The sequence below is a fragment of the Lytechinus variegatus genome, chromosome 3 (assembly GCF_018143015.1).
Source record: "Lytechinus variegatus isolate NC3 chromosome 3, Lvar_3.0, whole genome shotgun sequence".
In the NCBI taxonomy this organism is placed as follows: domain Eukaryota; kingdom Metazoa; phylum Echinodermata; class Echinoidea; order Temnopleuroida; family Toxopneustidae; genus Lytechinus; species Lytechinus variegatus.
In genome coordinates, this window is record NC_054742.1 from 60,649,777 (window position 1) to 60,721,865 (window position 72,089).

At 36.0% G+C, this 72,089-nt stretch overlaps 5 protein-coding genes across 5 annotated transcripts in view; all 5 read left to right on the forward strand.

The window, feature by feature from the left end:
• The first annotated feature begins 1,513 nt into the window (after window positions 1-1,513).
• LOC121412251 lies at window positions 1,514-5,622 on the forward strand. Its single transcript, XM_041605152.1, has 3 exons — window positions 1,514-1,715; window positions 2,950-2,996; window positions 4,814-5,622. The coding sequence occupies exons 2-3, from the start codon at window positions 2,960-2,962 to the stop codon at window positions 5,179-5,181; spliced, it is 405 nt and encodes a 134-aa protein (XP_041461086.1). The 5' UTR covers window positions 1,514-1,715; window positions 2,950-2,959; the 3' UTR covers window positions 5,182-5,622.
• A 1,467-nt stretch (window positions 5,623-7,089) lies between these two features.
• Window positions 7,090-22,823, forward strand: LOC121411547 (multiple epidermal growth factor-like domains protein 10). Its single transcript, XM_041604337.1, is given in 12 exon segments — window positions 7,090-7,391; window positions 8,082-8,243; window positions 14,522-14,614; window positions 15,494-15,585; window positions 16,350-16,479; window positions 16,982-17,184; window positions 18,024-18,321; window positions 18,672-18,762; window positions 18,764-18,776; window positions 19,458-19,674; window positions 20,335-20,384; window positions 20,875-22,823. Coding segments are annotated over 11 exon segments (1,608 nt in total). The 5' UTR covers window positions 7,090-7,391; window positions 8,082-8,148; the 3' UTR covers window positions 21,201-22,823.
• Window positions 22,824-26,583: 3,760 nt separating this feature from the next.
• Window positions 26,584-30,949, forward strand: LOC121412252. Its single transcript, XM_041605153.1, has 7 exons — window positions 26,584-26,778; window positions 27,283-27,571; window positions 27,961-28,059; window positions 28,464-28,570; window positions 29,068-29,290; window positions 29,745-29,803; window positions 30,177-30,949. The coding sequence occupies exons 2-7, from the start codon at window positions 27,312-27,314 to the stop codon at window positions 30,575-30,577; spliced, it is 1,149 nt and encodes a 382-aa protein (XP_041461087.1). The 5' UTR covers window positions 26,584-26,778; window positions 27,283-27,311; the 3' UTR covers window positions 30,578-30,949.
• Window positions 30,950-37,018: 6,069 nt separating this feature from the next.
• Window positions 37,019-44,323, forward strand: LOC121412253. Its single transcript, XM_041605155.1, has 6 exons — window positions 37,019-37,246; window positions 38,176-38,589; window positions 39,186-39,284; window positions 40,583-40,689; window positions 41,733-41,955; window positions 43,297-44,323. Exons 2-6 carry the CDS (start codon window positions 38,195-38,197, stop codon window positions 43,310-43,312), a joined length of 840 nt encoding a protein of 279 aa, XP_041461089.1. The 5' UTR covers window positions 37,019-37,246; window positions 38,176-38,194; the 3' UTR covers window positions 43,313-44,323.
• A 2,524-nt stretch (window positions 44,324-46,847) lies between these two features.
• LOC121411548 overlaps window positions 46,848-72,089 on the forward strand; it is a 38,083-nt gene continuing 12,841 nt past the window's right edge. The window contains exon 1 of the mRNA XM_041604338.1: window positions 46,848-47,494. The gene's annotated coding sequence lies outside the window, so the exon portion shown is untranslated. The remainder of the gene's footprint in view (window positions 47,495-72,089) is intronic.

Consider the following 72,089-nt stretch of genomic DNA (forward strand, 5'->3'; position numbering starts at 1 on the left):
CTGCAATAGGAGCATTGCTTATGACATTTACTATGCATTTTTACATTTCCAAAATTTCGCGGGGGGGGCAACTCACTGGGGGCAAATCCCCCCCCCCCATGCTCCCCCCTTGATGCCGCCAGTAGCCTGGAAGCTCGTGATGTTTTTAAACATTGCAAATGGCCATATTTATCAAATCGCGGTTACAAACTTCGACGCAGTTGCGGATAATAAACGAAGTATTGTGAAGCAGCACAACATAATTATTGCAAATGGAAATGCGAGGAAAATTTGGCCTTTCGCAATAATTTGAAATTCTAATTGTCTGTTAGTAGATTTGAAAATTTAGCCAAAGTAAACATTAAGAGGCTTTTTATGGTAAAGCTAGCAAGCGTAAAGCTTTACGTAGGTTAGAAGATAACATAAGGAAATTTAACTAACCCTTTGCTAAGGATTTTTTGTCCTAATTGCGACCATTATTACATAAAAAAAATTCTTTCCATTTCCCTTTCTCTCTTCCTCCTATTTTATTTTTATTTTCCCGGTGAAATCCGCCAGCGAGGCAGCTTGCCCCCCCTGCCCCGCCTGTTTCACCACTGGGTGAAAAAATACAACATATTTTTCTAACATTATAGATTTATGACGTCACACGCGAGCAGCTGGCCAATGATAGGTCTTGTGAATCATCGTGAATTTCATGACATGCCATTCCATTTTAGTCGGTGACATTTTTGTTCTCATCCAATAAAATTGAACATTTGACAAATGTTAGTGATTTAAAGAAACAATAAAATGTCAATCGCTGGATATCATTTAAGTACAGAATTGAACATGGTTATACATGTATGGTACTTAATAAAACGTCTCGGATTGGAGTTTATCCCCAAATAAATTGTAATGTAAATGCATGAACTGATTTTACACTATAATAAAAGTAAAAACAACAAAGGTTACCTATGATTGCGTAGTATAAGCGACCTTACTAAAAACGCAGTTGATGGTCCCTGGAAAGCCTACCTATTCTCCTTTTTAACAGATCGAGATTAGCCTACTGGACAAGGTATCAACTTGTTACGAGGTACTTTACCAAGCCTATTTGCTGTGAGGACTACAAATGGGATTCGGAACAGAGTCTATGTCTTCCAATAACGGGTAAATTAAGGTTATAGATCCAGGATTTGAGTCCCAGAGAGAACCATTGCTGTGCGGTGGGGTCAGAATACAATTCCATTAACGAACTACAGGTTGTTGTTTGATTACGCGTAATCACCCTGCGATTATGAAATTATGATATGCCAATTGGGTTTGGTTGATACCCATAATAGGTTACCAGTGTCCAGGATTCATATGACCTTCTTACACTCTTCCAAGAGGGACTGTTTGATATATCAGTATCTTCTTTTGTGACAGAAAAAACTCGATAGTACGAACATGTTTGCCAAACTAATTTTCGGATTACAAAAGGAGACTTTAGTAACAAGCAACATATGGAGACAGGAACCTACTAAGGGAAAAAACATTGTAATCTCTTTTTTTTCGAATTCAGTTCCAGATGAACTGTCAACTCTAACCGTGACAACAGAAAGTCCATCTTCCAGTTCACCTACTGGTCCGTCTCACAATCAAGTACCTATTATTACCATCAGCATTATCGTCGTCATTGTTGTCGCAGTGGCATTGGTCTGCGTGGTGTATCGACGTCGTAGAGCTCACAGGATACAGACGAAAGTTCATCAGTAAGTGTATATCAGTTAATGTTTAGTATTATTTCACCTCCTTTCTTTAATAATTTGGGCGCGTAACCAATTGCCGTTTTACTTCGAAAACAGGATGACTTTCTTCGTCCTACACCGCCATGACAGGTACCCAGAGATGGATACTCGACATACTTTTTCTGACCCCCCCCCAAAAAAAAAAAAATCTTCTGGTTCCTTTTATTGGATCATTATTGCTTGGGGACGAATATAGGGCTTTTGAATGTATTAAATATTTTTAATATTCAAATTACTGTCGATTGTGCATTAGAAAATACAGATAATGTCGTGTATGCGTGAGTAATTGTCGTATTCGAAAAAATTAGAAAATCCATGTTTTATTGTCGAAACAGAAATTGCTCAATTAATCTTGGGCCCGTCAGCCATTGAGCAGCGTCAGATCGAGGTTGCTTTATCCATGAAATTATTGAAAGATAAACAGGGTAGCAGAATTTCCAATAACGTCTTTTGGTTTGTCGCGATCAGGGTTTGAACTCCCGACCTTCCGGTTGTGAGACGGACGCTCTACCAACTGAGCCAACACATCAGAATTGTTGAAATTAATTGATTTATCATACCATATCGAGGACATGTTCACTGATTTATTTCGGAAGTGACAGAATCATCGTAGCTACAGTTGGTATCAAAAACATGCATGCACAAAATATAATTGATCGTATTAAGACTAAGTGGACACTACACTTACTTTTTGTTACAACACACACTGTTAGAAATAAAACTGTTAAAAAATATCATTACTGGCAGTTGGACTCAAAAAACAGTATGAACTGTTAAATTACAATGGACCGTAAAAATGCAAAAATACTGGATAACGGTAAAAAGAAAAAAAATAACATTCATTTGACATAAAAATGGCATTTGATTTACAAAAACGAACACTATTTATACGAAAGATGCAGTGAAATCAACGGAAAAACATGAAGGTTCGTTGGTATTTTCTGCAAAGGTTATCATATTTACATTGTTTTAGATTTAACTTGCAATTCTACTTTACATATGACTGCATAAATATATATAGTTTGTTAAATCATTGTGTCGTATGTTTTTAAATGGTAAACATCCCGTAAATTTATGATTGTTCTTTGTAAAATTTCTAGTATTTTTAACAGTGCAGCCAGTACACACCATCATCAATAATTGTTTCAACTTTTCGTTCAATTTATGCATTGCGTACCTTTTCCTTCAAAATTTCCAGGGCCTTGCAGATGAAACATTTGAAACACTCGGACATTTCGGAAGCAAGTAAGTACTATTAAAACAATGAACGCTCAATACACCCAGTACGTGTCAGACCTTGTGTTATGTCTACATTGTCATGTTAAACCACTGAGCATTGTGTTATAAATAGAAAATCTATTACAAATTTGTGTTCACTGGTTTCGGTTGAAGTTATTTTTTTATTACAAAAAGAGAGTTATTCGCATCTGTACAGGATCGCATTAAGCCCCTTTCACAATTGACGTACGACCATTTGCGACCTTTTGGTCGTGCGACAGGCTGCAACAGGCATCAATCGCTAGTCATCTCATAAGATCGCACAGAGGCTTTCACAGTTGCAACAGCTGTCGTACAACAAAAACAACCAGTAAACCCCGTTGCACGAGTAAGTGGCATATGCTCTTATTGTGCTCGTGCGATCACATGCGAGTGTTGCACGGAGCATTGCGAGTGGAACGGTCGCACATGCGAATGAAACGGCAGTGCAATGTTGTAAGCCGTTGCGATCGGTCTTGCAACAGTCCAGTCGCAAGACAGGTCTCTGTACATGTAGGTCGCTAGCACATAGACCTCCAGTCGAGTAAATGCGACTACTTAGTTGTGCCACCTCTTGCACCAAGTCGTACAACGCTGAACAACACTCGCACGATGATCGCCCACCCGATAGTACGACCCCGGGTACGGCCTGATGCTAGTGAATCAATCGTATTTGATCGTGTTCGGATTTTTAACATGTTCAAAGTTCAGATGTGACCAGTCACGACCACCTTGAGTTCTTGCGACCGTCTACAACGACTGCGAGTGCTCGCAAGACACCAAGAGATCGACCATGCAACAGCAAGAAAAAAACTGTTGCAGGCGGTCGTAAACAGGTCGTACGTCAATTGTGAAAGGGCCTTTACTTGGCTCACACTGATCCTTTATTTTTCAAACAGAAAACACTAAGAGTGACCGACTTGTGTGCTCTTCAACTAGCTATCATTATGTTTAGGTATATTGATTATCTACTCCCGTCGTCTTTTGATGACATGTTTAAGTTCAATAGTTCTGTCCATACCTACCCAACTCGTACATCTGGAAAATTTCATCTAACAAACCCCAGACTGTTAATTACCTCTAAATCAATTCGAAATCATGGTCAAGACTTTTTGAATAATCTTGCAGACAATATTAAATCTTGTTCCACTTTTTACTCCTTAAAATCAACTCTTAAAAGAAATATCATTCAATCTTATTCATCCCATAATTCAAATTAATCCTCTTTAACCACTATAAATTAAATAATAATAACAATAATAATAATAAATTCTAGTGCTATCTATACAGAACCTGCACCTGTATTGCACCCACTTGTTCAGTAATTACCTATCTTAGTCACAAACCCTTTTTATGAGGCCGCCATCAATAACAAGCTTAACCGCTCACGATGGCGGTCTTCTGTGTTCATTTGTTAATGTTGATTTTTGTTATTATTAAATGTGAAGTATATGATCACACAATTTTTTTTTCTAATTATGTATTATGTTTATATTGTATACAATATGGATTAATTTGTGTAATGCAAACAATGTACATATTTTTGATAAAGTATTGTCAATGCAGAAATAAAAATAAAACAAAAAAAAGAAATGTTGACACGTCAGACTAATATTTCATGAGAACTTACACGCTTGTATAATGCAATAATAGTATTTCCAAATGCATTTGTCTTTGACAATGCTGTTTAAGGCATATTTAACGAAAACCCGAATATTGCCAAAATTCGATTTTTTTTTTTTTTTTTTTTTTTTACTCTGCCCATTAAATTTCATTTCATAAATTCCTATTCCTATCCACAATAGCTGCAAAACCAACCAAGAAGGTAGATGGACCAACCAAGAACTCCCGCCTTACACATAAGCAGGATACAGACGCATGCATTGACAACAGATCCTGGCAGGCTAACCAAAGTAGTGTCAAAGACAAAATATGTGAAAATTTCGCTGCACACTCTTACATGGACAAGATAATTTCCTCTAGTAAGAGAGAAGGTCTGCCTGACAATGGTTACGAAGTTGATGAGAAACCATCGAGCTCAGCTGCCGCCGACGGACGCTTGCATGTGTACGAGTATTGCTACATCCAAAGTAACACCGTAACTCCCAGCTCGGGTTGCCGAGAGGGCGCTCGACAAGGAGTCTATGAAGCAGTAGGTGACCTACGGTTTTAATGCACATATTCATCTGAACCAAAGCTCTGGAACGACTAACAACGGGGGACATGTTGTATTACGTGAATATGTAAAAAAATAAAATACATATCAAGCTCCAGTCGCAGAAAAGTGTTAGTGTGTGGACGTGTGTGTGCGCGAGTGAGAGGTGATGTGGAACCATTCCCAGTCTTACGCATATTTTTTTTTCCTTCGGGTCACAAGAACACATTTGTAAACGATATAGCGAAGCAAACTAGTAAGCCATGAATGTATTTTTGTAACATCTTTTTAGGTTGACGAAGAAGGATCTGATGCACTCTTCAACAATATTTTTCAAAAAAAAAATAGCAAGAACCCCCCCCCCCCCGTCTCATGCTCCGAAATATACAGAAATTAAAGTTCTATGTCCTACTTTATAAGTCGCGATCATGCTCAATAAACATAATTATGAATAATTAACCATGTTTTTTTCTTTTGCAGTATTACTACTGTGGGTGTGCGATTGTGTGCGTAAAGATGCGAGTAAGGGTGTTGGTTCATGTATGTGTGGTAGGTTTGCCTGAGGTTTTTCGGAAGTGTTGGTGGGTTTGTGTATCGTTGATGTGCTGGTGAGTGCATTGTATGTGATTATGTTTTGTATTTGACGGATGTGAAGTACAGATCATTCAAATAAAAATGTTATCTCTGAATATGCTTTTGGGGGTGTTTTTTAAGGAGGAAAGACAGCACTGAAAATTACTGATACTTAAGACGACGAAAAACATATTGCTTATACTGATATTCGGTACTAACTAATAAAAAATAACAGATAGGCGGAACATTATATTGTAATATGGGATTATAAATAAATCCTCCAAGAAATTATGAAAACAGATTATGGATAAGACTTTTGTCTTGATGTGAAAAAATGAGAGAAGAATGGCAATTCATAGGTTTGCAAAGAAAAATTGAAGAATACGAATACATGAACGAGAAAAGGCTATGGATATTCATTTCGAGATTACAAAATTTATCCTATGATGTCTTAGTCATTTTTTTTAAATTAAATTCGTGCGCTTTTTAATGGAACTCAGGAGCCAGGGTGTTTCATAAACCTGTTCGTAAAGTTTCGCACGACTGTACGCATGACTGGAACATGAGCTAATGCAGCTACATAGAAATATATGTAGCACGACAAGTAGAGTAGTCACCAGTCGTAAGAAAAGTCATACCTAACTTACAAATAGCTTTATGGAACGCACAACCGGATATGAATCAAAGACATGATGGTGGGCTCACTCTATGACAATACCCCCGTCGATGCCCCCCTCACAATTTACAAAGGTTTCTTCTTCTTCATTATTTAGTCAATTCCAGTTCGGGTGTGAAGAGTACTGACGGGTAATGGCCAAATCAAAAGCCCTGAAAATGAATGATCCGACAAATATGACGAATTTTCAATTTAATTGGCAAAACATCAACATTTATCACTTTTTACAATTCAATGCAATTAAAAATCAATATCATCGTTGAGTTATGCAATAAAAAGCACAAAAAGTAATGGCTTATGAGATAATCTGCGAATTGAGTTTTTGAATGTCTTTTTGTCGGTCCATACTGTTTGGAATGCATATCAATGTTCATTTTTCATTACCAACATTTTAATCAGAAACTTGATTTGTTTAACCATCCAGGCATTGGTGGCGTTCATTTCGCTCGTGTTTTATTTTTATTTTTTATTTTTTTAGTTAAATCAAATTAATTTTGCAGATCTTTCAGATTGCCAGGATTGTTGCATTCCAGGAAATCATGAAAAGGAAAAATAAATGAATAAAGATGATCATAATCATGCAAACACAGATGTGATGGAAAAAGTATGGACCGTAGAGATGTTACTCTCTGGTACGCACGACGCCCCCTACCGACAGGAAACTTGTTGTCTCCCTGTCAACAGTTCAGGTTCAGCAAAATAATCCGTTGCTGTCGTCGTATTTTGACAGAGAGAAAACTATATACATGCAGAGAAGTACACAAAACTAGTCGAGGTTTGGCAGACTTTAACATACACTTGCTCTTCGTGCACCGGAACCCTTGAATACATTTTAACGTTCGTATTGGATGTGACTTTTACCTGGAGCTGAAACTGAGACGTGTCATCCGACAATATACGAGATATAAGATATATTCTTTGATGCATGGTTAAAATTGTGTAAAGGAATATTTGTAATTTGTGAGGAATCGTTTTCCATGTAAGTTAATGCCACTCATTTATCACGTATTCTAATGTCAGTGAATGTCAGGTTTAGTACGTTAATGTTTATGGATTGATGTTTTATCCAATCATGTATGTTCAGTCTTTAAATCTTTTAAATAGTATTTTGCTTCTTGTTAGCTTTCTCATCTTTCTACAAATAATTATAGGCATCATGGTCAAAGGTTGTTTTGTTATTCATTGTCATTAAAGTTTGAAACTTTTTTTAGATGTTAGTATACAATTGATGATATCGAACACATTATTTATTTCGTCCAATGAAAGCTTCTGATATGAATAACACATAAAAACTTTTCCTGGACTTTTTAGAGCTGAGCCTCCAGTAATAAACCAAGCTGATCAAGATCTATCGGTTTGACTTATACTTTATATCGTAAGATCATTCGTGTTTTGAATTTCAGGTGTCACTATTGGCATATTTTGCCGTTGATATGCTTTTTAGCAGACACAATTCTAACAGAATCTAACGTTTCTAACAGACCTACAATTGTTGGTATTTATTTTTACTAAACATTGATGAGCCGTGTTGTGCCTGATACAGGTCTTGTACACATGTTGCTAAATCTAGCACTGATTTCAATTACCATGATAACTTTACTCCCGATATAATCTGAAATATATACTTCTATCTCACCATTTCTTTTATGAAATAAAAATAAAAATGTAGTTTTCACTGAGGTTAAACTACCTACACACCTTGCAGCCACGGTCGTTTCCAGTTCCCAAGGACCATCATGTCATTTCGGAAAGCCACTTCCCTGGTCTTTCTCATCACGTGTGTGTCTATTGCCCATCCTTTGTCAGGCTCCAACGTTTGTACCTCATTAAGGTAAGACCACAAGATACCGGCTACCTAAAGTGATCAAGTTTGTTCGAAGTATATTACCATGCCATGAGTATTCCATCAAAAAATTACTATGTCAAAGGAATTTTTCCTCATTGTAATAAGTGTGGCAACCTTGATTTTGACTGGCCGATGCACCATGCGATCTATAATTTAGCTTAAAGTGATTGGTTAACATTGAATTGACTTTCAAAAAATCTGAGCTAGAAGGACACACTTGTCACCTGTGTCTGTGATATGTTACAAAAATGAAGCCCAGAAAAAATTGCGTTCGAAAATAATTATTTGGTGCTTCAAAAATCGAAATATAAAGTGACCGGAAACACCATCTTAATTTTATCCCATACACTTATGTGTAGTATTTAGGCGTCTATAAGACACCTATTTACAAAATCGGGGTTTGCATTGTAGTTTTAGCTTTTCATTCTCAATAATGGTTGTTTTCAGGGTTTATTAGTTCTAATACATGCACTTGTACACATGTTTCATCTTGGTGTGAGAATTTTTGTAAATCGGCTGCTCACAAAGTTAAACAATACCTTTAATAGCAAAGTGATAAAAGACGTAAGATTTCATGCAGCGGGACATACTCTAAACTTACCATGGGGATATCAACGTTTACTCTTAATTCGCATTGAGCGTTACATTAAATATGTTAAATGATCTTAAGAGGTAACCTGGGAATTTTTTTTTCTTATGCAACATGTTTCTTCAAGAAATGGCTTAAACAAATCTCTTTTTGCCTGTTAAAGGACTGTGCTAATTATTTGTCTTATACTAGTACCAAATTCCTCTAGATCAACATGATCAATTAGTCAAATCAGTATGGCAGGATTGCTTTTCTTTTGATATATCCAAAGTCATAACACGATGCTCTTGTCATGACTGTTGATAAGAAGAGAGATGCATAGTAATACATCGTTGTTTCAAAGCCAAGAGAATGACGAAAAGTGCCAATTCCCATGGTTCTCTTGTTTTCGACCACATATTTGTCTGGAGTGAAGTAGTATCTAGGAAATAGTTGCACGGATACATGATGCCCGGACATGATCCACAGTACAGTACATTATGAAATGCATGGGAAAATATAGTCACATGGATGTGAAGCAGACAGCTGTGTAGAATTGTAAGCCAGGTTCATGTTACATGAAAAAAAGGAAAAATTATGAATCGCAGTATGACCCCTCCGCTTTCATAGTGATGCAGTCTTGACCTCTTAACACAATCAAAGTGGATCGAAACTTACAGGCTAAGAAAAATAGTACCATGTGCACCTTATTTTCTTTTGTTTACCCTAGTTTTCCTCCCCGAACTAAATAGTTCGGAACTTTTGTGTTTTGTTGTTATTCCCTTGCAAGGTCCATATTTAGGGATGAAAGATCCAGTAAACAATATGTAGCCCGTCTGAACTTGAACGAGAACGTTTTATACATAAAGCTTTTTGCTGTTCATAGTTCATTTTCACTAAGTATCACGAAAAAAAAATGTTTAAGGATATTTGATATGATCATATTTATTTGGACATTAAGATGAAGGCAAATCTTTGGGTTTATTTACCGACGGAACTCTTGGCATGTGCATTTTTGAAGACAAAGTGAGAAGAAAATGAAAAAATTTTCTGTTGCTATCATTGTTTCTTTAGAATGCCACATGAATCAAAATGAAATATGGCAGCAAATTGATGGTTGCCATGGTGATGTCAGCTGTCTTAGATTTTTTAACCGTGTTTTTGTATTTTATGAATAGAAATAAATTGGAATTAGCAAGTTATATTTTGAAATTGAGATGTCTTCTGTACCAATAAATTACACGTAATGTTCACGGTCGGAACGTGGCCCTGAGTTTGTGATATTTCACAAAGTTAAGAATTATTCAGTCTGACTCATTTATCGAAATCATAATTTATGAGTACATCAGGACTAGGTCCCCTACTCTACCTGTAATCACGATGGCTAACGTTCTTCTTTGTGTTTACTGTCTTTTTATCCATATAAAAGAAATCTAAAAAAAAATGCAAACATTCAAAAAGATGTTGAAACAAAAAGAATGCAAACACAATTAGATGGGGAAAATACAGATATTCATATAATTATTTTCCCATAACAAACATACACAAATAAACATTCAGGTTTGTAGTACTTGAGTTGTCAAAGCTATAGTTAATCTCGATGTTTCCAGCGTGATAATCGGAAGCAACCATCCTTCCGCAAAGATATACCGCTGACCTATCATTTTACCGTCAGTGGTTTAGATTTAAAGGGGTTTCATTATCAAAGGGTGAGGATTTCAGATAATTATCAGCAGAATATTTAGTTTTGTTCTTGTTGTTATTGCATAAACATTTTATTCACTTTTCCTTTTGAAAATCATTAGTTTTAGTGTTAGTTTTCCAGCCATGTAGGAATTGAGTATTCAAATTAGAAATTTCGCCATGCATATCTTTTTTTTCCATGGTTCCATTCTTTTTTCTAACTTCTTACTTTCTGCATATGCCTTAGTGATCTAGGGCGATGTGTGGCAATATCACTTTAATTTGAAAATATTCCTCAAACTTGTTCAACGATTCCCCATGCGTACTATCGTACTCGAAGCTTTCAATAATTTATCTGTCAAACACGTACGTCTAAAATTTCTGAAACATTTTAACACTGTAACATAGCTTTAAGATCTAGCGTTATGCTTAACAAAATTATTTCTCTCAGCCACCCCCTCCCCACACTTTCTTTTTGATGTTCTAGTGAAAGTCCATTTAACATGACTGTTCGTGGTGCATTTGTAATGTGTTATCTGTCCATTCGTATCCGCATTAAAGATTAATAGAAATCATTTAAAATCAAATCAAGATTCAAATGGAATACCAGGTCATTATTAAGGTCACCATCTGGGAGAGAATATTTCGCTACGTAGATTGAAACAGCTAGTACTGGTTTACACTCTGAAGTACATAAGGGTTTCCGTTTGACCAGTCGAAACTGCAATGCGATTTATCTTATTTAGCCATGTTTACTCGATCTGACTTTTCTATTTACTTCTTAGTCTGAGTCTGAGTCATATGGGTTTCTCTGATTGTATTCAAAACAAAACGGATATGTGTTCACAAGAATGCTTCATGTCAAAAGACCGCTTCCTCCCGAGACGAGCTCCTAATCTAGAGGATTAAAGCTTCGAAAAAACGATGCGGGAAATATGATCAAATGAAAATAGGAGGTGGGTTTTAAACAATAGAGGTGAACTTCAGCGATATCTGAAAAACAGGAAAATGCGACGTCAAGTTGAACGAAATGTCAGATCCAAATATTCTAATAACTGAAGGTCCCTTTGACCGCAAACTCCACGCAACCACTAATTAGGCTTATTTTGTCACTTATTATTTCCCTGTTTTGATGCACCCCATAATTTTGGCCAAATCAAGATTATCAATGATCCACCCCTGACATTGATTACAAATCATGAACCACCTGTAATTGAATATTGATTTTAATTGTATGTTTTTATATGTATCCTGAATGGGGTACCTCAAGAGGGGAATTAGCTTATTACGTAATTCAAATTCTGTTTAAAATTGAAAGCCAGTGTGTATCCACTCTTTTTCCGATTTTACATTGTCGCACTCTCTACTTCATAAAGTGAAGTAAAAAAGAAGGTCGAGAAGTCATCCTGTTTTGAAGCATTTAGCTATAAAATCAAGTCTCCTTGCAAACTCGAGTTCTGTCAAAATATTTTCAAAGAGATTGTTGAGAATATTCCGTGGAGGGGGGCTTCAAGCATGTTATGCCTATGAAGTGGAAAAATATCAGCAACTGTTATCAATATGCCATTAAGTCTGAACTTGTTTTCCATAATATTCCTCAATGTAACTCTGAGAATGTTCACTATAAAAAAATGAAGTGCTAATTTCGCATTTACAGTGCTTTTATAGCGACTGCATGCACTACGAGTGCTGATTTTCCAGTTCAAATTTAAACACTGAAGTGCAGTCACTATACCAGCACTGTAAGTGCTAAATTGGTTTTTCATGTTTTACACTGTTGGTCATTTGATTTCATAGAAAGTTTGGAAGAAAGTTAGTTTTTAATTTGATTTTGTAGCGACCTAGGCCCTTTTCACATGTGAATCTTGAATATTTATTGTCATGATGATTGCAATTCTTTAGAATCATCGGACTTTTTACACGCTCACTGCATGCAAAACTGATTTTAATTCGAATTCCAAAGCGAATGAGGATATGTCCTTGGTGACTTGTCGATCAAAGCGCCGCATCGCGAATACAAACTACGATGAGTTCATTATTGTATTGTCTACGGAAGTACATGAAAGGTCACGTAAGCTCCGCCCCCAAGGATGTTTTGGAGGTCAAACTTTTCACACGCAAAATTCGTACCGTAATTTGAGTGAACATGATGAAACTTAACTTGAATTCACCTCCGGAGTAGGAGTTGAATTCGTGATTGTGATTAGCGTTCGTTATTCTAATCATGTTCTAGTTTGGTATCACACGTGCTAAAACTTCGTCATTAGCTTTATTTTTCACTGGAACCACAATTCAAATTATGATTTTTTTTTTACTATGTGAAAGGGCGGCAAGTATTCATAATACTCTTCGCAAATCGAGTATACGATATAAATTTTGAAATTTAGGCATTATTGTCGCTATGTCTCTCAGTCCTCTAGAAAGCAATAAAGGGAATTTTATTAAACAGATAATCCATATACTTCTTATCCGTAAGTCAGTCTACTGGAAATGAGTCTGAATCATATTGGCATTGTAAATTTCGTAAAGTGAAATATAAATATATTCAGGATATAAGTAACATGGGTGGTCGAAGGGGTGAACAAAATAGCGACAAGTATATAGAAGACATTTCATAAACGTACTAGCACTTAATGATTATATGGTTTAAACTACTTATTGTTGACTGTTGATAAATACGTCTTATCTATTCAATATCTATAAGTCGCATAATTTCCGTTCCCGATGATCATCCCAGGTTGTGAGCTGACAGGTTTGCTCCGTCACATCATTTAGTCCCATGGGCTGAAATCAGGTTTAACTTAGACCATGGTCTAACTCTGTGCTAAAATTATGGGAAGCCAAAAGTGTCAAAATGTGTGTCAAAAAGCTGTGTGCGCTATGAATGCCTAGCTTAGCCGGGTAATATAGGAGCGCCTAGCTTGAGCACCTAACAAGGTGGATATGTGCGCAATACAATTACATTTATTAAGTTGTATGTTTCTGATGTTTACTGTGCTTTTTCCTGATTCATCGATGGTGAAGACAAGCATATATTTATACTTTCTAGACTATTAAGATTGATTTGAGAGCTGAAATATGATAACTCTACCGTTAGTGATTTATGTAACAATTGGCTATCCATACTACAACTTGAAACCTGAGTTCAAGTTAAACCCGACTTCAGAATACGGGCCATGGTCACGCGGAGAAAAATGTCCAAAAAGTTCGATTGGGTTGCGTGATTTCTACAACTACGACGCGCTATCGTTGCTTCTATGCTTGACATCCCTCAAAACCCCGAATTTCCTCTCGTTGCTACGATAATAATCCCTGTATTAAATATAATCTGATTTTCCGTGTATTTCATACAGAAAGAGTTATTAAACAGTGAAATAACCACTTAGCACGTAATGTGTTATGTAAACTGTGCTACTAACATTGATCATTTCCTAGATTTTTCTAAAGAAAACCATATCCATTTTTTTTGACTCTGTAATTTATTAGCAAAGACCGAGGATTATTTTTGTCTCGTAGATTTATATTGATTTTGCATTGAATTAACACTTGCAAATAGTTATTCTTCATTGAAAATTGAAAACATTGTATTTCCTTCCCCCCCCCCCCCCATTAGATAATACAGTGCATACAACGTAATGTTGTATTCTTAAAAAAACGTGAAATAAATCGATGTATCTGATCAGTCTCATCTGAATAAACTGTGAGAATAGCTTTTTGTTTCGAATAAATGTTAGCGATTCAGCAACGCTTTACTTTTATTTAACATTGCATAAAACTCGTTATTTTGGTTAATAAATTGGTTTAACACTATAAGACGAATCCTTGTGTAATACGAGATGTGAATTATTACACCCATTCTTAAATTATGAAATACAGACTGAAAATGGAAAGCAGTCCACTCGGTTGTAAAGAAAGAGAATGAGCCTATCCAATAAATTGTAATGTGTAGTATGAATACCTTCTATTTAAACAATTACCTAAAAAAACACTGAATATTAATTGTATCTTGTAGTCTTGTTCCATCAACTGTGCTTCATTCGACATCGGATCTGGAATTGAACTGTGAGGAGCTGGGTTTTACAGATGGTGCCTGTCAGGCGGCAAGGTTAGTATTCACTTACCCCCGCATTCATCAGAGGAGAGGGTACCGTTGTACATTGACGTCACAGGATATTTGACGTACGGATAAACGATGTATGGATACAAAACATATCTAATTTACAATCATTTATAAAACGAGAAAACGACCCCCAAATCGGTACAATAAATAGAATACTTGAAAATTGGGGTAACACATTAAAATCAATACATATACGATGTCTGGATGTAGGACGTATGGATATATGAATTATGGATATGTGAGGTTTTGTCGCATTTGAATTCTCTTGTGCTGATATGAAGTAGTAATAGTCGTATTTGCAAAATATATTCATAAGAGATAAGACATGGTCTTTTACTTAGCACTTTTAAAAACAAAAATATACATGTAGACGAAGACAATGCAAAGGATTCATATTTATCAAAGTTTGAATAGTTTTAGTAACAGATTAAATAGAAAATATGATATCTTTGTTCTCTACTGGTGTAGACTATATTCTTGAGCATGTTCAGTATACGCTCATAATAAGAAATGTAAAAAGAAACAAATTCGCGAATATCGCTTTGAATACAGCATAATTTTACAGAAATGTAGCTATAGGAATACATTAGATAATAATTCTGATAGGCAACTTTAAAGTAATGCACATAGCATCTCTCCATAAAGATAATATGACTAATTTCTGATTTTGAATGAATATGACGATGTAAACAATATTTTTTAAAGAATATATATAACATAATTGGTGTACAAATAGTAAAACTGTTTTCATCATAAAAAAATTACCTTCACAACACTAAAAGAGTGCATGAGGTTACCAATGATTTTCATAAAGCTGTTCATTTAATGTTCATCTTGTTTGCTGTATATAATTAAATTCTCAAGGAATAGCAGAATAAGTTTCAGTGACCTATACTTGACGGTGAGCACTAATTCGTGCTGTGATGGATGGATTAAGGAGGGAGATACCTGTTCACGTAAGTAAAGAAGGGGAAAGGTTCCTAAAACATTGGAAGACTTATCACACCCTTATCCCAGGAAGAACTTTTCGCATACATGTATTTTTTCATATTATTTATTCATTTTTTTAATGGCTAATTCGTATTCGTATGGCTCCCCGTGGTAATGATAATTGTTATTCGATATTGGTAACACCCTTATCAAAATTGCTTTTCCGAGGAATGTATTAATGAGCCATATATTATTCTCGAACATAGTTCTGCGTGACGCAGGGCATTCAAAAGTTAGTAAGGACTCGTGAATGAATCATGTTCATCGTTATCTGACATGTCTTATGTCGATGTGATATTTGGCGTACCTCAGTGCTCTTACCTTGCCCCTGTCATTTCCCCCTTTTTCACAAATGGCCTGAATGATCGCATTTAATAAGTCAAGCGGTCGATAAAAAAAAAGTATTTTTATGATGAGGGTTTCATGTACCACATTTTTAAATTTGATGCCGGTGCTAACTGTACAACCAGGAGCTAATACTAAAAAGACCAAAGATTGTAAATCACAACAAACTATATTGAACTACAATTCAAATCGTGACAAAGCACCATTTTAGTGTCACTATCATATCGGACCTGGAATATGAAAATGCATCAGTAGTCTCTGGCAAAAGCCAACAACATGTACCCTAGATGATAAATGGACGAATTCGTTATACGTGTTATTTATTTTTGAACAGTCGCACTAAAAGGTGGAATACCTTTATGTATTTTCCTTTTCATATTTTCAGCATGTCCAACTGGGCGATATGGACGTAACTGTTCATTGACATGTCAGTGCCTGAACGGTGGTTTGTGTGATCACGTGACTGGGGAGTGTAGTTGTACAGAAGGTTGGACAGGAAATCATTGCCAAGAAAGGTAGGACCTGATTTAGTGTAATGTAATTAATTGTAAATATTGTACTCTAACGATCACTAAAATGATTCGTTATTTTGTAGCATTTTATGGGCCAGCCAAAGAAACCTTTCTCATGTTTAAAGATGGAAAAATGTGTAGCCGGTGTTGGTGCACACTAAACCCTTTTTTCTATCAGAGAATAAGCTTCACTTAAGGCAGTCCATATGCAAGAGTTGATATTCTAAATAGAGGTTTCTACTGAGATATTAGTATAAGTTAAGCCTTGATTTAGTCTCCGAGCACAAATGCAGTCTATCGCACAAGTATTAAGCGTTTATTGAACAAAGTTAATGCAGTCGAGAGTCATAATGATGCACTGCTGTGGATAGTCTGTTCAAAGTCTTACCTTGAACATGCTCATACGGTGCATACAAAAATTGAGGACTGACTATTATTGTTACCATATAGCACCACTTTCACCACTCAGTCACCTTATTCCCTTTTTTTTTAAATTTACAAACAGGTGTACTATTGACAGGTACAGCTCGAACTGTTCTCTTCCTTGCCTTTCTGTGTGTGTTAATGGCGGAGTATGCCACCCTTCGAATGGGCATTGCTTGTGCCAATACGGCTGGGAGGGTGATTCATGCAACACCCGATGCGTCGGACAAAGCTGCTACATGGAGAGCGATTCTTGCAGCAACGGCGCCGCTTACGATCCTACAGGTAGGCTCATGAGTCTGTTCACATTGTAGGTTACTGCCTCAGTTACAAGTGAACTCTTCAGGTGAACTACACTTCGTCGTTAGATTAAGAGAAAAGGAGGTATAAAATATCGACTGATCAACTGATGTGCGAACTCAAGATGAAAACGAGTTTGTTGGCTACTGCATGTAGGTAGAGCTTTATTTATAGTTGGTAAATCCTATAAACACAGATGCAGGTTGTTTTGCAAACTTCACTTGAATTATAAGAGTACCCTGGCTTTGATGTTTGATTGTATGCGAAACGAGAATTGGTTTTATGAACTAACAATGAGTATTGTTACACGTTTCACTACCGTATTGATATGGTTTATGGTTCAGGTGGCTACTACTACTGATGATGATGATGCTGATGATAAAGATGATAATGAGGTTGATGACTAGCATTTGAATAGCGCCATTCTATCTTTGGGAAAAAATCTAAGGCATTGGCGCCCATATTATGTCACAATTTATTCAATTTTAATTGAGATTTGAAGGTTTCAAGGTTATTGCGAATACGAAGAGAATTCAACAGACGTGGAACAGCTGACGAAAAGCACTATACATGTGTGCTTTCAGGCATGTATTGGGTACGTAGAGAGTAAGTTCGTCCAGCAGAACGAAGTCTTGACCGCAGCTGACGTACATCGATTAGTCCAGTTACACAGCCGGAGGACAATTTATGGAGAGCTTTATAACACATACTCGACCTTCAGCGGAAGAAAATTTCAGCAAAAATTCACATGACCATAACCATAATTGGTGCCCTTATTCAACCTGATATTCTTTTAATGTTCTTCTCCCATCTTAATGTTTAAGGACACTGCCTATGTGCTCCAGGATGGCAAGGTCGTTACTGCACCGAGCCCTGTTCAGCCAACAAGTACGGAAGCTTCTGTCGAGAAACGTGTCAATGTCAGAATGGTGGACTCTGCAACTGGGTAAATGGTTCTTGTTTCTGTCAGCCTGGTTACTCGGGGACGTTTTGTGAGAATCCCTGTGAGGAGGGTTTCTACGGGCGTGACTGTGCTCTGAGATGTGACTGCCCTATGAGTGGAGGCTGTGACGACGTAGAGGGCGCTTGCTTTGCCTGTCCGATCGGACGCAGTGGGCCAAGGTAAGTCGAAAGTTTAAAACCAATTAGAACATTTCAAGTTTCTAGTTTCGCATTAAATGAAACGCTTCATGAAGTATTCATTCTCATATTCATTTTTACCTTCGCTAACATGATTAATCTGCAATAATGTTTAAGAAAAGGGGGATATTGATTCAAATCAATCTAAACCCTCTCTCACTTTGGTAGACGTCCTTCAGATGAGGACACGTATCTTGTGGAATTCAAAGTGCGACATTTTGCCCCGTCCAAATTTACACAATTAAAGTTTCATCGATGTACATTTGTAAAATGGTATTAAAACTTAAATGCGTTATAAATCATATATTTACTATTATTGTTTTTCTTTTCAGATGTATAGAAAACTGTCCACCAAACTTCTGGGGCTTGTCATGTAGCAACTATTGTAACTGCCTTGACCAGTCATTATGTGATCCATTCACGGGGTGAATGTCCAGGTGAGTCCTGTAATTGACCCATCCCCTCAAAATGTTATTGGATATGTTTTGATACCCAGATTGTGAACGAGATCTAGTGATCAAGTCCCAAAGGACCACCTGCATTTCCTTCGACAAGATTTAAATCTGCTATACCGATAGATAGCCAGGAGTTGGGCACCATCTAGGTTAGGATACCTTTGAGTCAAGTGAATACCTCGAAAAGTTGTGAACTCCATCCTTGGTTCTTTGCACAAAACTTTACCCTTACAGTGATCTGGTCATTACTGTAACAATTTATTATGGAAACCTAGCATCAAAGTCGCCATAAAGAACAGTAAATGTAAAACATATGTATATTTAAATCCTCTATGACATCCTTTATACACTGGTGTCATTTACGTTGACTAGAAAACATGGGATGTAACAAAGTAGGCTACATTATTTCAGTACAAATGTATTATTCCAACGGTCATGGCGAACATGGTCCTTCCCTTACCCCGTCAGGTTCACCATGGACCTACTACTGTAGTAGGTCCATGGGTTCACAAACAGCTTCATTTTTTTATATTTTGATAGGGAAGATGCGATAATGATGTGAGATCCCTTCAGATGGGATTGTCCAGGAAAATGTCTATTGTTTCCCTTGCGACAAAATCTAAAATAATTTGATATTTTTCGCTATTGTCTATTTTACCACAGGTCAAAGCGAACCTGACCCTTCCCATTCCACACCAGGTCTACAACCAGCTGAAGTGACAACCACAATCACAATGACTTCCACACTGGTCTCGAAGGCATACCCTATTCCCAGCGACAAAGGCTCACCGCATATGACATCGTATATCATACCACTCGTCATCTGTGTCCTTCTCGCACTCGTCGTCGGTCTCCTAGTCGTGATCGCATTAAAGCAACCGTAAGTCATTAAGAATAGCCCATCACGAACTGAATGTCCTCCTACGGGATCAAATGCTTTAGTCATTTTAGTGGGAGTTTTGAAAGTTTTCACGAATGAAACTTTTGAAACTTGGAGCATATTGTCGTGTGAACATTGTAAGGGGCAACTGAAGAATATTACATTTAAAGCAAATAGGCTGAATGGTCTAATGCCTCATTCTGGATTAGGAACTGTGAAGTAGTTCGGTGTCTAGATCTATTCAAAGTGACACATTGGTTTAAATTTAATTCAATTCAAGAGGGCAATTATAATAAAATGTTTAAAAACGACTAGTAGGGGCCGATGAATGGTCACATTTCCAAATCCTCAGATTATCAAAAATCATTATGTGGTACGGTCAAGTGATATCGTGCAATTATTGTGTAGCGTCTGGCATGTTCAAACACTCTTGATTTTTTTTTCATAATGTAAATAAATATCGGATTGTATATTTTTAAGAAAAAAAAAACGCAGACAGAATATGTTACACGGAGAATAAAATATTAAAAGCAGGCCTTTCTATTTATCCATTCATTATACGATACTATCGTGCATTCATACTTTATTCATCTCTTTCTCTTAGATTACCTTAAGACGCAATTCTTATTTTCGTGCTTTAATTATTTTGTTTCCTTTCAGATGTCGCTCGAAGTCAACTGTCAGAGCAGAAGGAATAGTGAAACTTAGTCGTAAGTCACCATTACAGTATTCCAATTCAGTCAACATACTGATTTTACTGTAGACAGTCTGCCAAAGAAAAAGGCTACAAAGTGAATCATGAGAAGAATTTCTGTTTCGTTTTTTTTTTAGGGGGGAGGGGGTCAATACGAATTTTTCTTAGTCAACCGATAAGATTTGTAAAGGGGGGAAGTACATACCTATCCACCGCTTTGCCTATGGCAGGCTACAGTCTCAGTCCACATACGTCTATATGTCGTCTAACAACGGATCGGTTGTCCACTTCGTGTGATTTCCAATTTCATCTGATCCTCACCTTGCCCAACAACACTCCATTTTGTTGAAAGATCTGTTAAAAAAACAAAATTTAAAAACAAAATGGAAGAAACTTCGTAGAAAAATTTGTGATATAGTTTTGAAAAAAATATATAATTAGCTGAAAATACAGCCAATGAAAATTCTTCTCATGCCTTATTTAATGTATATTTTTTTATATCCAAGATCAATATGCCGACTGCAACGGTGGAAAGGAAGAAGGTGTTTATGCTGAAATAGTCGACACGGATGGCGGATACGAGATTCCCATGCTCGATGACCTTGACAAACCATCGACATCATCATCATCACCAACAAGAAAACCTCAATGTGAAGTCAATTATTACCAGACTCCGCCTGTTCGAGCGCCATCTAATGACGTAACATTGCCAAGTCCGACAGTGACGTCGAACCAAATGGATAGCAATGGATATCTGCACCTAAATGAAAGTAGGTCGCCACCTCCGGAATACCAAACTATCATTACTAAAAACCAATGGAATCTCAAGTGAGGGTATGACGTCTCAAAAGAAGTATGGTCATTTGAAACGAGAATGCAACAGTGGAGGCTTTCATTTTCCTATAAAGTTCTTCGCAAGTAAAAATTGGCATACCGTGTGAGATATGCAATGACATGCTACTGAATGCGAGGAATAACTTTGTTTGAAATCATGCAGGGGTGCGTTATTTCGATTTGTAAATGATTATCCTACGTATTTACCATAAAAGAAAACAATTTAAGCAATTTAAGGAGATGTCCCCAATGGCGCAATGAGGCAAATATGTTGATGTGCTTGATTTTTTATACGAACCAGTATTGAGGTGGATTCGTTAGCAATTAGTGAAGCGAGTAAGTAAAAAAGGTGAAAAAGATATTGCGGTCAGCATCCACCCCCATCATAAGAATACATTTAAAAAAAATAAATATACCCACCAGCATGCAACTGTCACCAACTAAGGTTGCGTTTTAGTCATCCGACTAAATTTTCGTTCATCTAGAATTATTATGAACATTACCGAAAATGCACTACTCTGATTTGTAGCAGTACTGATTAAAAATGTGGCATCAATATTGAATGCATAATAATTTGTCGCTGCATTTCATATGTTTAAAAGTGTACTTATATTTATGTCATATTAGTCAGTACTCGATATAATGTGGGCGGTTTTGTATATATGTACGTCATTGTACAGTGTAAATGACCGAGGCATCGTTTCACGAAACCATGCACATTTTCTTGTTTAATCAATCCTACTGCCAAAATAAGAGAAAGTGGTGGTGTACTGATCCCAATGCGACAATCATTTGCTTTCGTTTTGTACAACGGCTGCCTCTACCATGTCTACGACGATGGAATTGGCATTCTGCGCTTGCGTCAATTCGGAAACAATGTAACAACTGCACAGATATAGCTGTGAACCGTCGAAGAAGCACCCAACGTCCAAAACGATTCCTTTTAATATTTTTACCGTTGATGCCTCGTATATACTGCATGATAGGTATGCTGACAGATAATAATGATTGTGAGTGCGTGAAAGTAACAAAATCTTAGTTCTGACGACCCAATATTGCTAAGTTAAAGGAAAGTCATAAGCAACTCAACCATTCATGAACAATTACCAAACAAGAAATCATGGTTGGAGTGCCATCGATTATATGACAGTCACAGTGGAGATTTAAAATATATAAACGGAAAAATGAGGGAAAATAAATTGTCATACTTGTACTCACTTGATAGATCTATGTTCAAAATCCTAAGGCATTCATCCTGCTGCTGAATAGCCTACATAGGCTTTCATGAAATATTGAATTGTAAAAGCTGTAATAATTCTGACATATTTTATTGTTTCAAGTCACTTCTGTTTATTGTATCTATGTATGTAAATAAATAATGCAAGGAATTTACTAAATAAATCGACAGTGATTATATTTATTTCTAAATAATAATTTTCGAACTTAAATACATGTACGCACTGTATATGAGAACACATCAGGTTCTATTATTAAAACGAGATTTTATCTACTAAGTTGACAAAGTAGGTACAATGATGGAGTAGAGGTTTGATAAATTGAAATGGAGAATTTGTGAAAATGATATGATAGGAAATAGAAGCAGCGTGAGAGAAAGATAGGATGAATGTAGAGAGAGAGAGAAAGATAAAGGACCTGGGAGACAGGTGGGGAGAATAAGATATAAAGTGAATGTGTGTGGGAGAGGGTGAAGGGGTGTGTGTGTGAGAGAGAGAGGGAGAGAGAGAGAGAGACTAAACAGGGAGAGGGAGAGCAGAGGTTTTATATAGGATTGAAATTTATCTTTTAAAAATATATATTTTTGGTTGCGACTAAGTTTTATGTAATTATTGTAAAAAAAAATATACCTGACGATTGGTTGATAAACGATAAGGATACGAGAATGGATAGGATAATCCCATTTCACTTTACAGCAATTTTGTAACACTTGTGCATCAAAGTGTAATTTTATTTGAACGCTGAAATTCAAATATATTCAGAGAAGCATCGCAACAACGAATCGGAAAGAATATGGGAGGGAAAGTATATTTTATGGTATATGCCCTTTTTACACAGGATTTTCTTAACCCCGGACTATCGCTAACCCCGTACTATCCTTAACCCCGTACTATTTTTTTTTCTTTTCACACATGCCAAATTGTTATTGCTAACCCCGGATAAGGAATGCTTGCTTTTCACACACGAAACTCGCTAACCCCGGACTAGTGGTTTTTGTCGATCATTCGTAGTACAAGTACTTCACTCGTACACTTTTTACACACGCTACAATTTCCTTAACCCCGTACTATAGGTGGGGCCAAATTTCCATTTAGCCCCACCTATAGTACGGGGTTAAAGCTTAGCCCACTTACGTTTTACACATGCGATCTTAACCCCGTACTATTGCTCTTAGCACCGCAATTGGTGGGATAACCCTGCTTTTTTGCAGGGCCAAATAATCCCGTACTATAGGTGGGGTTAGCCAACTTTGCAAAAATGCTGTGTAAAAAGAAAGTGGGCTAAGCTTAACCCCGTACTATAGGTGGGGCTAAATTGCCATTTAGCCCCACCTATAGTACGGGGTTAAGGAAATTTTAGCCTGTGTAAAAAGGGTAATAGACGATCGAAAGAGAGAGAGAGGGGGGATTCCTCTGCAGGAAAGAACACATATGTCACACATTTTGTTTTATATACAGTGTGTTCACGAAATGGACTACGTGAAATTGTCGAATGTATGCTTACGTGCGCGAGCGAGTATAGCGACCAATTAAAAAAATAACACATCTATTTATAGGGCAGTGAAATAAAAGACCGCTTTAATGTTTTCAATAGTGAAACTGAATGTTGAACCACAGCATTTTAGCCTCTTTAGTCATGTGAGTGAATTAAAAAACGATAATGTGGGATTGCCAATGATCTCTTGAGTATCCAACAATCTCAACATACCCACACCGTAAAGTAGGACTATCAAAATATTTCATTTCGAAGAGTCATGTCGACATTTTTTTAGATTAGAAGATAAAAGATTGTTTTGAGAGATGTTCCACTTATTCCAACACTAACAAAGATCATGCTGTCAAATGTAGTATATGCTTCCATAAACCGACATCATTTTTCCGGTTACACGGAAGAATCAAAACAAAAATGAACCGTCGGATCTTTGGGGAACAGATATTATACGGAGCATGCACACAAGGGGGGAGGTACACATTTGTAAGGGAAGTAAAAGTGTTGGGTGTCTTAAAGTCAAGTCAGTCTAAAAGCAAACATCGCACAATTTTATACGTATCTTTTTTTACCGGTATCATTATCCCTTGATGAAATTTTGATCCCAAAAGGAAGGATTTCACGGCTGTCGGATAACTGTATTAATACTGCATAAACAATGAGGTACATTGGATGGTTCAAAGTTTGATGCGTCGTCCTAACAACGCAGAAACAGAAATCACAAACGATGTTTGTATGATTAGTGAATTTTTTAAGCCGTTGTTTTCTTAGGAACCCCGTCAATGCCAATCCCTGTTATTTTATGTGTCAAGAGCGGAACTAAAAACTTCTTTCCTATGTGTTCTTCACATGCTCGAAGTGCCGCTCAATTTTTCTACAAATTTTCCCCATCGCAATGAAGTTCATAACTTCATACCTATACGTTCACTCCCTCCGTGTTTAGAGTTTATGATTACGCATGGCGCTTTCTCTTTGGATTGTTTTTTGTCTGCAACTGTTCAATTTGAAAGCCTGGTGGTAAAATCACATACATCAACCTAGTATGCAGGGGTGGCTCCACATTACAGGCTTCGTTTTAGCGAATTAACACATAAGATCAGAGTCACATTCATTTGTGTTTTACCAGCACCTCCTCTTAACAAATCTTTCTAAGCCCCTTGACCACCCTCATCATTTTCCAAGTGGTGGGAGAAGAAAGTAGGTGGAAAATTTTAAGTATAAAATTGAGTCGATAAACTCTAAATATCCCTGTTATCATGGTTATTCACCTCAGAAAATTTAGACGTCACAAGACAGCCTGCATGGCACCGCTCCTGTCAGTGTGACACTGGTTCAGGGAACCCACAACAATTTTGGGATTGTTATGAAGATGGTCGGTACCAAGACACGCAAAACACTACATTCAAAAGATTCAATGGGGCAATTTATGTTGAATACTGGTGCTGGTGTTGTGGCAACATTGATCTTTCATCGAAAAATTAAATAGACGAAATGTTTAGGGATGTGCTTTAAAACGGTGATTTAACAAATGTAAAAAAAAAAAAAATCACAGTAAAAAAGTTGTATGAATGATTTATACAACGCTGTTTACTATTAACCATACAACTGTTGTTTAAACAGTGTTAAAAATCTTAAACAACAAAGTTTATTTCTGTTTATTTAATTACGTGTTAAACAAATATTTTAAGGTTCAGATAGTAAACAGTGTTGGATACAATTTTAAACGTTTTTACTCTGTGAGAACATGTATAGTTAGTTGGTGGGTAAAATGATATCAAATACTTTGTAAATTTTGCGCAATGTTGCGTTGAAAATTACCCTTTAAACTTGCGGTTTGCCCAATATGGGGAACAAAATTACACAGCAAACATGCTTGTTCCCTTTCTACCCAACATTGGGTGAATTTTTGCTCAACCTTTTTTTAGAGTGTGTGTAGTATAGGTGTGACACCACTAACATCAAACCTAATGATACTGGGGTAAAGATGGGGGCTTCGGGGCATTTCACCCCGCAAAATTTCCAAGACCGAAGAGCAAAGAAAAGAAGAAGAAAAGATAAGGAAATAAGGCAAAATGTGACATAATATGCTGTGAACGAGTTAAGGGGTGCAGTTCAGTAAAACAGAACGCAGAAACAAATGTGAAGTTTCTTCATTTTGTGTGTAGAGAGAGAGAAAGTGACAAGTTTAACAAACTTGTTACGTCATGAACGTTGCATTTGATATAGAATTTGGATTTGATTTAAATATTTGTTTACAACCCTTACTTCCTCTCCCTTGTCATTTGCCCCCCCCCCTCGTGATTTTGGATACAAGTTCAACTTTAATATACCCCCCCCCCGTGAATGTGAATACAATTTTAATTGTATTATGAAAGGTAAATCGCAGGGGTGATTTTAACGAAGGAGTTAAAACTCATCTGCTCATTGACTTACAATGATTTTAATAACTTCAAAAATATCAAACTTGGTTTTATTTTGATCAGTCACCACGGGTGTCGGGTGGGTAAACAATATCAAATGTTATGAGCAATTTCAAAAAAGTGAAATTATTAATCGGCGAAAATTGTTAAAGGATGACTGTTCAAATTATATTTGGATATTGTATACGCACGATGAGTGGGAGGACGTTTCCTCTTCTGAATTTTCTGGGCCATCACATCCGATGGTCCTGTTATCCCAGACGGAGCGAGCTGGTGGTGTCTGCTCGTTGGTCCTGAAGAATAGGATAAATAGGGCCATCTGCCAAGTAACAACGCTCAAAGGAAAGCATCAGAGATTTGATCCAGCGGCATCTTTGGAGGGTGACGAAGTTGGGAAGGCGACGCAAAACAAAACAAAGAATCTCAAAGAAGGTACGTTACTATATTTTTTTTCGAGGAATCTGGTTTGGCCTGATGATCGCTGAGCGTTTTTAAATCTTATCGATGCTTACTTACTGTAAGTTTTGTAACGTAAAAAAATGGTGTTGAGAAATAATTGATTTCGATTGCAAGGACTAAGTGAAGGGATAGTGGTGTATCAGTTTAATTACGTTCTTGATATAGAACTAAGACGTTAACATTTGTAGTATGGATAAATTATTTTACTAATCTGAGTTTTTAAATGCACTATTTGTACAAACCAATGACATCACACACACACACACACACTCTGACATCATCATTGCCGGGATTGTCGGTAAAAAAACAAACAGTCGATCCCCTGGTTACTTACTTAAAAAATAAAGAAATCTTGGAAATAGGGAGAAATAAAATTTCCTTAATGTAACCATCGTGGCTTATCTTCCCTTGATACTGCAGTCCAAGCTGTTGACAGTGTTAATTATTCAACTCAAATTTATGCATTTTACATTACAGATATCATTTGTCAACAAGACTGAATAAAGATGAATCACAACATTGGCATAGTCTTGGCAACGATGGCCTTGGTCGTCGCATCCATGGTCGCTGCTGCCCCAGGAGGAAAACATGGACCTGGTGGACATGACCACGGACCAAGACATGATCACGGTCCTCGTGGTCACGACCACAGATCAGGGCATGACCATGGTCCTCGGGGGCACGACCATGGCCACGATCGCGATCAACCAACCGAGGCCAACGAAGTGGCTTCTCTGGAGCCAGGAAGATGCACCAAAATTGTGAGGTAGGAACATGTCTCCAAAAAATCATGCTTTAATACATCCAGTATATCTCACCATTATAGGTACTGAACGATTAGTAGTAAGAAACATTCTGGTAAACGTAAAGAGTTAATTCTGAATCTTGAAGCTGACGATGGGCTCTGGTTCACTTTTCGCCACATTAGCTGCTGAGTTTATGAAAAAAAAATGCGTTCATCAGCACCACTGTCATCATGCTTAAATACGCAAAGATTAAACATCTGCAGAGGTGTAATGCCAACTCACATAACGGTTGTTCCTTAAACACTGCACTATCGGGTATTTATAAGGGAAAATAATGTTGCTGTTGATTTTTTTTCCTTCAAGCCACGTTTGAAAAAAAATATTAATTTCACCGAATTTTTACATACAGCGCTACAGTCACAGCGACGCAATCATACCAAACTCGAAGAAGAGTCGCAACGAGGACAAGGTGCGGTTGGCTTCATTTGGCACACTGCAGAAAATACAGGTGAATATGTCATTCTCAACTGAACATAAATTCATCCAACCAATGGTCCATGCATTATGGCCTAGCTACACAGCAAAAAACCTGTAGTGCTAACCTTTCATTTTCATCCGGTGTTAAATTAAGTGTTAGTTCAAAACACATTATAACAACACTAAGGTTGTCATTTAACACTCTTTTGTGTAATGTTCAAACTCTGGGATCTAATTTTAACAACTTTGGATGTGGGCCTCTGGGGAACCGAACTGGTGTCACTCTTAACACGCCGGTTTTTAGGTAGCACCCCCCCACCCCCTCCTCGACTACTCTTCCCTTCCCTTTGCCTGCCAAAAAATGGAAAGAAGTTCAATAAATATGATAATTTCATTATCTATCATTATTTCTTCTATTGCTACCGACATGTTTAGGTGGAATCCTCACGTGGCGTACAGGCAAGTAACCAAACTCGTTTACGTCAATGTGCGCAAGTGTTGTGTTGGATTCATGGAGGTCAACGGAGTTTGTGAACCCCAAGGTATTTTTTTTCATTGCTTATCATATACTTTGTTAAAATATAGATACTCTTACACTCTTAATGATAACATAAAATTAAGCTGTATCATGGTTTATATCTGGAATCTAGCCACCATTTATCCTCGATCCCTTAATAAAAGAGGAAACACGAGGTTGGAAAGTCACTCAGAATATTTCGGATGTCAATATTTTTAACAGAATAATGTATTGTATATCTGCCATTTCGAATACACGTGTAATATCATTACAGTGTAAAGATCCTTCCCCATTCTTTGGCTCTATAAGTAAACAACATTGCTGCTTTTTCGCTTTCTGATGCATTTCAGTCATTACTGACACCTAGAAGAATATGACTAATTACCGAATAATTATGCCAAATGTACATTATTTCCCAATTCATAGGTATTACATTATACATAAATATTGCATTGTCTAAAAAAATCTAATGAAAACATAATATTAAGGCGCTAAATATTACTTGTACTTTTTTTAATATAGGAGGGCGAACCTTACCCCCGCCGACCACCATCATCACCGCACCACCGGCCTCAACCACTCCTCGTGACGATAGCATTCCCGATGACGAGATGATGATGATCGATAATTCCCTGCAGAAGTTCGTCTTCTTCGTCATCGTCCTCGTCGCTATCCTCATCATTGGTATCGTCATCGGAGCCGTGGTCGTCCACCTGTGTGGGGGACGAAAGGAGGTTATGAGAAGGTATGTTTCATTAGTATCAAATAAACAGGGCCACATTTCATGAAACTCTGCTCATCACATAACCATAAGACTTATAATTTTAATCGATGCTTATTAACAGATTCTTCATATTTCAAGCTATTAAGTAACTAAACATTCTGCCCTTTAAACTGCCAGTATAAAACAGATTCATTTTGGTCCAAGCATGTGATCACTAGGATTATGACAACGTGTCACGGAATGCTGCTTCGATTGGGAAAAAGAGAGGGATGGTTGGTATGGATTGTCGACTAGTCGAATAATTTATGTACCAAAAAATCACATTCTTGAATATCACATATTGGAGTATAAACAGGATATAATTTCAAGCATACATTTGTAAATATTTACTTTAAATGGAGACTGCATCATTAAAGATGGATGGAACAGAATACATGTAAATTGAGTGCAACTATTCTGCAATTACTCTTTACAGAATATCAACACGAAGATTCCACAGGAAAACGAGGAAAGAAACAACTAAAGATTTGAACGGTAAGTTCATGATTTGAACGGTTCATTAATGATTATTGATATCAAGCTTTCATTTGTCGTCTTCTGAAATAATCCTCCAAATCTGATTGAAAAATGCCCAAGAAATGACTTTGATGCTGTGACAATCATAATATGACTAAACCTTGCCTCATGGGAGTGGTCTAGACCCAAACCAACTTTTGATCTCAACACTAATTTCCATTAATCAAAGACTCAGAAGGTTTCATCGCAATCATTGACATTTTGATCAATTACAGAGAGGAAGATAGATTAAACTTCATTCATCCCCCAATCTAGTGAAAGATCTCCTATATGTTTGATATCAGTTGATAGCCTTATATCTTATGCTTGATATGTTCTATTGACCTTTCAGGAAAAACATGCGGCAAGACGCCTGAAGATGACCCACCGCCTCGCTATCAGAGCTTCAATAAAAATGATAAACAAACCCCATCAGCGAAGGGTGCAGGAGTAGCCTACCATCCACATGGTCATGATCATTCCAATGACCACGCCCATGGTCACGGCTATGGTCATAAACATGGACACACTCATGACCAAACCCATGGTCACACCCCCAACCACTCCCACTACCAACCCACTGCACCACCGTACGATGAGGAGTACGCTAACGCCGATATGATGGATGCCCGACCAAAAGTAGCACTTCCGGTTCCGGGAAACGGCGTCAAAGCAAAGAGCTGCGATGCACAAGCTGGCTACGTGGAGATATACGAATCAGAGCCTAAAACTGCCAAACATGGACATTACTAATTTCATGAGACACAAGACTTTAGAACAATGGAGGCTGAATGATTCTACTATCACTAAGAATTGAATGGCAAACCACAGATTAAGAAACTTTAGATTTAAAGAAATGCACAAAACTGACCATTATTCAACATTTCGTGCATCTATTATACTGTACACTTTACTTCACCATGTGATTATAACGAATGTTTAATCGTATTTTGTACATTATCATATCCAATAATATTCTCTCTGAGTCTGAATAAATGTTAGAAAAATGATAACAATTGGTAAATTTACATATTTTAATCACTTCTAAGCCACATCTTAATTGATGACCAAATTGAGAGTTATAGGATGGCCTACAAGGTGCGTGAGAGATTGATTGATCGATAAAAAATATATTGATTGAACTATATTCCTTGACTGATTGATTGATATTGTTTGATTCATTGGCTAAATAAAAGAATGATTGATTGATTGATTGATTGATAATTGACTGATTGATTAGTTGATTGATTGTGTGATTATTGACTGAATGATTAGTTCATTTATTGTGTGATTGATTGCTTCATTGATAAATAAATAGAGCGAGAGACAGAGAGATATAGTGATAGATCGATGGATTGTTTGATTCATGTTTATTTTGATTGATTTTTTGTCATTTGATTTGATTTGATCTAATTCAATTTAATGCTATTGTTTTTTTATATATAGTTGATTGATTAATGGCATGAATTATACAGTGCGTATCAAAAAAAAAGTTTACACTTTGAAAAAGACCTGGGAATTAACAAATATACAACATGAGGGTATTGTTTTCACATATAATCTTGGGTTTGGGTCTCACCTATCCAATGAAAGTAAAAGTTTTGACAGAAAGTTACACCTGAGCGAGCACTGTCCATTTTTGTAAAGCTCGCAGAGATCTGTTTGCGCAGAAATGCTCGTTTTCAAGCTGTGTCAAGAAGAAAGGGTGAAATCAAACTTACCCTGCGAAACATTTCTCATACATTTCCCTTGCACTTTTAGTCAATTGAAGGGACACATTCAAACATTTTGTTACAATTTTGCCACCCAAATTGAAATTTCAACACTTAGTAAGTACAACCTTTACCCTTTTTGTGCCAGCTGGATCTGAGGACATAACTGAATCTGAACAAAAGTTTATATCAGACATCTCCAGCATTTTTTCATTAAGTTTTTATCATTTAAAGAGGGTCTATGTTTCATTTGTCATTTAATACTTGTTTCTCCACACTTTTCCAAAGCTTGACAATGATTAACAAAATGAAAATCAAGCCTTAGCCATTTCATGTAAATAACATCTCAGTGTAAAGCAAATATCGTCACGATGGCCTATGTGTGTGGGGGAGTGGGGTGGGGTGCAATGCACTCTTTGAAGTGTTTTGGGCAAGGAAACAAGTAAAAAAGGTAAAAGATATCTTCAAATCAATTTTACTAGCTAAATTCCACATGTTCTTCATGATGAAGGTCTACTTTTATTCGCATAACTATTTCAAAGTTCTGTGCAAATCATTTTCACTAACTTTACAAAAGTAAGTGGTGCTCACTCAAGCGAAAATATTTTCGACAGTTATACCGTCATTTGCTTAAATGGATCTGTACCAATGTTAAAATGTGGAAAAATCTTCAGGATATTACAAATGTATAATTTTACAGAAGTTTTTCTAAGTGTAAACTTTTTTTATACGCACTGTATAGTGATTGATTTATATATTTTAGATAAATAGACAGACAGACAGACAGACCGACAGACAGACAGACAGACAGACAGACAGACAGACAGACAGACAGACAGACAGATAGATAGATAGATAGACAGATAGATAGATAGATAGATAGATAGATAGATAGATAGATAGATAGATAAATAGACAGACAGACAGACCGACAGACAGACAGACAGACCGACAGACAGACAGACAGACAGACAGACAGACAGACAGACAGACAGACAGACAGACAGACAGATAGATAGATAGATAGATAGATAGATAGATAGATAGATTAGTTAGTTGGTTGATAGAAAGATATGTAAATATATGCATATTTATATAGAAAGATAGATAAATTGATTGACTGATTATTGATTAATCTATTAATGAATGTAAAGAAAAAAATTGTACATTTGAAAGAAGAATTTGAGATTTATTGGAAGGAAAAGAGACAGACATACTCACGACGAAGAGAACGGATTAAAGAGCAAAAATAACAAAATATTAATTTATCGACGAGAGATAATAATCATCACTAAGCTAAACAAAGTATTATGTATAATGAATACATTTACATACTGAAGTATAGATTGATTGAGGCGATATGCGATTGTCAATCCATTATTATAATAGAGTGATCGATCATCAATTATTTCAGTAAATCATTACGATGAATGAACTTGTTCGGGCAATTTGTTCACTTACTTTTAGGTCGATTTTTTAACAATGATTTTACTAATGACATTGATTAATTTATTGATTTGAGTTTTATAATTTCATTCATTCAGCAATTTATTTGTTTGAATACTAGGCCTATTATTCATTTCCGATTAACTGATCATTGTCAAGTTCAGTCTTTCAAACCGAATGATAAGCCGTTTTTCGATATGTCCAGTTTTGACTAAAATCCTTGATTAATTTGTGAATTTCCTTGTCTCCAGTTTCAAATCATCAAAACAATGTCGAGAAGTAGTATTTGTATTTGGTGACGCATGACTTCAATTATTTTGTTTCGATCAATTGAGAAATAGATTGAGCAATTTATTTTTGAGTTGTATAATGTTAAAACGGAGAGCACGGATCCTGACAGCACACACTTCATGGAGGAGAGGGGCAGCAAACGATTCAGTCACATTTGTCAGGAATACTGACATGATGGAGAAATGTTAAGGACTCAGCCATTCGATGGATACGTATCTCACTGATCAAATAATGCGAGCATGGAGCGCGAGGTGATTTTTTTCTTATATTAAGACCTAAAAAATTAACATTATAAGATTTGTTTTTAAATCATGATACATACCCGTCTCACTAAACATAAAATGCGAGCGCGAAGCGAGATCTGAAATTTGTGTATATAAAGTTATTCCCGAACAGGGACATTTTAAGGACTATTTTTCATGAATTCATGAAGAACGTACACATCTCACCATAGTCATACAATGCAAGCACTTGCTGACTTTGTTATTATTTCACCAAAACACTTTTTTGTAGTACTTTAATTATGAACATGAGACGTATCTCGCTATTAAGCGCGAAGCGTGAGCTGAAAAATTGAAAGTCATACCAGGAATTTATAGAGTAGATATATCTCACCAATCCAATAATGTGGACGTAATACCTTAAAAGGGGACAATCACTTAAGATAGTCATAAAAAGAAGCATACATTACTACATAAAATAATAATAGTGCGAGGAAATATATTTGGTGTATATTGAATGGAAAATTGGTTGTGTTTTTACAACAGAATTTTTATTAGAAAATGCGAGAACCAGGAATGATGAACACATAGAGCCTTTGCTTCATAAAGTTATGAAAAAAATTCTTAGAAATATAACAAATATGATAACACACGATAATTTCTTCTTTCTCCACTATGTTTCTCTTTCTCTCTTTCTCTCCCCCCCCCCCCCCGGTTTTTTTTTGGGGGGCAGCGAATTGACTTGGGGGGCACGTGCCCTCCGTGGTTACGCCACTGTCAAAAGCTGTGGTGTCGATTGGTGTACAAAGAGGACCACATCATTCATTTTACCCCGGTGTTAGTTCAATACCGACAGGTATTATTACATATATATGTATAGTTTACAGTATTTGGTGTATTTTTTTCTTTTTGGTGTAATTTTAACACCTCAGGGTGTGGTAGTGTATAGTGACACCTACCGGTGTCAATTTTAATACCCAATTTTTTTTTTACAGTGGCATGAACAAGACAGAAGACAAAAATCAAGACTACATGTAATCATGCTAATGGAGAGAAGGATACTGTTGAGTTATAACTCTGTTGGCATAGAAAGAAACACATAATAAATATGACACTATTTGTCGATGAGAGATGGCGCTCGCTTTTCAATGTTGTACAGGCGACTCGACTTGCATTCGAACCAGTTACTTTCCTTTCATACTCTCCTATTGCTAGTACATCACATTCCTAAATTATATATCTAATCATAAGTTTCTTGCAGATCATAATGAAAATACAGAACCGTTTGATTAGCAGCCAATAATGTCTGTTTAGGGTTAAGTTTTAGGAAGCATTACCCTTCGACGCTAAGGATGTCCGTTCGAGTTTTAAGCATACGAACTTGATCCCTGTAATATATCCTCTGGTATCCTTCGAAAACATTAAGTACACAATGCACATCTGGTCAACAATAAATTATTAATCCAGGTCAACTTGAAACTCCAGATTATTGTTTCTTCCTCTGAAGAAATACTGCTACGTCAGTAACGTAAAAAGTGCATGAATAGTGCGTGATCTTGGAGCCTATGAACTTGAAGAAATTGCACAGTAATAGGAAGATCAAAGGTAGATCCTGTGAAGGGGCAAATTGACTCCCCCCCCCTTCATTTGAGGCGCAAAGAAGTTTTAGAAAAAAAATATGAAAAGAGGAAAGAACAAAAGAACGAAATACAATGAAGTAGGAGGGAGAAAGAATAAGAAATCAGGATAGGGGAAGAATCGGCAAACTTAAAAAAACTCAAACGTCACTCTCGCACAGTAACACATCTGCCTACGCTTCGCGCTTGAATTTCCTGTTAAACAAGATAAAGAAATACATACATATTCATGAGGATTACATGGCGCTTAACTTGACCCGTTTTCAAGTCAACATACAAACAAAACATTTCAGCGCGCGCTTCGCGCTTCATTATTTTCTTTAGGGACGTACGCATCGTAATCATTATTAACAAAATGTATAAAGTGCCTCATTTTAGGGCTGAATGAAAAGAAATCATGCTTTGTGCTTGCATTATTTGTTTGTCGAGATTTGTATCCTGATAATGAAGTCCTTCAAACAGTCTTTAAAATGTCCCCTGTTTATTAGATCAGTTTCTACTAAAGTGCAGTTCGTGTTTTGCGCTGGCATAAGGCCTATGTTGCGGGGGGGGGGGCATTGCGGGTATGTTTGTGTGATAATTTATGTACGTATCACATTCACGTTTTCAAGCTGGCATATATAAATTCCATTCCATTTCATGATTCATGAAACATTATTGTAACAAAGTTAAAATGACGTTTCGTATTTAACAATTGCTTAACTTCAATAACTTTTTTTTCAAGGGAACTTTTTTTCAAAATAATATACCAAAGAGTTTCACCTTGCTCTTCCATGTCTTCACGCTTGAATATGTATCATGTTAACAGCTGACAACAACAAAAAAATATGCCTGAATTGTTCTGTATATCAAAAATGCAAGCTCGCGCTTCGCGCATTTACTATTAGTTTGATTAGATATGCATCCACTTCACGATTAGAAATGAGCTTTAAAATGTCCCATTTCAGGTTGATGAGAACATTTATTTTGTGCCCACTTCCATCAACTTAGGCGCATTTTATGGAACAGTGATCATAAACTGGAATGTTCAGAAAACTGAAAAACTCGAAAACTGAGATAAATTATGATATTTATCAGTGGCGTGATGAGATAAACTTTTGAGGGGGAACAACATACATGTGGAGGAATTAATTTAAGTTACGAGCGGACAAAAATTTAGACAATTTCAAAATGAAAATCGAAGTTTGTTATAGATCCTGACATAATCTTTACACAATCCATTTCACCGTTTTCCTTCCCTTTTCTTTCATTTTATCCTTCTTGTTTTTCTTCTTCTTGGTCTTGTAACTTTGGGGAGGGTGGAGAGCCCCAAAATATCCCCCATCAATTCTTTATGCTTTTTTTCATTCACACTAAAATGAAGTGTATGTACATGCTGCAGATCTACATGTAATTTAGAATTATCATACAAGACCTTAATAAATCAAGAAAACATTGATACCGATAAACGTTCCTGACATTTTCTGGAAATACTAAATGACAAAAAAGTAGTAATATCGAATGAACGCATTTACAAGTTTGCCATCATCACGGTTATTATTATGGTAAACAGCATTCCGTGTATATGAAAGATGACTTGCATCGCCGAGCTACTGAGATGAATATATTATGAAAACAAAAATACAAAATATATCAAATTTTACTAAAAATCCAGACAATAACATCTGGTAGTCACGGTGATAAGCGTAATCCCACCCTACCAAAACAATAATGAGTCTTCAATTTATTGTTATGATAAATACTAAAATAGTTATGATAAAGACTGTTATAGCTGGCTTCAGCGTCAAAACAGTTCGAGTGGGTGGCAGTTCCGATTTTGGCATTTGGTAGCGATTTATCTTCCGGTTTTGGCAGACCACTTTCACTTGATTTGATAGAAGCCAATGCCAGCCAGAAAAAGGATAAAATAGAGTGCAATCGTGAGGTTAGTGGTACAGTTAGAGAATTGGTACAGCATCAGACTGAAGACCGAGGGTTGGTACACTTGGAGCCCTGACTTCGAGAAGATTAAACAGAAGCATTACGAGTCCGTAGCACCCTTCGCCCTGGTGACACTGTCCTCGGCAACTCGGTGGTGTCTACCAACTTAATCATTCATTAATTTCCATAGTACAGGTCAGTGTATACTATTTACATGTATATAAATGGGATATCATAACACCGATATGTGATCGATTTGCAATATATAACTCTGAAAATAGGTTGTTTAATGGAACTGCAACCGACTGTTATGAAGTTAAACGCAGATTTTAAATATTACAGCTTTGTTTGTCGATAGAGGCAACATCAATAATCTTAAAGAAATATTTATTGATTTATGATTATTTAGTTCAAATATCAGTAATAAGTGGAAACTGAGATGTGTTTAATATTCAAGTGATATTTTTGTAATGCCTGTATTAAACAATATCCGTTTATTCAATGGCATGAAATTGCCTTGATATACACGCCTGAATGATATGCGTTAAATTTATTATAGGTTTACAGATTCCCTCACCATTTTCCAAGTTGTTGATAGAGGGATGGTCCAGGCTGGATATATTTTTGAAGTTATCGGTGAAGCATGCAGTTCTAGGCATGTCTTTGTGAATATTCATTAGGTGGGTTGTGAAGTCATATCCCCACTTGTTCTTTTGCATTTTATTACATGAAATAAAGTTTATTCAAAATTTTTCTACCAAGAACCAAACAAAATTGGATTAACTGATTAAGTGCATTAGTTATTTTTTGCCGCAACTTATTTTGGTATAATCGAGACACTTCATTTACACATGTATAAAAAAAACGAAACATTTATTATTTCATCTAATTTCATAAGCAAAAGGAAAGTGGGGATGTGAAATCATCAGCCCACCTAATGAATATTCATGACAATGTGCATAACTATTTTCACAAAATATTAAAATTCAATAACTTCGTTATTATCAGATTTTGATGAAATTTGCAGCATTTTGCTCTGTGAATTTTATTTATTTAGACATAAATCTTTTTTTCAGCCCGGACCATCCCTTTAAGGTTTGAACATAGCTGTTTCATGTCCTTAGTCGACCTTGAATAACTACGATGAAGTCTTTAACAATTCTTGTCGTCGTCCTCGCGCTCGTTCTCCTCGTCGCTCGCGTCGATGCTTCGAAGAAGAAAGGAAAACACGACAAACACGGAGGAAGGGGAGGAGGACCAGGAGGACGTTCACGACATCATCGCGGCCATCCCCACGACCATCATCACGACCACCACGACCATCGCCATGACCACCATGATCACGGCCGTGACCACAGCCACGATCACCACCAGCATGATGATGGTCACAAACACCATAGCTCAGGGTCGCATGGTCACCAAACTGAGTATGGTCAACACGAAGTTGGTTATCGTCATCGTCGTGACATCATCAACGGAACCGAAGAAAACGATACGATGACGACCTTAGAACCGGGGAGGTGTTCAAAAGTCGTGAGGTAAGTCGCAGTCCAGTCCTACCCTACAACTGGACAAAGAATACATCAGTGAATTTATTTCCATTCAGTTTGTTTACAAAGAACAAAATAACACACATAGAGCTTGTACGGAGCGATTTTCGGTCATAATTGCCAATCGCATACTTTGCACAAATTCACGAGCAGAGTTTGCCAAGGAAATGTATTATCTAAGGTGGCTGAAATTCAGCTTTCTACATGTTTTTACAACTATTAAAGAAACAACGAAGACAGACCAAAATTATGATTTATGAATTTGCCTTTACCATGAATACACTGAGCGGCGATTTTATACGACTTTTGGTTCCTCTACTGCCGGGAAGGGGGGGGGGTACGACGAGATGACCCTTTCCCTCCCATATGTTGCAGAACAAGAAAACAGACAAAAAAGACAGGAGACAGGCATGATGCACAAAGATGACACCACAGAAATGCTTTTCAGGTATCTTCCCCCCAATCCGTGTATAAAATGCAATTTAAAAACGTGTTTTTCACTTTAATTATGATATTCAAAGTATTCTTTATCACTTTTCCTCCATAACCAGTGCACTTTCTTTTATTTGACTTTTTTTTTGCAGTGTTACTGTAACATTTGCCCAGTCCTTTCAGAAATCAAGAAAAGTGCCGAAAATTGTCAGATGTGGTTGGCTCCATCTAGCCAAGTGTAAAGTTTACAAGTAAGTAGATTTTCAACATATACTGTATTTCTAAATTTATTTGATTCACAAGTCAATTTACTCTTCAAATTAATGCAATCTTTATTAAGCTATACAGTGATCATGCTTATTTTTCATTATCTTAAATTTTTATCTAATTTTATAGATGTTACCCTTTTCACTCTTTTGTGGCACATTGATTTTTTTTGCAATGATCAATTATTTTCAAATATTCAATCGCATGGTATCATTTGAACTCACAAAGAATTTCAAGATATCAAGAGTCAACATAAATTCATTGTTGTGTTGTGTTTTTAATAACATCACGTGAAATAATGAAATTTAGATTCATATTTTTGTTCCATGATTCTCATATTGTCATTTAACTTTATAGGTCTTTTTTTCAATTAAGTCTTTTAAAAATTAGATAAACGTTGTCATTTTTTTCCTGGGGGAATACCAAAAATTTAGTTTTAATTCTTTGTTCTATACTGTATTTCATAGTCTAATTACACCAGCAAAACTGACTCCAAACCGATTGACTTTATGTCATACGAAATAAAGGTATTTGATCAGTCTGGAGTTAGTTTCGCCGGTGTGACGGTGGCACGTTACCCTTATTATTTCATCGAGAAAGGTGAATCAGAATATACTGGTACCGCCCCTGTTATATGGATGTGACACGGTGCATGCCAGTTTGAGTTTTGGAAGGTAAAATGTCACTGCTACTGTCATAAACACCAAGCAAATGAATCATCGTTGACTTTTAATCATCCTTGCGGTTTCACGACAAAGAGGGAAAAAGTTCACAGATTCGTTTAGATATATTCAGTTTTATTGGTAATTAAAATGGAATAGGAGTAAATCAAATAAAATATTTTAAGACCACTAACGACGGGTCATCATGTCCTTAAATTTAGTTATTCAAGAAATATAATAGAATATATTTATACTTTTGTTTATATGAATTGTATAAAAAAATCCAGTGCATTCCAAATTATTTTTTATCTAAAGAATTAAATCGAAGTTGTTATGCAACAGTGATCTACAGCCTCATGAATAATAACAAAATGTTTTACACTCGGCCAGAGCAGTGAGATGTATAAGATTTTCAACTTTTATTGAATTGATTAGCGCCCTCTATAACGTTTCGATAAAGAGATTTACGTGATAGGCCTATGTTTCCAAAACTTTTTTTTTTTGGGGGGGGGTATTTTTTTTAGTTTTCGTTTGTTTTGCTTTTGCCAACGAGTTACAGAAACCAACTCCTTTTTAATCCAATTTCATTTTTTTTATTTTATTAATTTCATCTCTTCCAGACTAGAGTATGAGACTGCTTATCGCACTGCTACACGAGTTCAGTATGCAATTGTCAGGAAATGTTGTCCTGGTTTCATGGAAGTCAATCGTGTTTGCGAACCTATTGGTAAGTAGACATTATTAGTCCGAGACAGGTAAAACGATTTACAGTTATAAGCTTGTCAGGTATTCTAACAACAGCAAATCAAATAATATTAAATATCTTAAAATAAATGATGTATCGTAATAAATCTATTGTTTGAAACCTAGACTGTTTTTTTTTTTTTTGGGGGGGGTAAATCCAATCATTTGCTTGAATATTTTAGATAAAAATACCTGGGCCCCGTCTTACAAAGATCTTACGATTGATCCAATCAATTTTAACTCTACGGAAATCCACCAAGGACATGGTTTTGTCTACAGGAAATTTGTACAATGTTGTTTGTATGAGAAGCACAGTGGATTCTCAAGAAAACGATGAATGAATGAATATACATCACAGCTAGAAAATATTTTTGAACAAACATGTATAATAGATGTTGACGTCGCTGGCCATCAATAGTTGCGATTGATCGGATCAATCGTAAGTTTTTGTAAGACGGGGCCCTGATCAGTTTGCATCGTGAGCCAGGTTCTATAAAAATTTATACAGGTTTTTGTTGTTGTTTTTTTCTAATGTAAAACGATAACCGTTGGCCTGATCTCTTATCTCTTATTGTTTTAATTTTGCTATGTCTGGGCACATGATGGTAAAATCGATTGTGTAATTGACTGGCCAATGTTTTTACCTGGTTGATCGACGTGATAAATTGCTAGATCACTTGAGCCATGAATTACATTTTATTCCTTCATTCGTGATCCATTCATCAATTTATTTCTGCATACCGACATTTATTGGTTTAATACTCATCTAACATGATAATGATAATAATGATAAAAAAATGATAATGGAGAATCACTTGCGTATTCCGTAACAATAAGTTCAATCGAGATTTTTAACTTCGACTTTTAACCGACCCAACTCAATTTGTCAAGCTAATTCCTACCGTTATCATGTATTTGATTTGTTCAAAGAATTTATATAAATTATTTTCACAAACACCAGTTTACCTAGCCGCCAAACAAAATTAGACATAGCATCTTTTAACCATTTCCTCTCAACTCACCCAGGAGGGAGAACAACTCCAGCGCCCCCGACGACGCCTACGACCGCGGCACCGACTACAACCGCCATGCAAAGTACTACCGATGTCCCGGACGACTACAAGATTATGATTGGTGATAAGATTCAAAAGATCGTCTCAGCCGTCATCATCCTCGTTCTCATCCTCTTCACGGGTTGCTGTATCGGAGCCTGTCTGGTGTACATCTGCAAATGTTGCCACGGGAAAAAGTGAGCTTAAATTATCAAAACTAAATACAAAATGATTGGGCGATATAAGGAATTTGTTACATTAAAGAAGATTTGTGTGATCCCCCCCCTTAAAAGAAGAAAAGAAAGGGAAATAAGGGGAAATATACAAAATATAATGCCGAAATCAGTCAGCTTATTGGGCAGATTCTACCATAACTGATGTTATGTTTTCTTTCTTCAGTGGACACGTATTTACCAATATGGATCACAAAAACCAAAACCAATATGGATCACATATGGGGAATGAATATCTGTTTCTTTAGCTATACTTATTCAATCGAGAGAGGGCGTTATTTCTGAGAGTCACAACCAAAGAGAAACCCACTAATGGTCACGACACCCTGTTGGATTAGAGACAATCATGCCAATGTTCGATTCCTTCTTCAAGGAATCAAGTTCAAGTCCACCCCAGAAAAAAATATTGACTTGAATCAAAAGAGAAAAATCAGAGAAGCATTATCGTAAATTCCATCAATTTTGGATATGAAATAAGAAAGTTATGACATTTTAAGGCTTCCATCATTTTTCGCAAAACGTTTATATGCACAACTCAGTGACAAATTAGAGAGTCGAAGATGTTTCTAACTCTTCAATTTTTATTTATTGTTTTAACTGTTCATTAGTTCAATTTTACGGATTTGACAATAAGGACCAATAAGAACCATAAAATATTTCAACAATGGTAATTCTACAAGTACAGGGAGGAATAAAACTTCTTTTCACAAGACAATAATGAGAAAATTATATTATTTAATATTTCAAATGATAGTACAATAGAAATAGTTAGTGGGTGTCGCCAATGTCCCCTCATTTGCATATTGATCAGGATATGAATATAATTATATTGTGATACACTATTAATACTATAAACTATTGTGAAATGTCAAAGTTTCTTACTTTATATTCGACTTTGAAGAAATTTGATTTTCAGCATCATGGATCTTTCTCTCTATATTCAAATCAACTTTTACGTTCGGGTGGACCTATCCTTAAAATCGGGTTGGGGCATCAAAAGAGTATATTGTATGGACTTATTGTTTTGTTTTAATTGAAAATTAACATCTAACACGAAATAGTTATGTTTGCAATTTCAAGTCCAATAAACACCTCCTTTAGTTTATACGTTATTCTGCAACAAAATAAATGACAATAATTGAAAAATAAAACAAGAAAATGGGAAGAATATATTAGATATTCGATATATTACAGTCTCTTGCATAAAAAATCCATTTCGCCATGACATATTATTTTCAGAATTTGGATAAACACAAGAATGTGTACTAACACATTCCCTTCAATGTTCTCTATCATTCTACACAGGGGCAGTTATGTCTAGTCTCAACTTGAGCCTTATGCACTGCTTCAAACCTTCAACATAAGCAGAGTGGAAGCCTCATATTTAAACATTCGATGTGAATTTGACGAGCGAACATTTCTACGAAATATTCAACTCACGGATTATCTATGAGTGACGAAAGTTTTTTTTTCGGTTTTCGGTTTTAAGAATTCATTTTATGGCATGACATAATTTGAGGTCTCGAAGGAGGAGAAAATGTTTGTTTATTTGAAATGAATTTGTTAAGAATAAGAGTCATCGATAACGGAAAGGGACTGTTTTGTGAAATGATCATAATTAATCCCAATTAAATGATTGGCTGAAATATATAACGTGACTAGATACTTATAAATGCTAGCAGGAAAAAAACTAACGACAAATAATAATGACTATTTTTTTTTGACTGGTCACAGTTTGAAATTAGTATGTCTGATAAAAAACACGGATCCATACCGCTATGTATAACTTTAAACTATATATAATATTAAATTTGCTCGGGCATTAGAATAACTATCCACAAGTACATTTCAAACAGTTCAGGTGTCCTCAGCTGTGCATCTGATCTGTTCCAATGATATCTCGACTCGTGTGTAATCCTTAGTAATGCCAGATGATGTGTGATTATATTGCTGTCAACTTCGGCAGCTATAGTATTGTTTATATCGCAGTCAGGCGGGTCTTCGACTGTATTGTATATAATGTTTGCAAATACTTCATAACCGTATGATTTTGTTTTCTATGAACTATTTTGAAAGTTTTGTATATATATATATACTTCTTATAGCAATAACAACAGTCTTAATTTACCCAGGGTATCCACTTGTATAAGTTATACAGCGGGCCCTGTATAACATACATAGGTTATTATTACCCTTGGCAAGAAAGCAGGTTTCACTAATCATATTCATTGCTATGACCTGGTCATATATGTTAATGTATATATACGATTTGTTCAATGTACATGTTTAATAAAAATTCATGTATTAAAAGTGTACAACATTTTAATAAGAATTTTACTGATTACTGTATGTTATTTGATTTTATTTTGCTGCCCTCTTAAGATTGCAATAAGCTAAACGTATAAATTGAAAAGAAAAAAAAAATTCTTAAGACAAACCTGGGTTGAGCGAAAAATTATTCCAATGAGAATTTGATGAGATGTTTTTATTCCACGATTCTTTGTTATTTTTCGTCATCCTAACTATAAATCAGGCGCCGTGAACCGGGGGGTGGAGCTTCACCTTTCACCCCCCCCCCCCCATACACACCTAATTTTTGCAATAAACTTGTACAAAAACGTAACAAAACATTATTTCATTGTGATTTTCTATAATTATGGTCAACCCCATTCCCACCCCCACACACTTTCAAAACTATTCCGTGGCCACTGTGAATATATCATGACAAAATTAGTTTTTCATAAAGAGAAATCAATCGAAATTCATACTTTTTCGTCCTCAGTAAAGTGCGATTTTTTTTTTCATTCATTTATTTTTTTTTGTGGGGGGACAAAATGTGCAAAAAAAGGCTTGTGGCAGACACTTCATAAATTTCTATCTATGCTCGCCCATAGCTTATTATAGGCCTATAGTTACCATCTTTTTTGTTTTGATGTATGAGATTCATAATTGTGATTCAATGTAAAGAAAATCGATCGAATGTACACTGTCAGATTCTTTCGAGCTTTTTTCTTTTAAAAAAAGAAAAGTGTGTCCATGGTTTTTTCAACACATTCAGTATCAGTATGTTTTTAACATCATGATATGTAACCTTGCACTGATGAAGAGAGATCCTTACATCCATGGCTTCCATCTCAAAAATAAATCTTTAGACAGCGAACGCGGAAGGATACCAGGGTGAGCAAACGAACATGAACCTCAGATCACATTGAGAAACAGGAAGATCACTCCCAGAACACACAACTCAAAACTCATCCGCTGAGAACAAGAAGGGCTTTAAAGTCATGTCTATGTATTGGACTTATCGTCTTTCTGGCACTGTACATGCAAGATATGACTAAACATGTACTCTTTTGAAACATCATCCCCCGCTATGTATTGGCCTCGTTGCTATTTCTAAACATTAAAGTAAATCTACAGTTTTAAAAGTTGAATAATGTCTAGACAATAATGAAAAGAGGCCACCGAATAATGCTGAATTTTATTTTTCATGCAACAAAAATGCATTTGCATTTCTATATGTAACGTGGTAGCATAGAGACATGCAGGAAATTCGAAAATTAAACACAAAATCTAACATTTGAAAAAATCATGTAGATTTCTTCAGAATTTCCGGACAAGACCCCCCCCCTTCCTTCTAAAAAAAATCCCTAACACGTAGTAGGACGCAATAGTTTCTAGACATGCATAATCCACCAGCCCATGATACCACCATCATGTCCATGGAAAAAAACAAAATGTTAAATAAGGAAGAAGACGTATTTGCAACTGCAATGCGCTATAATTTCGACAACGATCAAAAACAAAATAATCACGATCTCGTTTGGCGACAAACGGACAGTGTGCTCTTTCAGACACACACACACAAACATTTGATATTCCATTCTATGAGATTTAAATGCCTGCTAGAATTATAAATTCATCTTCGAAAATGTTACATATGTCATCGACGGTCAAGATGAAGGATGCCATCCAATTTGTTCAGAAGTTCCACCCAGCCATCCAAAACGACAACTATACTACAAAAAAAAATAATAAAACAACTAACGAAAAAGCGGCTTGATCATTTTTAGTTCGAAATCATGACGGAGGTTCGAAACTACAAAATTGATCAAGTAGAACAAATGAAAATTATAATTTACATTGGATTTGAACATGAAAACACGTTTTTGAGCAAGTTTGAGTCTGATATGCACCAAACGTTTAGTATCTTCGGAACCTCGTTCGCCTGCGTAACACTGCTCAAGTCTTGAAAAAAAAGCCATGGAAGGTTGCGGCGCCATCTTTTTGCGCTACAGATTTATTGTGAAAAATGTCGAGGGAGGGGGAGGGGGGGTAAGCAGCCACCCGAGCTGGATAGGGTTAGAGGGTTAAAATTTTCGCTGGTTTGCGATCGCCTTTTTGGGATGTTGTACCGCCTCTAAGGATCTGGGTCATTTAACCACTTATTACGTACTCCTACAGGGTAAACTGTACCAAGATCAACAGCCAAGCGCAGCAAAGTATCAAGTATTCCATGCTTGCTTGGTAAATTTTGACACCCCCCCCCCCCCCCTCCATCCCCATCTGCATCAGGTACAGAAACCTGAAACACACCATCACAAGGGTGACGGTAACTTGTCGACACTAATTTGCCGTTTGACAACTTAATTCATAGATTTTGGATGATGGAAATGGATGATCAACGACTTAATTCCTGAGCAAAGGTTAATTCAAATTATTCATATCGAAGCTACATTGACATTGTAATGAGTCGTAACGTCTAGTCGAAACTACTTCATGAACATTACAATCATTTCCCTTTTGGGGATGAGATCAAGCTGAGACCCTGATGGAAATATGAACGCAGAATATGCGAACGCTATTAACTGTTTTGAATCAATTGGAGATTTGAGTCATCACCGGGACAGTCGGCTCAGTCGTCATTCGCTACCCGGCACCCTTTGGATTCAGTCTCCATACAATCAAGAGTTCGACAATACCTTTCAGATTCGAACAAATTATTCTTACGATCTCAGTACTACTCACACTGAACTCAGGGACAATCCTGCAATTACGAGGAAATCGTTCAATATTCAATGATTCTTGACTATGGTTTATTTTTTCGGAAAGGACTCATTTAATATACCCACATGTATTATTCAACATTAACTCGACCCGTTTAATGATACCTTTATGTATTACCGAGCGGTACAACTTGTTTGTGTCTGATGTCAAACTTTTGCCCTAATACCTAACGGCGTTCGTAACAAGTTACTTGGCAAGCTTCTTCGTCATCGGCCCATGATTGAGGCAAACTTTGCAAACAATCGCATGCCGGTGGGTTAACAGGAGAGGATATCGGAATCCTAAACCGCCGAGCAAATCAGGACATCGCACGGTAACGTTAACGAAAGGAAGAAATACATTATTTAATCTGTGAACGACGGGAGTTACTTGTCGGACTATTGGACAAAGCGAGACTGGAATCTATGCAGAGGTCCAGACACTGCCACCATAAAGTGTAAGTTACAAGGTCTTCCATGGGTTTTATATTCATTCAATCATGACCTTCGTCCATGTGCCAGTTTTCAAGGCGTGCTTTATTTGATTATAAATTACTTATCATTATCATTTATTTATCATTCGTCGAACAGTTTCAAATCATCTTTGAAAATGATTTTTTATCCATTCTTTATCATTCAAATATACTTCGTATTTATCCCTGTCTTATCTTTCTTGGCATTATGTCCTTATTCCTCTTGTTTCTTTTCATCCTCCTCCTCCACATGTCTTGTTCTACTTTTCTTCTTTTTTTCTTGCTTTTATGCTTACACTTCTTTTTCTTCTCCTCCTGTCTTAACATACTTCTCCTTTCTCTATCTCCTGCCTCTTATCTCTCCCTCTATCTATCCATTACTCGTTCTCTCTCTACTCATTCAACACATTTTTTCTGTCCATCTACGATAGTCATGATAGTTCAAATAGTTCTCTCTTTCAGGTGAGTCATGGGCTCATGGCGAAACTTTTTTAAAAGATTACTTCGATATGGATGACTATTTTCTTAACGTACTTTTTAACTTTCCTTTATTGGTTCCTAGTTTTTGTCTATACTTTGTAGCTGCTTGATGACATTCCGTCTTCTTCTGCATTACTACAGTACACTATTTTATGTATTCATAGAAATGTTCCGATACCCGCGAGTCAAGTCTCGGTGCAATTATTTGTGCTTCGTATCATCGATCAAGCCGTATGCCTCAGTCACACCAACGAAACCGATTCCAAAACGACCGATTGTATCTCATTGATAATAATAACTGAATAACGTAATATCCTTTGTCGGTCTGGGGTGATTTCACCGGTGTGACTAGAGCATTATCCATGCTCCGTGTGCTTTAGCTCATACATTGAACAGGAATTAGTGATACATCCATGCTCTGAATAAGTTGCAATGAATCGTGTCAAAGATACAGTATGTCATGTATGTGGCATTCAGAGGGTGTCGCATATTCTTTGTGACATGAAGCTATTTCGAACCGTTAAACACCTGATTAGTCAGAAAATCCCATTGTTTTATAGTATACATGTACGTGACGATATAGAGGTGTTTTTAACAACCGAAGATAAAGTATGGAACTATGAGAAGAAAATAATTAGTGGTGAAGGGGGGAGGAGAGTGTATGTCACCTTGCATGCGCCCCCAAAGACACCCCTCCCTTACATCTTATCGGAAATACCGGTCATCGTTTTAAGCACCATACATTTTTTATCTAATGTGCTCAAGGGCGGGAATCTAGGGGCGTTCCCCTATCCCCCACTATGTATAATATATATATATATATATTTATATTGTACAGTACCTGGAGAAGATCATCTCGTGCCACACCACCCCCCCCCCCTTTCAAGAGCTTGCTGTGCATGAATTGTTCCCTACTTGGTTCCTCATACTGAGTATTACAATGAGAAAATGTGCTCATGTGCTCAGTCATTCCATTTCGTGATAACATTCTAATTGCACTCGACAGCTTTCCAATTGTCAGACAGAGCGCCAACATTCACAAAATAACGCAACTTGAGCAAAAAGGTGAATACAGTGAGGTTTCAAGGCGTTTAAAACGTACCGAAATTAATAGAAAGAAAAGCAATTATCTACACAGACCAAACATGCCATACAATTATATGTGAGCAGGTTAAATAACTTTCTTTTCATAGGTATTAATTTTTTTTTCCAGGGTAGTCACTTAGTTGTGTTTTTTTTCCTTCTATCAAACCTTGAATGTAGTGATTCCCTCATCCATTCTAGTAAATCACACCTCCAAATTATCAGTACATTATGCATGACAAGCATACATTATCAAAGTGAGCGGCTACCCCATTTGATAGTGCAATGTATCAGTAGTGAACGAATCTACCCCTGATTCCTAACCAGTGGTACATCTGGTCTTACTTCCTATGTAGGTCAATCGAGCTTAATCACGGGTGTTAAATCTTGCCTCTTAATTAGCAGAAGATATTCAGCTGTTTTTCCTGTCAATTTCAGATATCCCATCTAAACTGATTTATCCTTTTTTTAGAGTAATATCTATAGAACAAGAAGTCTTTTATTAATAAGTTAGAGGATTACTTGCCATTGCCCACATCATCTATTAATAAAGTTTGTAAAATCAGAGGCATTCATTAGGTTATCAGAATTATTGATGTATTTGGCCTTGTCTGTTTACTCCGAAAATGTAATGGACACTCACTTAATTATCATTTCCCTATGAATGTACATGTAATGTTGAGGTGATTTTTTATTCCAATTTACATTAATGCAACAATGACTATGTCTGAGCTTCGTTTATCTATACCGACCTAGGTTACGATATAGATCGTGCTTGAAAAATAATTGCCCTGGGGGCGTTTCATCAATATTTTCATCCGACAAGTTGTCAGATCTGACAACTTTCCTGGATTCTGATTGGTTGAGAAGCACTGTTACTATAGTAACTGTCGCATAAAACAGGACTTGTCGGATAAAACGGCTGACAAGTCCTTTCATGAAACGCTCCCCAGATCTTCTACAACAAACAAAGAACATAGACAAAGGAATTCATCTAACAGAGAGAAAGTACATGATGGGGGTTATTTCTCCCGATTCTGACAGGTTTTAGGCTATTATTGTCTCTTCTTCTACATTAGTCATATCACATTCCCGGAAATGGGTCGTTCTAAATTTAAATTTGAAAAAAAATGGAACATGCTCAGAACACCAGCATGCCCAATGAGATCTTCTACCTGGCTTCGCTCAGTCAAGACCAAAATTAGCCCAAACCATGTCAGCTCAGGAAATTGGGACAACTTGAGCACTAATTGATACAATCTGTCGAGAGCTCCAACAGGATCTTAAAGCAATGTTACACAATTGCCTTTTTGAAGACTCTCCGTTCTTTGCTATGGTCTAATAAATATCCCTGTTTTTCAGTTGTGGTGGTAGTTCTGTGGCTTACTCAAATATGCTAGTATGCCGACATCGCTTGATCTGTCTTTTCTCTCTCAATTTCCTTTAAATTTCCATTTGAGGAGGCGGTTGGCTTACATGTATTTTCATGAGAGCAATTCCTTAAAAAGCTAATGGCCTTTTCACACGTGAATCATGAATCACCATTGTAATGATGATTGCTATTGTAATCGTGACTGTGATTAGCGTTCGTGATTCTAATCGTTTTTCTAGTTTGGTTTCACACGTGCTCAATATTCGTCATTAACCTTATTTTTCACTGGAATCAGAATTCAAATTACGATTTTTTTTACCTTGTGAAAGGGCGGTAAGAGCATCAGAATCGGTAGACTAGATAATTACGGGAGTGTGGATACGCGCACTATACAAATACCCTTTGTTACCATTATTATTATAATTCATAAGTACCCCCCCCCCCTCCGGACCCCCTGCTGATTCATAACTAGTATATTTTCTGCACTTTTGGCGGTAAATATTTTAAATTTGATATAGGCCTAGCTGTGTTCAAAACTATTTAAGTATCAATATATAAAAAGACATATGCTTAAAAAAATCATGTACATGTATTTAGGGCCTATATTACCCCTACTTTGATTAAGAAGTTTAAAAAGAAGACATTGTTTCGTCATCGTTGACCTTGTCCCCACCTCCCTAATCACATGTTGTCGCCCCTTATTTAAAGGTATATTCATGTATCGGTAGATATGGGTCCAATCAAAAATAAAAATAGTCAAAATTAATAAGATAATTAGTAAGAATGTATAAGAATTCCGGTTTATTTTCACCAACTACATTTTAAATTTTACCCACATGATTTTCACAATTTTAATTAAGAGTCAAGCAGTGTATTTGAACCCCCCCACCCCCCCCCCCTTTCTCTCTCTCTCACTAATTCTTATATGATATGAAGGATATTGCATGAGCTGTGTAAAGAAAGTTCGTGCAAGCAGTTTACTTCTGTCACCAATCGACAGGCCTATCCTTCGCTTTGCAAAACAATCGGGGAAACCGATTAAACAATTGCTATGGTAACGAGGAAGCGCGCCAAGGAATTGAGTGGTTTTCTACAGGAGGTATTGTTTGAAGGTGTCTTAGACAGAATGGTTACAAGACTAAAGCAGAAATAAGCTACGAAAATGGAGAAGAGACTCGGGCTATTTAGTTAAATCTGTACTTTCTAATCTATGATTCACGTAAGGCTTGTTGCATAGAGATAAATCCATCATTTGATAGTTAAAAAAATGAGATTTTATTAAACTGAACTCTGTGACCTGCATTTGTCAAATGACTGCCTTCTAGGATAAACTACGCTTTATAGACGGTCAAACTATAGATGTCTGGTATATCAACACTAATTAGGAGTGGAAATCAAAATACATATTTTACCAATTCCACAGCAGACAATTCTTGTAAATGCAGGAAACAAAACAGCTAGCCTATGCACATCTCTTGTCAGATTTGGCTGCCACTGACGTACATATGGGGGTGTTTCGGCACTCTACCACCTCTACCTCCCCCCCCCATAAAGGTTCCATGACCAATAAAAAAAGCTAAAAGAAAAAATAAGGGGTAAAATCTAAAATACATCACTAAAGCTTGATAGCTTCGCTCTCTCGCAACATTTACAAAATATTCTCACAAACGCCCTGATGTGCCCCCCCCCCCCTTGACGCTGCTGGCTCATTACTTAAAATTAGTTTGCAGGGTTCCAAGTATGGCCAAAGAATAACTCTTTGGTGCCAGTTTTCTAACCTTTCATAAACTTCCATCATATGTATCAGATTTTAAAGGGGAAATGGCAATTGCCTTATAAACCTACTAATCTTTGTCCACTGTACATTTCCCGAAGAACTTGAACTTATGGCCTCTATATGACATTGATGGCTATAGGCAGGAAAGTAAACAACATTGATATCGCCTGGTTTAAAGCCCGGTTCTTTATGCCAATGTTATGTCAGCCTTCTTGCCTTTGAACCGCTTGAAAGTACTATGCATCCTGCAGACTTGCACGTAACCCATCGTCATGTCTCGACATCACAAAATTTGGCAATGACTAGTAAACTTTTACCATAAAAGTTCAATATTTTTTTAAAAAATAATTATTCAAGTAGAATGAATGTTTTCGATATTCAAAATGATGTGAACATCGTTCATGGAAACAAAAGAATACCTAAGCCGGTAACTCAAACGGGAACTCAAGGCGGTACGGGGGCCGCCGGATATCCCTTGCCTATATATCGAGCGTATATGACTTCTATTTTTTTGTGAGCGAGTGAAATGACTTACAATACCATTTTCCCATTCACTCCCACCTCCCACCTTGAACTTTATTTTAACAAACCATCTACAGAGCATTCTTGAATTAAAGTTATTGAACAAAATAGTTTTATAAAAATACACACAATGCTAAAATGATAAGAAATAGTGGTTAAAGATGTATTATCATTCCCGGTTATTAGTGCCATATGTAAGCATGGTAAAAGCATATTATGTTTCTTTCTTCATGACTGTATACATGTACGTTCTCATGTAATATTGTTTGCAGGTACGCTGCATATACTGTATGTAGACAACTCTTCTCTGAGGCTCACCATTACGAGCATTTCCCAATGTGATTCGAATGTTAAGTATAGCACATGATAAAGACCGATTCTTGATGACTGGGAACCCTTGGGTGAATCATTAACAATCTAAAGGTGTGTTTGGGAGTGAGAGAATTCTATTGTCACACCTATCATTTGCCAAAGGGACAGGATTTCTCAAAACTTCACCCTGGGGTAAAAAGTACCTGGCTAAGAGTTTTATGATTAATGCAAACTGGTTTTGAACTCTCGTGAAGACACAGAAAGACTTGCCTTGTTTAACTTAACCCTAGTCTGAATAGCAGCAAGGTTTGGGATGACCCTGGTCTGTGACTATGTGTGGTAATAAATTATCCTAAAAAGGTCAGACTCCCGAAGGGTCTAGGTTTGGTTTAACTCTTCAAAACAAATCATAGCCAACGAATTGTTCGATCGTATAGGCAAAAAAGAAATAAAATAAAATTAAGAATAATATGCTATGTGATTTAAGCTTTAAGTTAAATTCTACACTTGTCAAATTTTGTAATAAAAATATTGCTATTGTCAGTTTGTGCACACTTCTCGTGAAATTCTGCCGTTTGCCTTGATCAACTACGGCCTGCCAAAATGAAACATGAAAGGGGCTTTCAAGTTTAAGACAAAGGATAGAATAAAAAAAAAAATGTCCTAAGCAATAACAAACTAAAGGCATGGACTCGCCTAAACTTATACTATAGATCATAAATGGGAGTTACAGAAACTTGGGCAATTAACTATATAATCTATGTTAGATATAGACGTAGACCTAGATCTCTATAATCTAGATCCAATTCTTCAAAACTATGCTATTCCAAAATAAGGGCTTGGCATAAATGTAGGTAGGGCCAGTGCATCATCTTAGGATAGGCCTAGCCCTAGGGATGGGGTAGTAAAAGGTCTAAAAGTTAGATCTACCATGTCTAGATCAATCACCTAGGCTAGGCCTAAGTAAGTCCTAGTTCCCTTTCTTCGGCTTTACAATCAATCTAGTGCCTTTTTATCCAGATCATATAAATTTATGCCCCTATACCTAGTCCTAAACCCTAATGTAAAACTGTAGTGTAGTGTTACTGCTAGATTAGGCCAAGATCAAGATCTATCATAGATCTAAACCTAGATCTAGTCAATGTAGGATTTTGCCCATTACAGTTAAATTAGACTCTTATTAGATTCTAATAAGAGTCTAATTTAACTGTAATGGGCAAAATCCTACATTGACTAGATCTCCCTAGGCCTAGATCTATTCTAATTTAGAATAGATCTAGATCTAGATCTAGGGATTATACTGACCTTAGGCTAGATCTAACCGTTAGACCCAGTCCTACTCCTAGGCTAGATCTCTTGTCTACGTAAGACATAGATGAATTGAAAGATGTGTTGTAGATCTAGATCTAGTCTAAGTTAGAGACAAGAGTAAATCTAGATGAGATACTGATCTAGGCCTAACGTTAGATCTAGATTTAGTTATGGATCAAATATTCTAATTTAACGTTAGAATAAGTTAATCTTTAAAGTCAAGAATATGCTTTATCTGTTAGGGTTATGGTCCTGTCTAGGTGTTACTCAGTCTCAGAATGAGAAGTAACAAAAAATTGGGCCTAAGCCAGGGCCTAACCACTAAGTTAGAGTAGGAGACTAAACTTCTAGATCTAGATCTAGGCCTAGTAACGTTAGAACTTTGATCTCGACTAGGCCCTAGGGCCTAAGCCCTAAAAAGTCCCTAGGCTAGATCTCTAATGTTAGTCTAAAACCATCGACCTTTAATAGACTCGACTAGATCGACAAAGTTAGGCCTAACGTTAGATAATAATACGGTAGGCCTAGGCAGAAGATCTATCTAACGACAACGTTAACTTACTAGTAGGCCTAGCCTACTTAAGTTAGTTAGGCCTTGCAAAAGTTACAAAAATTACATTCTGCGTGTCAGAGTAGGCCCTAGTCTAGTCTAACTCATAATCTAGATCTATACTAGACCCTATATCTAACATTAGAGTCTACGTTAGGTTATTCTAACGGGACTTTAATAATAATAATTGACAAACGATACAGTACCGGTACATGAACATCAATGATTGGGACTGACAACAAAAACGGTCGCTCAGACAGAGTCAGATTCATTTGAGTTTGGGGATGATTTACTTGTAACAGTTCATTAATACAAATATGGATGAATAAAATAACAAATTCTTACCAAAATTGTTGATGAGTATTATTCTTTTAATAATGCTCTTGTTAGGAATCACGTGATTTGAAGAAAACAAAGTTAATGGCAATAGGGGCCTAGCCTAGATCTATATGTTGTCAACAGCCTACAGCAGGGGCGTAGTAGATAGCGGTGGGGATGGGGGGGATGCATCCCCCCCAGAATTTTAGGTGGGGGGGATGGTGTGTACAATCATCCCCCCCAGGTTTCTGTGGGGGAAGAAGCAAAACTATACAGTAATAAAGCAATGAATGCTAGTTAAAATCAATCAATAATAATAGCAGTAATAATCATAACGTACAGCAATGACAAACATGATCAAAATTGGACTTTTATTCAGAGTCAATCATCTTATATGCATTTACAACTTGCAAGTTTTAAGTAATAACAACTGTCTTGCGTCGTCATATACATTTAAGGATCGATATTCAGAGTTTTCACCAAGTACATTTTCCTTTAATTAATTATGTATTTGCAAAGGAGATAAGTTCAAAATATTTCATTACAGATTTAGAAAGTGTCGCTTAATCACTCCCTTTCAGAGCAATTGCTTTCATAAACACATTAACACTGTTCAAACGAATTAATAAGAAATTACCGATACACATACATTGACCCTTTTCCCTGCTGGGGAAATGTCCTCAACCCCTACTTTGCAAAGGAAAGGTGAAAATTTTCAGTCTCTAAGGAGCGAATTAGTAAATGAATGATTTTGGAATGAAAGTGCAAATTTTGGATGGCCTCAGTGATATCCGAGGTTTTTTTCACTCAATATTCACTCTTTCATATATATTCACTCCTTAAAGAGTGAACTATTTCACTAATTTTTTCAGAGTACTTTGCGCTTTTCAAAGAAGGTAGAATCATCCAATATATAGACATGCCATAATTCACGAAGGCAGATTGAATCAATCCATGGATAAGATTAATTTATGGTCTAAGTTAGCGCTCATACTTTTGTACTTATACATGTACTGATTATTGAATCGTTCAAGAGAATAGGAACTTAGCAAGTATGTTCCTTTCGAGCGTGTTACCTGATACTGCCATATGAAGCATTAGTATGCCTGTTTTTCCTTCATGTTGGGCATTATAATCCTTTACTGTTAAGGACTGTTTTGCATAACTATATTGGGTGAAAATAAACGTCTTCCAGTTTCAAGAAGAAGTAAGTCGAGGCGCAATGTATTTTGGAATTATACCAGTGATTTCTGTACGTGCGCAGTCTTCTAGGTTTGAAGGTTATAAACTGTTACATTTCCTTACCTATGTTTTTATCATAATCATCATAACAAGGTACATAATAAGAAATGAATCGAAATTATAACAAGTTACTATCTATACAGTTTACTTCCGACAACCCGGTGAGGTTTATTTCATTTCCATACTTAATTCAATCAAGCCTTTGTAATCATGGTAATTTTAAACAGAGTGTGCTTATCATTTTAGTGTCCGCATATCTGCACGTGGATAAGAAATATAATGTTGAGCTTTTTTATTTTACCCCTATTACTATAATTGTAATTGATATTTTTTTAATTATTTGGCTGTTTATTTGTTTATTCCTTTAGTTGTTGATTCATTCGTTTGATCATTAACAATATCGCTACTTTTTTAAAAGAGTATACTACTATACAAGTAAAATAAGGAATACTAGTTATTCTAGATCATGTTTTTAGCAGGACTGTCATGACCAAGATATAACTAGACATCCGACAAATGACATTTCTCTTATGATCATCTTTACTCATTGTCATTAATCAAATAAAAGATTACTGCCATGAAAAATGTGCAAGGAAGTTTTTGTTTATTACTGGATGCCCTGTTTATTGCTGAAAGCAAAAGTGATTAAAAGACACACGAGATAATCCATGAGGCAGATCGTATTATTTTGTTATCTTTAACTCGTCTGCTTTGGCCCATGATATTTTGTTTTTATCGAGTACGTTATCTCCTTCATTCTTTATATTAATTATATATATATATATATATATTATACATATAAAGTATGACCCAGCTAGGGATCATCCCCCCCAGGTCTAAGGACCTGTCTACGCCACTGGCCTACAGCCAATAGCAAAAAGTTACTAGAGGTTTAGTCTTGGTTAAAGAGCTTTAATATTATATTTTGAAGGTGAATTCAAAATCTAGGTTTAGGGCATAGAGATGTATACTAATTAGGGGTAGTAAAGCTAGGTTATCAGAATACTTTTTTTTTATTTTGTGAAGCATTTGAAATAAAAATCAGGATACCAATCACATCTGGGTCTGTTCAAATTATAGACTTATTACAGAGATACGGTTTAGAGGAGCATTAATTAGTTTAATCTAGGGTTAACTTTAGACTAAATTTCTACTGCTATCAGAATACGGTCCAGAGAATGTAGGCCCTTATAGAGCTTGCAGCTCACAGAGCTAGAAATATGTTTAGGGATGGTAGGTGCGTCGACCCATAGTCGTTATCCTCCTCTATGAATTATAAACCAAGCCAAAAAAATGAGGGATCCATGCAGACATGGCTAATGGAACATTGGCTATGAAAATATCGACCAAAAAGATGAAGGAAAAGAAAAGTGCGTGTCTCTGACGTCACTTTCCTAAACTACCACTTTTCTAAATCTCCATATATTTTGTTTGCTTTGGGGGGGATCTTGTCCTCTTTTCCTACTTTTATCGGGCACATTTCCACAACTTGTACCCTGTTTTTAGCATTCTTTGTATATGCTTCGAGTCAATATTTCAATTTTTTCGTTGTTTTTAATCGTTATTATTTTTAAAAGCGAGAAAGATAAAGATGAGAATACAATTTACACAAGTTATTTTGGAGCACTGTTATTTCGAGGAGTCAATTTCTATCAGCTATCCATTTTATATTTTTACTAAAAATAATGTAATGCGTGTTATCGCAATTTGGGGAGGGGGCATGAATCTGTATGAAACTGTCTTTCTTTCGTTTTTTTATCTTTCTTTCTTTATTTCTCCCTTTCTTGTTTTTGTACTATAAGGTTGAATTAGGTACGTAGATAATCGTGCTCCGAAAGTGTTAATTGGTCGGTATAAAAATAATAATATCATGACAGGATGAAGGCCCACGTCATGTACGTGGTGATGTATGAACGTTTATCATCATTATGTTTATGAATAATCTCGTTGTAAGATGATGATAAAGCCTGTGAATTCGCTTTTGTTTCGTGGTGGAACAAAAGTGCATTATACATGACAAGACAAAGAACAAAGTGTGGCTATTTGCCAACACATACCTTAGCTCCGACGGTGCACACTAAGAAATAAAGGTTTAAAATTGAACCCCGAAAGGTTGATGCAAAATCAGCACCCTATGGGTTAAAAAATTGAACCCCTGATTTCAAAAATTGAACCCTGCGGTTGGGGTTCATTTTTGCACCCTGCGGGTTCAAAACTGCACCCCTAAATTTTAAATTGAATTCCTAGGGGTGCAGTTTTCCGCAGGGTGCAAAAATGAACCCCAACCGCAGGGTTCAATTTTTGAACCCCAAATCAGGGGTTCAATTTTTTAACCCATAGGGTGCTGATTTTGCATCAACCTTTCGGGGTTCAATTTTGAATCTTTATTTGGAAGTTGCCCCCCCCCCTACCCGGTGAATATACACAATTATTCGTTAGGGAATCACCCTCCTGCCCCCCCCATCCCCCCCCAAAAAAAATATATATATATTTATATCTGCATTTGTAACAATACAAAAATGTGGGTTTATAACCAATACTGTCTGTTTCATATCCCAGCCCCAAATCATGTTTAGCTCATTTCCTGCCTTTGGAGAGGGGATATCGGGGACCTAAATGCGGTCGTATGTCAAATAAGTTTGCAACTTTGCAATTCAGATTATCAATAAGAATATTTAGGATCACGGTAAATGTTTTGTTATTGATCGTGAATGCATAACTGAGAACCAATTTTGACTGTCAGTACTTCAATTGAAGGTGACTTTGCACCCCCCCCCCCATACGCCCATTCTGCATGGTAAAATAATAAAATAAAAAATGAATGCTGATTCATATACATTGCTAACATGACTAATGTGAGTTGATAAATTTCCTAGGTGTTTGATTCACCTCCATGACGTGTAAAACGAAAGAACGAATATGGAATGATAAAGTCATATAGAATGGAGGCATATAATGAGGCCATTTTTGGCATCCTAGATTGTTCCCAAATTCACATGCACCATGCCAACGTCGAGAAACATAAATGTCAATATCGCAAAGTTTTACATGTTTTCGTAATGAAGGGATCAAACGAAATCTTCAAATTTTCACTCCGAACCCGAACTTGAGCTGGATTTTTTTATTGAATAGCCCACTCCACCCCCGCCCTCGGAATGCTGATCACACGTATGTACCCCGGGTATACCCCCAAATTTCATTAAGTAGCAGTCTGAAATTTCCAAACGATGCATAATGGCAATATGGGTTGTCATCGTTGTATCTACAGATTGTTCACTTTGTAGGCCTATTCTGTACAAAGTCACGGTGAACAGGAATTTTCAGTGAACTTCATTGCAAATTTTAGTAGAATATAACCACCATTTCGTGTAACTAATGTTTTATATTCTATATGATTCTATAGATGTAATCCATTGATATTTAAATAATTATAAAAATATCACGATTGGGAGGAAAATGTTTCCTAAATTGATTATCACATTATTTTTGTTAATGAGTAACCGGGCTACCGCATCGCAAATCTATGCGTGTGGATTAATCGCATGTAAAGCCCAAGATAACTGGGATTTACTCGTAAGTAGAATAATTATTGATCCAGATCCATGACCGAGCTACCCCCTCTATAAATAGTACATCCGGGGGGTCCACCGGTCAACGACATAGCGTCATCAGGACAGATGGCGAGGCAGTGATTTGAGAGAGGGTGTCAATGTTCATGTCTACATAAAAATCATTTAATGCCCGAATCCCTGTATTGACGGTTGATATCAATGATATTTTCATATGATAAATTCCAGTCATGCGCAGTTCGTTTACTGTGCAGTCATCCATCCGAAAATAATTGAGCAATTGTGGGGATAATCATTATCACAGCGCATTTTATTTGATGAATTCAATTTTGAAACATTTTCTAACAGTTTCCTCCAGATCTGTGTTATAGTTTATTCAAGAGTGGGGATTATTCACCTCACATTTTTAAGGTCATCTTACCCCGATAAATGGGGACAATCGTCGCTAGCAATCAGAAAGAAAAACAGATTATTTGAGCATTATCGTGGGAAGGTTACTCACTAAATACTTTTCTTTCTTTTAGTAGTCTGTTCAATGTTTAGACAATTAGAACTCAATTTGAACGCTGCAGTAATGAGTAGCTAGAAAACAAAAAACAAAATCGGATCAATTATCTATTGATAAAAAATATTAAAAGTAATCCACGGCTAATGCTAATGACGAAATTTCTTCGGATGATTAGGTTTGCAAAATTGGAATTGAAATGGATACGATGTTCTCTGTCCTATATATTGGCGAGTTTTTTGCAATTGCAGCGGGGATCGGATTCTATACTAGCTCGTCAAATCACAATGGACAGCTTCGCGGTTTTTGTCGAAAATTGGTGAACTGCATGGGACAGCTGGTCGTCCTGAGATTCGGAGCTAACGAAAAAAAAATGCATATATGTGTCGTCTGTCAAGAGTCCAGGGGCCCGTCGTACAAAGAGTTGCGATTGATCTCTATGGATTGATCCGATCAATCGCAACTATGGAAAGCCAGCAAAGCCAACATGTAAAATGCATGATTGCTCAATTTTTTTTCTAGATATGAATGTATATCTATAAATTCATTGATTTCTTGACAATTTTGGTGTGTTCTCCTTTGTTTAAGGTCAAGTCCACCTCAGAAAAATGTTGATTTTAATCAATAGAGAAAAATCAGACAAGCACAATGCTGAAATTTTCATCAAAATCGGATGTAAAATAAGAAAGTTATGACATTTAAAAGTTTCGCTTATTTTTAAAAATTAGTTATATGAACGAGTCAGTTACATCCAAATGAGAAAGTCGATGATGTCACTCACTCACTGTTTCTTTTGTATTTTATTGTTTGAATCATACAATATTTCAATTTTTACGAATTTTACAATTAGGACCTCCTCGTATGAAGCACAAAATGTTAAAATGATGCATTCCATGATTGTGTTAAGGGAGGAATGAAACTTCATTTCGCATGACAATGACGAGAAAATAAAAATATTTCAGATTTCAGATAAAAAAATATAAAAGAAATAGTGAGTGAGTGATGTCATCAGTTCCTCATTTGCATACTGACCGAGATGTGTATATAACTGTTTTGTGAAATGATGTGAAACTTTAAAATGGCATTTCACATCCGATTTGATGAAATTTTCAGTGTTATGCTTGTTGAATTTTTCTCTTTTTTCAAATCAAGTTTTTGTTGGGGTGGACTTGTCTTTTTACAAAGGACATTTTACAAATTTCCTGTAGAAAAAATATGGCACTGATGGATTTCCATAGAGTTACGATTGATTTGATCAATCGTAACACTTTGTATAAGACGGGGCCCAGGACGACACTGCTTTGTCATGCAGGGTTTTCGATAATAGATTCTCAACGTTCTATAAAGCGTCTGCGTAGTGGTTGTGATAACTCCCTCGTTAATCTATCTTGCCATGACGACACAAAGGCATCCATTTATTAGAAGTATAACGTAATATTAAAAACCAGAAATGTTAAGAGTCGCAACATGACATGTGTGGGAAAGGTTCTACAAGTCGCGAGCAAACATTTGAATATTTTAGAATTAAAAATCTAATTTTGTGATGAATTTTGACATAATGTTCAGAAAACGATACGTATCTCTTTGCTTTTCACCTCTCTTTCTTTTTCCACTTCTCTTCCTTTTTTTAGAGGAACTTTTAGGGCCCAGTTCCCAAGGTCCCCCAATATATACGCAGCGTTTTCATGTATCGTAAAAGTGGACGTATACAAGACGATGAGTAAAATATTGCTATGATATTTACATCTTATTATGACACACACAATCAGTGGCATAATAAGCCAAAAATATGAGGGGCTACATCGGGAAAAATTCATTTAAAGTTGCGAGCAAGCGAGCAAAGATTTTGAAATTTTTAGTACGAATATCAAGTTTGGTGATAGATTTTGTCATAAAAGTCAAGAAAATAATATCATATTAATTATTCTCTCTTTCCTTTTATTTTTTCTATTTTTTTTTTGGTCGTGAAGAAAGCCCCACCATTCTGTACGCCAATGAACACTATTTCTTATACACCCACTCTGCATTCCCACCTCAGCGTAGACATGTTGGAGGAGAGTCTGACCGAGATCAAAAGTGGCTCTGTGACACATCCTACTCCCAATTGATGTCATTAAAAAACGATCTCGTGTGAGTGTGAGTCTGCTACCCTGGGCTACCTGTCTTAGTAGAGACCCTGAAGAATTAGAAGCATTGCCATACGCAACGGGGCCGGGGTACAGTTGCCCCCCCCCCCCTTCTGAAATGTTGAAAAATCATATTTCTTACTGAATTTTTTTTACAATATTCACCAAAAGTATGCATGAAATCCTTCAATTTTACGTTACAAAATGCAAAAGCGCTCTAATTACGAGCTCTGTCGCTTTGCTCCCTCCCTTTTGAGTTTTTTCGAAAAAGATTGCGTGTCCTGCCACCAAGCCAAAAAAAAATTCTGACGGCCATCATTAGAAGACTTGTTCATCATACTGATTCACATCAATTGTAACAGAAAGGTTATTCAAAATGGCTGTCTTCAGGTTCTTGTGACTCATGCATGAGGCGATCAAAAATCTAGACTTGACCCTAATATTCATTATTTCCGTTTATACATATAGCATTAGAAGTATTATCAAATTGGTCGAGTCATGGACCGTGTCTTATCATTTTTATGGTCTTTGGATTCCGAACCTCAAAAGATTTCATTTTAGATCTTTTTAGATTTAAATTTCCACGAGGTTCAAATATAAATCTAATGTTCGGATGGTCACTTTCTACAGCAAATTTGGATTTTGTTATAATCCTTGATATTTTGGAGTGTGCAATTGAATATCTCATTGACCCTAATTATTGTTTCTGCTAAAGCATGTCATTGGTTAGTACTCCATATTATTTTTGTTTTATTTTGATGCATACAATGTAGAACAGATTCGGCCATGATGATGAAATGGCTGTGTACTTAGGAGTACTAGTATAATGAGTCACCAACTAATGTTTCCTCCTAGTTGCTTTCATCCTCCAATTCTTTACTCTCCATGCCTTCATTACCCCTAGGCCGAAAATAACTCAACATTTCCCGCATCCTCCTTCTCCTTTCACTTCCCTCCTCTTAAAATTATCAATGTGCTGCCCCTATTTTACCCTTTTTCTGTCACTCGATCTACCTCTTTTTCCATACCCCCCCCCCCCCTCCTCCTCCTTGCCCCAACCCCATCCCCTCTCACTCCCTAGGCTTTCATATTACGATTACTATCAAATCGTTTTCCATTTTGTCCGATTTGTGTCTACCTGCTCTCAATATCGTGATTATCAAATTCACACAGTCTTTCCTTTTGGGGACCCAACCCCACCCCTTCCAAGTCCCGGCCTTTTTTTCACCCCACCCCTCCTCGTTCCGACTGCATGAGGGCTTGAGGCAGATCCCCCCCCCCCCTCGAAACACATATAAAATAGAATCAATGTGAAATAAATACATTATATTATAATAAAATTTAATATATATTGTTTATTTTTTTTTGTATGAAATTGTTGTACGAACTGATGTTTAAGACAACAGCGAAGATATATATCATGATTAGAATTATATTAGAATTTGATTTTCTAGTTTATTGATCTTTTTTGTGATTTTTTTTGTTAAATTGATTTGAAAATTGATTTAATATTGTTATTTTATCTGTAAACTCAGTGAATGATTTGACCATTGAATGACTGATTGCATTAGATGTCAATTATGTACCTTGATTGTACTGATTGATGTTAGATTTTCATTACATAGGCCTTCAGAATGAACTTTGACCATGATTGGAATGTGATTGAAATTAGATCTGATGACTTTGATTTGTACCAATTTTCTTTCATGAAATACTAATAAAGGGATTAACGTCTGGTTTGACGGGGCTGGTTTGACAAATAACACTGATTACAATTTATCTGAATCAAAGTAAAGAAAAATGATTAAAAATATTGAAAATCTATATTTTTTCGAAATATTGCAATGTAACTCGAAAAGGCGGTATAAATGCTGATCACTAACCTGAGATTCAATGGGCATGATTGTTGTATGATAATTATCTAAGCTGATCAGACTCACTTGTTTGTGACATTTTAAGGCGTTATTAGGGGATGTGTCAACAGATTGGAGTAGGAAAACGCGGTTTCCATTTTCTTGGCTCCGTTGCGTTTGTAATTTAGGATTTAAGCTGAGGTAGGATCATGAGATAATCCTAAAGATCGGATGAAATGGAGGTCAAATACCATGGCAACGGAGTATCATGTGAAAACATGAGATTTACTCCGAATTTCATGATTTAGTAAACTATGTATAAAAGGTCAATGTTACTCAGTCTATAATGCTATATCATGTGCCTACGGTAGCTAAGACATGAATTTTTTTAACACCATGAATATCAATGTGAGCCTTGATTATGATTATTCCACAAGTAGCGACTATTCGTATCAGCTATTTCGAATACTCTCGTGCAGAATTATATATATATATATATATATATATTAGGTTGATTTTATGTGAAACTGGAGAGTTAGGCAATTCTTAACCCTGTTGTTCAATTTCTTCAGAAGAAACAAGGCAACCCCAACAACAAAGTCATGCTAGTCATTTAGTAATGTTTATTGCTATGAAAAAAAATTGATGAATAAAGATTGAAATAACTACAAAAAACGAATTGAATAAACTACAGACTGATAAATGTATGCAAATACAGTGACTGATACAATATCTTAAAGAACACAATTGAAAAAAGATAGTAAAATTATAGGATTAAGAATAAGACACAGTACTATCAACATTCCTGTTTTGGTGACTACGAAATAAAAGTCAGAGATTCAACTGTTCAATGCTTCACAATCGTGCCATTCACAACTCTACAAAGTTCTCTCATTTTAAGCCCAATGATGCCTTTATATCCTTTACTTGGCAGTACATTGACATGATACATGGAAGCGTTCATTAGGTATCATTACGTTATCATTAAGTTTCATATCCCCTCCTTAACCACCCTAACTTCCTTATTATCTGACCTGCTCAGGCTAAAATCTTCAGAAGACGAGCAGACTCCGGTTTATGTATGTGCTCTGGTAAATATACGGATTTACGATGGATTGTCAAATTACATGGGGTAAAGTAAAGTGGCTTGTCAGAAAACAAATGGGAATCGAATATGATTATAATTTCATTAGTATTTGTTGGGTTTTATAGACAATGTGGTAAAAAATCACACGAATGTCGTGTTGCTTGGAAAATGTATTTAAAATGTATGTTTTCGTGAAATTGAACAGAAACAAAACGACCGGTACATGAAGGGTTACATACATTTGCTACTAACCACCATTACCCCTGTTGCACCACAAATGTAATAACGCCCACAAATGTAATAACACTTTACCCACAAATGTAATAACGCCCACAAATGTAATAACACTTTACCCACAAATGTAACAATTTCACCCACAAATGTAATAATGCACTTTACCCACAAATGTAATAATTTTTGATCGCCCACAAATGTAATAATGACTTTACCCACAAATGTAATAAATTTGAAGGGATTTTTGGCAAATCCGTTCTGAACTAAAATCATATAGTAATGCGTTCATATAGCACAAAAGTGCAAAGTCTCTTTTCCTGACCCGGTTAATTAACAAATTATGATATAAATCCAAAGTCTTTATTCCAGACCCGGTTGTTTCAAAAATTATAATATAAATCCAAAGTCTTTATTCCAGACCCGGTTGTTTCAAAAAATAATAATATGAGCCCAAAGTCTTTATTCCAGACCCGGTTGTTTCAAAAATTATAATATAAGTACAAAGTCTTTATTCCAGACCCGGTTGTTTAAAAAATAATCATATGAGCCTAAAGTCTTTATTCCAGACCCGATTGTTTCAAAATGATAATATAAGTCCAAAGTCTTTTTCCAGACCCTGTTGTTTCAAAAATTATAATATATATCCAAAGTCTTTATTCCAGACCCGGTTGTTTAAAAAATAATAATATAAGCCCAAAGTCTTTTCTCCAGACCCGGTTGTTTCAAAAATTATAATATAAATCCAAAGTCTTTTTCCAGACCCGTTGTTTCAAAAATTATAATATAAATCCAAAGTCTTTATTCCAGACCCGGTTGTTTCAAAAATAATAATATGAGCCCAAAGTCTTTATTCCAGACCCGGTTGTTTAAAAAATTATAATATAAGTACAAAGTCTTTATTCCAGACCCGGTTGTTTAAAAAATAATCATATGAGCCTAAAGTCTTTATTCCAGACCCGATTGTTTCAAAAATGATAATATAAGTCCAAAGTCTTTTCACCAGACCCGGTTGTTTCAAAAATTATAATATAAGTCCAAAGTCTTTATTCCAGACCAGATTGTTTCAAATATTATGATTTAAGTCCAAACTAAGATACGATAATGATGTTCCGGTGGAATAAAAATGAGAATCGAGCCTAGTCTTCTCTCCAGACCCAGTTAATTAAAACTGGTGGAATCAAAGTCTTTGTTGTTGTTTTAAATTATACTGAACGTATTGTGAATATACGCACTATGAGTAAATTGAGAATCAAGCATAGTCTTTTCTCCAGACCCGGTTATTTAAAACTAAAAACTAAAACCCTATAGTAATGCCTTCATATAGCACAAAAGTCCAAAGTCTTTTTCCAGACGCAGTAGTTTCAAAAATTATAATGTAAGTCCAAAGTCTTTTTTCCAGACCCAGTTATTTCAAAAATTATAATATAAGTCCAAACTAAGATACCATAATGATATTCCAGTGGAAAAAAAAGAAAATCGAGCTTAGCCTTTTCTCCAAACCCTGTTATTCAAAAATTGTAAATAACAATACAACAACAACAACAAAAACCATATAAAGACCCCATAATCTTATTAATGCTGGATAACATGGACATATAGCGTAGTCTTTCAGCCAGACCCAGTCATTTGTTTTCAAAATAAGGCTAAGAGTAAAAATATAAATAACTCCAAATCTAATACCAAGCAATCCTTGAACCTAAGAACATGTTTTTAAAAAGGGGTTTAGAATGTTGTCTTTATTCCAGACCTAATCATTACAAAAATTACGAAAAAAAAATCTTCTAACATAAGACCCTATCATATTCTCTTGGAATAACATGAGTTGTAAAACGTACTCTTTCCTCCAGACCAGGTTATCTAAGAAATGAATTAAAAAAGAAAATCAAATCTAAAACCAGTTTTCAAAAGTTACACCCAGTAAAAATATGTCTTTCCCCACACCAAGATTCTTTTGTATAATAATACTAAGACCCCTACAAAACATTGTAATTATGCATTTGCAAAGAAAACGTCAATTTTCCAGACTTGGTTATTATTTAAAAATAAAATTGTCTAAAACAAATACCCAATAATCTAACTACTGTGGAATAACATGGAGATCGATTGTAGACTTTCCTCCAGACACAATTATTTCAAGAATAAAAAAACAATAAAACCAAACCCCAACAACGAATCTAAGAACCAACCATCCTCCAAATTAAGACCAAGTACAAAAGCACATGTTTAGAGCGTTGTCTCTATTCCAGACCCAGTCATTTAGAAATTAATTCAAACAATCTTAAAAACATAATACTTTGTCATATTCTTATTCCTGTTGAATAACATTATTATTATACTTAGACCTTCGTCTAGACCCAGCTATTTATAAAAAAAAATCAAAGCTAAGACAAATCTTTAAAATTAAACCCATTTAAATTCTTGGGTTTAGAGAGTTGTCTTTACTCCTCATCCAGTTCTCTTAAAATACAAATTAAGCAAAAGATTAATCTAAAAACTTAGACACCAGCATCTCCCAAAATATAAAACCCTGTGATAAGGCATACCACAAAAACGTCAAATTAATAAAAGGCGTAAATATTCAGATCTGAATGGTACGCGCCTTAAAAACCCAAAATAACAACAACAACAACAACAACGTTATTCTACATCAATGATATTGTGGCGTCTTTGTTAATATTGTTTGTCTGTTTTTATCGTTTCTAATAATTTCCTATTTTGAAATAACTGCATGGGTCTAGAGCAAAGACTACACCATATTTAAAGACTGGGCGTTGTGGCGTGCGCCTGTAATCCAAGCTATGTGGGGGAAGTTACAAATTGATGCAGAGGTTCGAGGTTCGAGCCCTGGTCACGTCTTTCGGATGGTGACGTTAAAGGTCGGTCCCAGACGTAAATAATCATATCTGATTGAGACACGTCTGACAAAACTCAAACACACACACGTTTGCCCCCTGGAAAGATTAAACCTCAAGATGTTGATGGACCTGAATCCACCGACGGGACAGCCTAACTCCGTAACTCTGGTACGGGTGTGGGAGGAGGCTCTTCTTTCTTTGCCTGTCTCTCTTTCAGTCATTTCAAATCAGTTTTTTTTCCTATCTTATCACTTCTTGATCACATAAATCACCTCTCTCTCTCTCTTTACTTAACGGGTCAATATAACCCCAGAAAATATATCTTAGGCCACTGAGATTATTGGAATTGTCACTAATAAAAAAATGCTGAATATATTACAAATGGTGCTTGGTACACTGAAAATTTAAAATACCGAAGAACTTGTTAAAACGTTATCCCCTCTTGTTAGAATGATTTTCTTTTATAATATCTCATAGATCGTCGATCAACAACCTTATCGTTTACAAGAAATAATCCCCATATTGTGTGCTGATATCTTATTCCTCAGTTTTTTTTATATGTATTTAAAGGTTTTGTGTTTTTTTTTCATAAAAAAGGAATGAATATACAAGAAATAATAATAATAAACAAGTGGAATGCCTCTGACCGTCTCACATGCATCACGCGATTCAACATAGCAGCAGTGCTGACTTTGAAAACTACTATAACTCGCACAAGATGTTAAGTGATACTTGGTTACTCTTATTTCCACGTTTTATGAACTAGACCAATACACTTACAGAGATAGGATGGTAATTCAACAAATACCTCCAATGTGGCCAAAATTCATTGACCTCACATGACCTTTGACCTTGATCATGTGACCTGAAACTTGCACAGGATATTCAGTGATACTTTATTACTCTTATGTTCACGTTTGAAATGTCAGATCAATAAACTTGCAAAGTTATGATGGTAATTCAATAGATACCCCCATTATGGCCAAAGTTCATTGACCTTTGACCTTGGTCATGTGACCTAAAATGCACACAGGATGTTCAGTGATACTTGATTACTCTTATGTCCAAGTTTTATGAACTAGACCAACATACTTTCAAAGTTATGATGGTAATTCAACAAAAAAAAAACAATTCAGCCAAAGTTCATTGACCCTAAATGACCTTTGACCTTGACCATGTGACCTGAAACTTGCCCAGGTATTCAGTGATACTTGATTACTATTATGTCCAAGTTTCATGAATCAGATCCAAAACCTTTTAAGTTTTGATTGTAATTCATCAGATACCCCCAAATCGGCCAAAGTTCATTGACCCTAAATGACCTTTGACCTTAGTCATGTGACGTAAAACTCATGCAGGATGTTTGGTGATACTTGATTAACCTTATGGCCAAGTTTCATGAACTAGGTCCATATACTTTCTAAGTTATGATGTCATTTCAAAAACTTAACCTTAGGTTAATATAAGATTTGATGTTGACGCCGCCGCCGCCGTCGGAAAAGCGGCGCCTATAGTCTCACTCTGCTATGCAGGTGAGACAAAAAGAAGTAATAAAAATAATACTAAATAAAATTGCTACCCTACTTCTCATACAGTGGGTGGCAAAAATAGTCAATCATGACTTATTGCCAAATAAAAACATGGAATGGAATGGTTATCCCCTCTTGTTAGAATGTTTTTCTTTTATATAATATATCATAGATCGTCAATCAACAACTTTATCGTTTTCGGGAAGTAATCCCCCTATTGTGTACTGATATCTTATTTCTCAGGGTTTTTTTTTCATATGTATTTTAATGTTTTGTTATTTAGGTTTTTCATAGAAAAAAGGAAGGAATATACAAGAAATTATTTTTTTTAAAGGACAAGTCCACCCCAACAAAAACTTGATTTGAATAAAAAAAGAAAAATTCACCAAAATCGGATGTAAAATAAGAAAGTTATGGCATTTTAATGTTTCGCTTCATTTCACAAAACAGTTATATGCACATCTCGGTCGGTATGCAAATGAGGAACTGATGACATCACTCACTCACTATTTCTTTTGTATTTTCTTAAATGAAATATGAAACATTTTTATTTTCTCGTCATTGTCATGTGAAATGAAGTTTCATTCCTCCCTGCAACACGTGGATATTTATTATTTTAACATTTTGTGCTTTAGGCAAGGAGGTCCTAATCGTAAAAATTGAAATAATGTATAATTCAAACAATGAAAACCAAAAGAAATAGTGAGTGACATCAGCGACTCTCTCATTTGGATGAAGCTGCATGGCTCGTTCATATAACTATTTTTTAAAAATAAGCAAAACTTTGAAATGTCATAACTTTCTTATTTTACATTCGATTTTGATGAAATTTTCAGCATTGTTCTTATCTGATTTTTCTCTATTGATTCAAATCAACATTTTTCTGAAGAGGACTTGACCTTTAATGGTTGCAGGGTCTTTGTTTTGTTGTTGTTGCGTTTTTAATGACTTTTATAACTGGGTCTGACAGAAAGACTACGCTACATTTCCATGTTATTCAACATAAATAGGATCGTGGGTCTTTTTTTCTATAATTATTATAATTTTTTAAATAAATGGGTCCGGAAAAAAGACTTTTGACTTATATTTTTTTTAATAAATCGGGTCTGGAAAAAAGATTTCGCATTTTTGTGCTATATTACCACATTACTATAAAGTTTCAGCTTTTAGTTACCGGGTCTGGAGCAAAGACTATGCTTGATTTTCAATTTACCATTAGCGTCTGGAGAAAAGACTAAGCTCGATTCTCATTTTTATTCCACTGGAATATCATTAATGTATCTCATTTGGGACTAAAATTATAATTTTTGAAATAACCGGGTCTGGAAAAAAGATTTTGAATTCATATCATGACTTTTGAAACAACAGGGTCTGGAAAAAGACTTTGGACTTGCATTATTATTTTTTAAACAACCGGGTCTGGAATAAAGACTTTGGACTTATATTATCATTTTGAAACAATCGGGTCTGGAATAAAGACTTTTGATTTATATCATAATTTTTTAAACAACCGGGTCTGGAATAAAGACTTTGGGCTCATATTATTATTTTTGAAACAACCGGGTCTGGAATAAAGACTTTGGGCTCATATTATTATTTTCGAAACAACCGGGTCTGGAATAAAGACTTTGGGCTCATATTATTATTTTTGAAACAACCGGGTCTGGAATAAAGACTTTTGATTTATATTATAATTTTTGAAACAACCGGGTTTGGAATAAAGACTTTGGACTTACATTATAATTTGTTAATTAACCGGGTCAGGAAATGAGACTTTGCACTTTTGTGCTAAATGAACGCATTACTTTACGATTTTCGCTTAGAACGGATTAGCCAAAAATCCCCTCAAATTTAT

What these genes read in the sequence shown, in the direction of transcription:
- LOC121412251 (XM_041605152.1), top strand. Translation starts at nt 2,960, where the DNA reads ATGAAACATTTGAAACACTCGGACATTTCGGAAGCAA. An exon ending in CTCGGACATTTCGGAAGCAA is followed by an intron (nt 2,997 to 4,813) that starts GTAAGTACTATT and finishes TATCCACAATAG; the next exon opens with CTGCAAAACCAACCAAGAAG.
- LOC121412252 (XM_041605153.1), top strand. Translation starts at nt 27,312, where the DNA reads ATGAATCACAACATTGGCATAGTCTTGGCAACGATGGCCTTGGTCGTC. An exon ending in AGATGCACCAAAATTGTGAG is followed by an intron (nt 27,572 to 27,960) that starts GTAGGAACATGT and finishes TTTTACATACAG; the next exon opens with CGCTACAGTCACAGCGACGC. An exon ending in CGAAAGGAGGTTATGAGAAG is followed by an intron (nt 29,291 to 29,744) that starts GTATGTTTCATT and finishes TACTCTTTACAG; the next exon opens with AATATCAACACGAAGATTCC.
- LOC121412253 (XM_041605155.1), top strand. Translation starts at nt 38,195, where the DNA reads ATGAAGTCTTTAACAATTCTTGTCGTCGTCCTCGCGCTCGTTCTCCTC. An exon ending in GCCAAGTGTAAAGTTTACAA is followed by an intron (nt 39,285 to 40,582) that starts GTAAGTAGATTT and finishes CATCTCTTCCAG; the next exon opens with ACTAGAGTATGAGACTGCTT. An exon ending in TCGTGTTTGCGAACCTATTG is followed by an intron (nt 40,690 to 41,732) that starts GTAAGTAGACAT and finishes CAACTCACCCAG; the next exon opens with GAGGGAGAACAACTCCAGCG.